Source organism: Rhamphochromis longiceps, linkage group LG7 (genome assembly GCF_057381845.1).
Source record: "Rhamphochromis longiceps isolate RC_006_pf linkage group LG7, R_longiceps_female_GT1.1, whole genome shotgun sequence".
In the NCBI taxonomy this organism is placed as follows: Eukaryota; Metazoa; Chordata; class Actinopteri; order Cichliformes; family Cichlidae; genus Rhamphochromis; species Rhamphochromis longiceps.
The window spans coordinates 19869471-19931610 of record NC_140563.1 but is presented as its reverse complement, the minus strand read 5'-3'; the positions used below and the strand labels follow the sequence as shown (position 1 = coordinate 19931610).

Below are 62140 nucleotides of genomic sequence, written 5' to 3'. Positions count from 1 at the left end.
TTGCCGGCACTTTTATGTTTTAAATATATTTGTAGCGCCGGCTGATTTTATAATATTGTTTTTCCTGCTCACAGTGCTGTGACTCCTCCCCTCGAGGTAGTCACACAACTCCATCAGTTATCTCTCATCCACACTCCAAACTGCCTAGTTGAAGACACCAACTCTTCTTGGCTGCTCTGAATTCAGCTGTTCACCTTAACGGTACGAAGCTTTTGTTCGTTTTCAGTAGGAGAGCTTAGATTGTACTTCCTGTGCATTTCAGGACTTTATATGAAAACTTAAAGTCATGTTTTATGTAACAGGATATGTGTTTAAACTATTGTTAGGGAGCTTTTTATTAGCTTTGCCTTTGTGCAGTGGTAAGATATGTTGACTAATTTTCTTTAATGCCTATACATGTTATAATCTATAGATCGATTTTCTGGATACATCCGGTTACAATCAATCATTCTGACTTTTGATGGTATTAAATGATTAAATCTTACAGGGTATTATCGTTTAAATGTTAGGAAGTCAATAACAGGTCAAAAAAAGCATGCACTGATGTTTTTTATGATTGGCATTCATTAAAATTGTTGAAATCTTTACTTGAAAGTCAAAAATGTATCTATATTTTTTTTGTCAGCAGTCCTCTAAATATTATCTGCAGCATATTTCAGCCTATTTTAGGCCTTCCTTGAAACATTTTATTTTTGTTTTGGTTGTAAGAATATTTTTTAATTAGATTTTCTTTGTCCTGTCTTTGAGATTTTCTTTTTTTCAAATAGCAGTAGAAGTTTGCAGCTTACATCTTTGATAACCAGCTTCTTTTATGATGTTAGCTGAGATGCCAGAGTCCCCTCTCAGTCCCACAACAGCCCGTCAAAACCCAGCCAGCAGCCTCCTCAGTCACACAGACAGTAGTGGAGGGGAAAGAGTCGCTAATGGGAACGCTGGCACTCTGAGTGGCGACGACTGGCAGACTCTTCAGCATAAACAGGTACGTGTGTGTCCTGCTACTCCTTCATCGTGCCCCTCATCCTCCTTTTCTTCATCCTTCAGCTCTTTCCTCTCCTTCATAAGTGGAAAACAGAACACTCTTCCTCAAACAGATGTCAAGAGAGAAATACCCCATGGCCTCATATTGGATATCCTCTGGCAGGACACGAAACCCAGAGCTCACGGCTCTGTTGACAGTGACAAAGATTTCATATGAGATCTGAGGGGAGCGGGGAGTTGACACACAGAATTCTTGTTTGTCCTTCATTATTAGCTTGTGAGTCAGAGCCAGGGAGGAATAATTGTGCACAGACCTAGGTCAAACAGATGCAAGTGAACGGCAAATAAGCATGGCCCAACACAATTTTATGGTTGTCTCTTGCAATTCCATCCCTGGTAATCTTAATCTAAGGGATCAATGAAACAACTGAGATAATTAGCGGCCAGCAACAGCGCTTCCTCCAGTCCGTCCTGTCATCTTGTCACTTTTGTTCTGTTCTATTCTCCTAATTCACTTTCTAAATCTGGACTTCAACTGCATGGTGTTAATATTTAAAGATCCTATTTTTTGGTGGTGGGGGGGGGGGGGGGGGGGGGGGTAGTATTTTCAGCTGACATAATAACTTTACCCTTTACCCAGATTCTGGTCTTCAGAATTTAATAATGACTTGTGATATGAATATTTTTTTTTCAATCTGAAAACCCTAAAAATATTACAAATAAGGACTATTCATGTAGAAAACTGTTTTTTTTCCTTTGATAATAAAAGGCAGGGACCTTCATCTTCAATGCATTTCTTTCTTACCTGTATCCAGGCTGCACGCAGCAAATGGATGCACGGTGATTTGTAAAGTGCGATAATGAAGCCAGCTGCACCTACATGCAAAAGAACATTCGGGGAGAACAAAAAAAGTTTGACACATATATTTGTCAGTCTTGTCTTAAACTTTTATATTTTTAAAAACGTGGCATAACCACCGTGTGGTTTGTGTTTTTTGGGGGTGTGGTAGTTGAACTTTTTTAAAGCTTATTTTTTTCTTTGCTAATTTTGGTAAAGCGTCTTTGTCCTCCCCCTGGTTTTTGAGAAAGTATGTCTACATAATCTTGATGGTTGATTTAACTTCTGCCAATCAACCAGTAAATTAAAAGGCCAGCTGTTTCAGCACTAAATAAGACCACTGCACCTCCTTCCTTCCTTGTTCTTCATGTAATGCCTATTGCTCTTAACTTTCTCAGTCTGGTTGAACACAGGGGGCAACATCTCAATGGACTGATGGGTGGAAAAATTACAAACTTGAAGTCCTTGGTGCATTCTTTCATTACATCCTGCAGGCTGCTGAGATATTAATTCAATATGACAGCTTTACCAAACCCAAAGAACAGCTTTAGTCTTTATATAACGGTTGATGTTTTATATATAGATAAGGAAACCACATACTGCAAAATTCAAATAAATTATATTTTCCCCAACAATCATTTAGTAGCACCTTTTTTATGTGTTGTTTGTAATACAACATGTGGAATATGCATGTTGTTGTTTTTTAATGCAGTCATGGTAATTGCTGTAGGCTCTGTGTGACTACAAAGGGAGACAATAGCCTTGTTATTTGTCACCCTATCAGTGACAGCGCAGATCAGTTATTATTCTGGGAGTGTTTGCCTTTATTAATACCCATACACTTCTATTAGGAGCCACAACAAGCTTGAAATTGTGTTGCTAATTAACTGGTCAGCCTATCTCCAGTCTCATTTTGGGTCAGTGACACAATCCAGCATGATGATGTTCACAAAAGGTTGACAACACTGTTGTGTAATTGGAAAGATTCCCATTTGATGGTTATTACTGTTTATCACCTGACACTCTGTCTCAGTTATTGTTTTGACTGCACTCCTGACTGTCCTTTAAAATGTTGTCCTTCCTCTTCTTCTTTGAGGTCTTTCTTGCTATGATGGCCCCTCAGCAGATTCAGCAGTTTCTGGCTCCCAGCCAGCTGCAGGCTCTGATCCACCAGAAGCAGCAAGCCCTTCTGCTTCATCAGGTATTTGCACAGTTAACATATATACATGTCAGGGTGGTGGTGTTTGATAAACATGACTTACATAACACAGCAAAGTTTGTAAATTGGCTACTATATTTGTTTATTTATTATTTGCATATACATATAATTATTATGATTGTTGTTAACTTAGCCTAGTTTACTAGCTAAGAGAAGTGACTTAGCTAGCAAGCGTTAAAAAACGACAAAACTCTTATCAATGGGAATTTATGACAATGAGAATACATTGTGGTTATAAGGTTAGATATTTGAGTTAATGTTACTGCAAAATGATTTAGACTGAGGCCGTGGTTAACATGAGCTTAATGCTATCAAGGTGAGCTAATTTGTAAGCTAGTCATTCCAAAGCAAACTGGTGTTTCAAAGTCAACCAATCAACCAATATGTATAATAATAATAATAATAATAATAATAATAATAATAATAATAATACAATAACACAGCAGCTTACTAAATGTTATAATACATATTTAACATTAGATAAAGTGCAAAAGTGCTAGTGCTAGCACATTATGACTTATACTAGGAGAACCAAAAGGTATAATTATTAAAAACGCTTCTGGATTTTAACTCAACCTTTTCACTTACCTAGACTTTCTCCACTAAGGTTTAACTCCATCTCATTAAAGAGAATGTATTAATTTTGGCTTAGTACCATCATATCACCAAGATGTCAGTATTTAAAATGGCAATGTTAGCCTATGACCCCTTTCTTCTGTGGTTTCTGTTGTTGTTGCTTTGTTGTTATTTATTCTCCTCTTGTAGCAGGGAAACAACAAAGAATCATGATTTTTATAAAGAGTTTGCCTGGGTTAAAGTGTTTTAATGCTTAAGCACGCAGTCTTTGAACAGGTTTAATATCAGACAGCCTATACCCAGCTAGTGTGTCTGTAAATCTCTATCTTCAGTAAAAAAAAACTTTTTGTCATTGTTTCCACCTTCTGTAATATACCAAATACTGAAATTGTACCACACACCTAAGATTGGCAACCATGAGGCAGCCTAAAATAAATAAAACAAACAAACATTTCTGCCAGTAGCAGTTATAAGTGTCTAAATGATCGTGATAATGCTACATTTTTTGATAGCATCACCTGAAAGAGTTCTACAAGAAGCAGCAACAACAGATTCAGCTGCTTCAGCAACAGTCCAGTAAGAAAATCAAAGAGGTAAGAGTCTCAGGCTACAATATTACACACCTATATATTTTTGGAGGATATCCTATTGTTGAAGATTGATACACATATAAAAAATAAATATTTATTACTTTTCCTTTCTCTGGTTGTAGAGATTAAAGTGAAATAATGAATGGATTTGGGCTTTTATTTTAAAAGAATTTTGACATCTGAGCTTGAACAGAAATAGTATGTGGATTTGGCCTTTTATTTTAAAATCATTTCAGCAACTGATAAAGTCATTAAACGTTATCATTAAATGGTGATATCACCTGACTTAAAATTACGCTCTTCCAGCCTTAAAAGCCCAGAATCGATATCTAAACGTCTACCAGATGTGACCCTTAATGGACTGACTGGTCTCACTCTGGTATGGCAAAAGAGAGTGAGGGCAGTGTTTACTACCTCAGTAGAAATGCTTTCTTTCCCCATCCTCCAGCTCTCCTCTCCCCAGCTCGTCTTCCAGCAGCTCATCCAACTCCAGCAGCAGCAGCAACAGCAGCAGCTCCTCCGGGCGCACAGACCAGCGCTGTCCTCTCCCGCTCTCTCTCCAGGTCACTCCTCTTTACATCTATTTCCAAAAGTTATACATTAAAAAAAAGTTTCTTCAAATCAACTCTTTCATTTTGTGCATACTATGTGTTTTAAGTCATCATTTCGAGATTGAAGGAACAGCAGGGGCTCTGTATAATTAATGTACACTGAATAACAAATGCTACATCGCTAGAAAAATACACCACAGCTACTTTGCTATTTGCAGCAGTATTGATAGACTTTGTGTTTTCAATCATCTTTTAGCTTGTCTCAGCCCTGCAAAGATGCAGCAAGTATGGAAAGAGCTCACAATTGGAATGACTGAAGATAAAACCACAATAAAAGAGAATCGAGAATCTTCCGCTGGCAAAATAATGTCAGCAAAAGTCCCAGGGAGACAAGCCGATGACCAGCAGTCTGCCTGTCCTCACAGAGCTGAGAGGTAAGAGCCGTCTGTTCTCGCTGTAAGCAGCAGGAGGGCTCAGGTGACACTGCCTTTTTTCTGTTAACATCAAAGACTTGTCATCTGTAGACATTTTTTTTTTCTCTCAAGGTGCGGGTGAGGAGATGTTTGCTTTTGAGACTTCACTTTTAATTCCCCTTGGGGACAATGTATTTTGTATTGTTTGTTTGCTTTGTGTTCTGCCACCTGAAGTGGATCAGCAAAGAAAAAGTTTACGTAACTGCAGTACACGTCCCGAATCAAAAGTAAATAGTTATCCTGTTTTTTGTGCTTTTTTTTTGTCAGTGCTCCCTGCCACCTCTCTCCTGTCATTTCTGCTACCTGAAAAGAAAACAAAACACTCTTATATCTGTTTTATTGCTGTTTTGTTGTTTGCCTGCTGTGGTTTCTTTAATCTTGACAGGCCCTTCTCTCTCTCTCTCTCGAGCAGCACTGTTAAAGGTGATCACGCTGCCAAACACGCCCTCTTCGGTCACGGCGTGTGTAATTGGCCCGGTTGTGAGTCAGTCTGTGAAAACTTCAGCCAGTTTATCAAGTAGGTTTAAACAATCTTCACACTTTTAATTTTTGACATATAGCAGTGAAAACAAAGCAGCAGAATAACTGGCATCTCTTAACCTCATCTTCAGATACTAATGGATAATATGTGAATTATGTAATCACATTTTTTTTAATGAAATGGATTACATTTGAAAAGACATAATTAGGTAATAGCTCCACTGTTATGGATTTGCTTTTTTCATTTTGATTACTTCTTTCAAACTTTACAATTTTAAAATTATGATATTGATCAGCTTACAGTTAAATATGTTAAATATTATGTTAGTTATGTTACTTTGTGAAAAACAAAAAATCTGGTTATTTAAAACTAAAATTAGAAATTAACACGATTTTATTGTTTGTGTTGCTTGTTTGTTTGTTTACTGTTCACTCAAAACCAAAACGAACATTGAGACATGAGAATAACAATATAAATAAACTTAAACTTTCTTTCTGCAAATATTGTAAAATCCTTTACTTCATAACCACACAGCTGATTTGAGTTTGATTTATTTTTGTTTAGATACTTACTGTTGTTGTTATAGCCCTTAACATTCACTTCATCATCAGTGTGGGTCTAAATGTTGTTTTATCCACAGTATTTGATAAGAGATAAAAGATTCTTCCTCTACTTCTACATTTAAAAAAAATCTCCTAACATATTTGCTCTATTTGTTTCAGGCACATAAGCAGTGAACACACTCTGGATGACAGAAGTACAGCCCAGTGCAGAGTCCAGATGCAGGTGGTTCAGCAGCTTGACCTTCAGGTAGGGACTCTTAACTTATAAGTATCACTGACAGAAAAGGAAGCAGCGATGCTTGAATTATGTCCGATTTATTGAAACTTGCACAGTGTTAAGATGTTCTCAAGGTCAACATTGATTTTATCATTTTATGTGCAATTTCCAACTGAGGTCTACAAACCAGAAGCACGAGTGTTCATAAATCCAGACTTAAAGTAGAGGAGCTAGAGCCTTTTCAGCAGTGTTTCAGCTGCCCACGTCTCTGTTGAAACTTATTGAAACTACTTATTCTTGCTTTCAGTTCTAGTTGAGCAGAGAACCCTAGCTTTTATACTTAATTGATTGTATTTGATGGTTTTTAGTATGTATTTGGTGACTGTTACGGATAAATGTGCATTTTGTATAACCTGTGCACTTTGGTGAGCTGAGTTCTTTTAAAATGTGCTGTAGGAATAAACTTTGACTTGACTTTCATAGCGTTCTTTCGGTGCTTCGCACGTTACAATAACCTCTAAATTGTTATGGATCATGTGGGGGATTAGTTGCTACGTCATCAAAATGTGTAATATTCTATAGACTGAATGATGAACTGAGATGATGATACAGTCATAATTTAAAACATGGGTGATACCTGATATTATGCATGAGATAAGAGGATTTTTCTGTATACTTTATATATGCCCAACCCAACCAAGAAAAAAAAAGTTTATATTTGGAGCAAGGCTTGTCTGCAGTCACTTCAAACAAGAAACACTTGATTAATTTCTCCAATGCTCGACTATCTAGAAACCTTTCTGTTTATGCTAAATCCTCATGCAACATTCAGCCCCTGCTGTGCTTTTCCTGGTGTTTGACACAGAACGAACGCTTTCTTCCAGAGATCTGTCAGGTTCACAGCCTTCCATTTCAATAACCTCTGTCTGGTGATTACAATGTGACACCATCCACTACAATTTCCGCTTCCTTTCTTCATCTCCACTTACAGCTCTGCAAAGAACGGCAGCGTCTGCAGGCAATGATGGCTCACCTGCATCTGCCATCTTTAGAAGCTCAATCGCTCTCGGCGCCTGCACAGTCGCCACAGTCCGACACGGCTGCTGACCCGTGCGGCCCGCAGGTAGGCAGCGTTCAGTAATAGCTGCGCGAACAACACAGGTCGAGTAAATGAGCCGTGATATTTACGGCGTTACGGGGGGGAAACTCCAAATATGTGGAGAAAACAGCACATCTGGCTTCACCCTCATCTCTTCTAGCGCTGATGAAGATACTGCCAGGCTGTAATTGACTTGTTGAACTTTTACAGTTGAATGAGTTGCAAAAGCAAGCTGACATTTCCTTAGGAACAAAAAAATCCCCAAAACACAGCACTGAGGCAATGCTATGTGTGATGAGGGTCCTGGTAAGAAATATTTTATCAAATTGAAACACAAATTCATTTTTTGAAAAAGTTTACAAAGCACCTTTTGACTATGGCTCTAATTTGATCTTTGCTCTTTTACTTTGCGGAGCCCTCGGTGCTTTTTCAAAGCGAGGACGCTAAATGTACAGAGCGCTTCCTCTCCTCTCTGTGTCCAGCTGTTGGCACAGACGTGCTGTGATAATGTGGGAGCTAATCATTTGTTAATCTTGCAAATATTGCGCCATAATCACAACACCCACCAAACAATTTCACCCTATAATTAACAATAATTGGCTTCCTCCTTATTGTGACATTAGAGGAATCACCTCTGAAGAGGCAAATCCAATCGCTCCGTTACGCCCTGTTATGAATCTCCCACTCTGTTTTGTTTCCCTGTCAGAGTGTTCGCTGCTCTCGATCCTTTGTTAACTTCATGCTTTTGTCACTCTCAGCTCACTTCAGTCACCAACAGCTTACCCTCGCTGAGACCATCAGACCCAGCCCAGGTGTCCCCTCGACCTCTAGATCCTGTTGGCACTCCATCCCAGGGGTGTGAGAAAGAGTTCCCCTCTCACACGTCAGGCGTTGGGCCAATCAGACGTCGTAATCACCCTCTGGTCTACTCGCTGTCTTCAGGTGACGTGTAACCTGGCCACTTGACACACAGCAGCTCATTCCAGATTTTTCACTTTGCTTTTTCTTTATTCTGCTTTTTTTCTTGTTTCAGAAAATGAATATGAGCTTTACAAAAACACTGATCTCAGACCACCTTTCACCTATGCCACACTGATTCGACAGGTATGACAGGTTTTTTTAAACTTTCTATTCGCCTTCTTTTATTTTGTATTTGCTGGTCCCGTATTAATGGATAAACAACGTTTTCATGGAATCTCTATGTTGCATATTGATTTGAATAACTTGATTCAAGTGATACAATTTTCAATCCGTGTTTGAAGTTTTTATCAAGTTAAATATGCATGTTTTCCTGTTGTTTTAGTAGTCAGCTGGTTTTAGAGCGTGAATATGGAAAAACTGACATGAGGTCTTTTTACAACTGATTAATAAGTAAAAATAGTTTACACATGACTCACTAGTTAACTGTAAGACAGAATAATGTTATAAAACAGAATAAAACATTTAATTTTCAATATTTTTATCCACCTGACATCAAAAAAATGTGCTTGTTTGTGTTTTTTCTTTTTATATCTTTTATATATTTAACCTCGGTTTGTATATGTAAGTTTAGAAATTTTGTTTTGTTTGTTTGTGTGTGTGTGTAAAAGATTGTATTAGGTTGATGTTTGTATATTAAATGTCATATATGTGTATGTAGTTAACCAATGCATTTACATTTTTGATGTCTCGTGTGGAGTCGCAGTGTGTTATATGTTGTTTTGCTGTTGCACAAAATGTAAAAACTGTGCAAGTACACTTTAACTACGTCGATAAAATAAGTGTGAAGAAGAATCATTAACTGAGTAAAAAAAACAGGATAGAAATGATTAAGCACAATAAAAAATACAATAAAGTAAGTAAATAAAAAGAAGGAAGTAATTGCCTACTTCAATTAAGAGTCCAATTAAAGGTCGGTTTTACATTTCTGTTTGGAGCTTGGAGTGTAAAAGTTCCCTCACCAAAGGCATTGCGTCCTGCGCTTTGGAGCAACTAACAGACTCATGCCAGAGAATCCGAGCAGTCATACAAGCTCATACTTTGTAACCACGTGAGACATCTAATAGATCACAGGGTGCTTCAAAAACATCTGGAAGCAGTAAATGTCAGGAGTCTCCTTCTGGTCCAGATACATGCTCACCTGCAGGGTTGTGAAATATCTGTAATTGATTTTTTTTAACATTTTCGTAGCATTAAAGCGTGAATCTTGATAGAAAAACATGCATCTGTTTCTATTATAGCATTATTTTTGCAGAATTGGCGATTCCTTAAATTTAAACAAACACAAAAGCCGTATCTTTGTTCCTTGCCTTCGATAAACTAGTGAAGGCTTTAATTTGATCCTGTATTGTGCTACAGTGTATTATTTCCTTTCCATCTACAGGCTATCATGGAAACATCAGACATGCAACTAACCCTCAACGAGATATACAACTGGTTCACAAGGACATTTGCTTATTTCCGACGCAACGCCGCCACTTGGAAGGTATTCCACCTGCAGATGATTAACTCTGTATCCCACTGTGTGTCATACCCGATGCATGCTGCATGCATTCAGAAATATCTTCCTCACTCTGATTTCATCTGGATCAGAATGCGGTTCGACACAACTTGAGCCTGCACAAGTGTTTCGTGCGCGTGGAGAATGTGAAAGGTGCGGTGTGGACTGTGGATGAGGTGGAATACCAGAGGAGGCGATCCCAGAAGATCACAGGGTACAGTAGATCCTCCTAGTTTATCGCAGTGCCGCCATCAGGGTATCTGTACATATTTCATAAATATAATGATAATTAATTACACAATAATCAAAATATCACATTTTAATCACAAAACACAGCTTTAGCATGAGTAACCACAAACTTCTGCTGTTTGTAAATTCACAAATTTATATTCAACCTTATGGTCTACAGTGCTAAGTATCATCTATATTATAAAAACCAAAAGGAAAGGTTTAGTTTCCTTATTTTAAAGACAGACATCTCTGCAGGTGATTTATTTAAAACAGCTGAAAATTGCTGTGAAATATAAGGCGCAATATTAATGGAGACAAAAGTTACATTTTTAGCATTTCCAGGAATCACGGCTTTGAAATTTAAGTTGAAATCAATCCATAAATTCCAATCTGATCGCTCTCCTATATCACTCAAATCCGACGATGTTGACTTTGAAAAAATTCTCAAAAATCTTTAGAATATGGATAAACGTGGTTGGAAAATTCAAAATTCCATTCAGTAGAGGCCCTTTACTCTTATTCATTTGTTAAATACATTATGAATTTTCATTGCTGTTATCTGTTATTTTCTATTATCTGCAGAAATCCATCACTGATGAAAAGTATTTCCTCCAGTGCAGGTTATGGAACCCTAATGAATTCTGGCTTGCAGGTGAGCCAATGCATTCTCAACGCAGGAGTGCTTACAGGTTGGGGGCATGGCCACTCTTTCATTTATGCTCACTTTTCTTTTCAGACCGCACTGGCAGAGGCGTCACTGCCAGGACTCAAGAAAGACAACGTAAGAGGAAATTCAAAGAGTGAAATACAAAGGAGCAGCATGGCTGACAGCCACAGAAACCAAAACTTCTCTCCTCGTGTCCAGACGTGAGTTTAGCTTTGATATAAAATTCGCTCCAAAAAAATTTAGCGATATAACTCTGAAGTTTGATGTCTTTTCTATTTAACCTCTTACAGGCCGCTTTTCCTTGAAGACAAAGAGCTGAAGGTGAATGACCAAGGATGTCTGATACAGACAGTGAAACCAGTCAGCCTGCAGCCAGACATGAGTGAAAATGATGGAGGGCATTTGTTTGACCTTGAATGACTCTTTTATTGTTAAGAAAAGCAGTAAAATCAGCATTAAAACAATTTAGAATATTTTCTATTCATCAGCAAATGTAATAAAGTAAATTTAGCTTTGAGACAGATTATAGCAGCCTCAATTTCTCCTCAATTTCAGTCAAACAGCAAAAGAAAGCAGAATATAGTGCCACTTGTGGTCTCTGTGCTGGGAATACTTTTATCAAATATTTAAATATTGGACTATATATCTTAATAACAGTTATTATTCAAATATCAAACAGACATGTAACAAGTTGAGCATTTAAAGGTGACCGAGATTAGTCGCATTTCTTAGGATAATAGTATTTTTTGTTTGTTTGTTTGTTTTGTTTGACTTTCTAACGGACATCTTGCCAAGAAAATGGCAACAATTTAGAACAATTTGTGATTTTTCACCAAAAACAACCCGTACGCTTTTGTATTAATTATTTATGATGATAGAAAATGTTTGTTGATAATGTTTGTTAATAGTTTGTGTCTCAAAGACACTTTTAAATAACTGAAAAGCATTCGTTGTGCACTGTTTCTTCTGTTTTCTCTGTTGTGATTATTGATAGAAAATATGGGATTTTCACAGGTCAGTTTTTTTTTTTAAATGAGGGTCTGTATACTGAAATAAAGGTTCTGTTTTTGTTATTGAGAACACGGTCTGTATAATGTGTGTAAAGATGTGTCAGTCTGTAGGCTTGTGTCCAACATTTAACAATAAAAATATATATAATAGTTTAATGTTGTATTTATAAGGCTGTGCAACATTATGCTTTTTCCTTCAGTTATCAACTTGCATACTTAAAAATGTAACACCCATGCGTCGGGTATTTTTAATGCTGATTTATACAAAGTTTAAAAAAAGGCAAATTTGTAGTGTCATGTTTGGATTTGTTTGACATGGTGCATGTACTTGTAACCTAAACACTGTGAGGTTTCTCCAAACCATTGTTTCAAAAAATGGCTGCAGCCCCTGTCAGTACAATCATAACATTTTAACATTACACTTTAATTTTTACATAAATTTCACAGTACTGCTAACTGTTTCAAAATTAGATAAAGCTAATTAAATTTCCATAAAGACAGTAAAATAACTTCTGCATTCACTTTCATCATGCTACCATACCCTGAAATAAGTGTTTTCTATATTACTATATGAATATATTATATTATATTTCTAAAGATCACCGATAAGAGGTCTCAGCTACAATCCCTGTTAAATTATTAGAAATTAAAATAATAAAATAAACACTCCCAACATTGTGTCATCAACTGATACACACCCTGAAGTGAAGCTGTGACTGTAGACTTCACAACCAAACACAGAACAAAAGGTTTTTCAGCTCCCTGTTTTGACTATTGTCAGTAATTGTCTTTGCTGATAACATGTTAGCTTTAGGTTTGCTGTTCCTTCTCAGGTCTTGCTTTGATTTGCTGTCAGCCTATTAGATGACATTTTCTTCTGATTGCCTCCGTGCCGTGTGCGTACTGACTGAAAGTTAGCATGGTGCTAGACAACTTCAACAGCTTCACTTATGTGTTGCTTTGATGTGCCATATACTCACTGCGAGGCGGGCCAGTCAGCATGTTTTTTAATGTAGCACTTTTGACAGCACTTAATCAACAGCCCCTCCAAAAAGGCCGGTCTCTGTTCATCTTCTCATCAGTGGGTAATAATGATGCTGCCGCACATGTGCTCGTTCTGTTCGCGACGTTCTCTTCTGCGGGAAAAACAATATCTCCACATGCAAAGATTTAAATGTATTTAAACTACTTATTACTGATTTCATCTTTTAAATCCAACGATGCAATGATGTGGCAAATCTTTACATACCAGAAACTGTCAAGCTCAATTTTCAAGTCAAGTTTAAGCAATTTGTTTTTATTTTAGTCTAAATTGATCTTGTGAGCCAGAAATGTAAAATCTTTGGAATGTCTGAATTTTAAAAAGTTTTCTTTTGGTGTGAAAAGAAAAAGTAAAAGGATATTCTCAAAATGAATCTAATTAACCATCTCTTAACAAATAAGTTAAACAGCTGAAAAAAAAAATCACCATTCAGAAATGATGCCAGACATTTACACACTGATTTTACACACTGATTGCATCTAAAGTCATTAAAAAGAAACTTAACGTCATAAAAATGTTCTGAGCAGGTTCTTGGCTTAACCACCTTATTGGTAATTATTAAAACCCCTGGTCCTGATGAAATGAATGATTCGAGATTAAAAAAGAAAAACAAAGCTGGCAGCTTTAACGCTCTGTTTCTCCACAGAAGCTCTTAGGATTAAAACAAGCATGTCAGGCTCAGGACTGAATGTTGGCTCGTCAATGACAAATGTTGACTTTTTACTCTGTTCTTTTTACATTTTAAGGTATTTGAACAATTGTGAAAGGCAAACAGAGTAATGCACAAAACAGGAAAATATCCTGCTTTATGGCACACATAAAAATATGACTTTTCTTGAAATTAGTGGCATCTTCTCATCTCACATGGGAAATATTACTATGTTATGCATACTAAAAGCTAGACAGCAGACAACTTTTATCGGTTTGGCTTGTGTGAGAAAGAGGGAAGAGAACATACACAATATTCAGCTGACACACTCATGGGGTATGTGTCTCCATTGTGTTAGGTGACTAAAAGCAGAACAGAGAAAGCAACTTGAAGTCACTCAGCAAGGCCTCGGCCTTCTTTGTGCTCTGTGATCAGCAATGTTTGGCACAGCCGCTCTGTTGGGAAGGGGATTGTTATTAACTCACAACAAAACACACACACAAAGAGCATAGCTAAAAGCCTCCTGAGCGGTGACTCATGTCGGCATGTTGGGTGTTGGTGGAGGTTTCCTGACCCTTTGGTGTGGACAGAAGCCAGAGGGTGAAGGAGGAGATCGAGTGAACAAAGCGTAAGAAGGATCCTGAGCAGTCATGTACACCAGACATGTTACCAGGAGAGCACTTATCTGTGGATGGGGAGGAGCAAAAAACAAGCCAGACTAAAGGTAAGTGCAGATGATGTGATGTAAAAACAAATAATTCCAGTAACTTAGAGTTATGTTAATAGGATTAAGGACGGATTATTTGATGGACATTGACAAAAGTCTCGCTCTTTTTCCTAATTAGCATATGTAAACAATGGTGTCATTTTTAAGAAATCACGAGAAATGGGTGGGTGTGAGGGTGGAGGTGCAAGATTTTATAGGTTTTCTCAACCAATACAGAAACAAGGACCAACATTTGGTTCCTCTGTTCACTATTTGTAAGGATTTCTATTTTTCCGTATTTAAAGGTTTTAGTGTTTCTCCACAACAAAATGGGCAAAGGGTCAAAAGCTTTTTGGACACAATAAAGCAACATGGGACAGCAATAAGAGCTCGCAACTTAAGAGGTTTCCATTATATTTGTTAAATATCGCAATATTCTGGCAAATATATAAGAGCTGAGTGCATTCACGATAGAGCTTCTTGCCTTTTTACCAACTCAACATCTAACTTGTCTTTCTTTTTGTGTCTCAAGGTAGCACGTCTCTAAAATCAGCCCAGGAAATCCTTTCAGTGGGTGACCCTGTTAGCAGAGGAAATACCATCACCACTGATCTTATCAGCTGTAAGTGGAAACAAAGAGACCTGCGAAGCATTATTAATACAGTTACAAAAATTTATTGTTACTCTGACTGATCAGGTTATTTAGAAGGTGTAAACTAAGAAATTTCCTCTTTAATTCACATTGTAATTAATCATTGAAATACTTAATCAAATTATAACTAATGATAAAGACAGACATATAACAACATGTGCCAGAAAACTGTTTCATCCGGCATTTAGTTGCAACAATCTCACGAGCTGATCCTTCCATTTCCAGCTCAGCCTCTGCCTGCTGTTTCTCCACCAGCAGAGGCCTCACAGGAGGCAGCAGCATTTAAGAAACGTACATATGACCACCAGCAGAAGCCCGAGTGTCCACGGTGTGGCCTCACAGCTCCAGATGACAGACTGCCGGGCTCCAGGTTGTCAGTGCACAGCGGCAGCAGGAGCAGTAAAAGGAGAAAGGAGACAGGTGCTGCGGCTGGATCACACCAAACTGCGGCTACACCTGCTGGTAAGTTCTACAGTATGACTTGATTTACATAATGTAAAGAACAATGACGATGTGAACAGAAAGTACAAACTGTAACGTTTATTTTGATGCACACAGTAAGCAATTTTAATACGCTAGCAGATCAATGTTCCTTTCCAAGACAAGGCAAGTTCTGTATTTCAGGACTAAGACAATAATAACTGTGATATTAACATACACAATATCAAAAGTTATTACATAGTAAAAATATTCTTTTTTTTTTCTATATTACTGCTTCTATATGGTTATATTGTGACATCTGTCTGTTCTCACTTTTAATCTGAGGAATTGATTAAGCTAATAAACTGAGAACATACAGTTAAGTCAGGAAGAGTTTGATAGACACAATATACAGGGTGGGCCATTTATGGATACACCGTAATAACATGGGAATGGTTGGTGATATTAAAGTCCTGTTTGTGGCACATTAGTATATGTGAGGGGGCAAACTCCCCAAGATGGGTGGTGACCATGGTGCCCATTTAGAAGTCGGCCATCTTGGATACAACTTTTGTTTTTTCAATAGGGAGAGGGCCATGTGACACATCAAACTTATTGGTAATGTCACAAGAAAAACAATGGTGTGCTTGGTTTCAACGTAACTTTATTCTTTCATGAGTTATTTACAAGTTTCTGACCACTTATAAAATGTGTTCAATGTGCTGCCCATTGTGTTGGATTGTCAATGCAACCCTCTTCTCCCACTCTTCACACACCGATAGCAACACCGCAGGAGAAATGCCAGCACAGACATCCAGTATCCGTAGTTTCAGGTGCTGCACGTCTCGTATCTTCACACCATAGACAATTGCCTTCAGATGACCCCAAAGATAAAAGTCTAAGGAGGTCAGACTGGGAGACCTTGGGGGCCATTCAACTGACCCATGACGACCAATCCACTTTCCAGGAAACTGTTCATCTAGGAATGCTCGGACCTGGCACCCATAATGTGGTGGTGCATCATCTTGCTGGAAAAACTCAGGGAACGTGCCAGCTTCAGTGCATAAAGAGGGAAACACATCATCATGTAGCAATTTCAAATATCCAGTGGCCTTGAGGCTTCCATTGATGAGGAATGGACCCACTATCGTTGTACCCCATATACCACACCAAACCATCACTTTTGTTGTTCCAACAGTCTTGGAGGGATCCATCCAATGTGGGTTAGTGTCAGATCAATAGCGGTGGTTTTGTTTGTTAACTTCACCATTCACATAAAAGTTTGCCTCATCACTGAACACAATCTTCTGCGTGAACTGAGGGTCCTGTTCCAATTTTTGTTTTGCCCATTCTGCAAATTCTGTGCGCCGATCTGGGTCATCCTTGTTGAGATGCTGCAGTAGCTGGAGTTTGTAAGGGTGCCATTTGTGAGTAGCTAATATCCGCCGAAGGGATGTTCGACTAATGCCACTCTCAGTGACATGCGGCGAGTGCTACGCTGTGGGCTCTTGCTGAATGAAGCAAGGACAGCCACTGATGTTTCTTCATTAGTGACAGTTTTCTTGTGTCCACATTTTGGCAAATCCAACACTGAACCAGTTTCACGAAACTTAGCAAGCAGTTTGCTAACTGTAGCATGGGAGATGGGTGGTCTCGTAGGGTGTCTTGCATTGAAATCTGCTGCAATGACCCGGTTACTGCGTTCACCAGATATCAACACAATTTCGATCCGCTCCTCACGTGTTAACCTCTTCGACATGTCAATGGCTGTGAACAAAGAGAAACTTGTAAATAACTCATGAAAGAATAAAGTTACATTGAAACCAAGCGCACCATTGTTTTTCTTGTGACATTACCAATAAATGGCCACCATGGTCACCACCCATCTTGAGGAGTTTGCCCCCTCACATATACTAATGTGCCACAAACAGGACTTTAATATCACCAACCATTCCCATGTTATTACGGTGTATCCATATAAATGGCCCACCCTGTATATAAACTTTATTTACTTACCTACTTACTATTACCAAGTGAGTATTCACTCACCCATCCAAATGATTAAATTCACCTGTAACCCTCCATGGTCACAGGAAGTGTTGGTCAAGTTACTTGAAAATAGTAATTAGTTACTGATTACTTCTCCCAGAAAGTGATCCCCTTACTTTACTGATTACTTATTTTCTAAAGTAATTAGTTACTTTATTACTCAGTTACTTTTTAAAAACATGATACGCAACCGGAATACTTTATAGACCTTTCAGTCCAGTTCTATTTGTTTCTGCATAATCCATCATATAAAATGTAATCAAATGAAAAAGTCTGTTTTTAAAACTTGTTTTATTAGTTTTAATCTTTTAACTTTATGCATATTACATCAAGCAAAAATTAAATTATACAAAACATCCTTTGACTGGAAGAAACTTGTTTAACATTTAAACCTATTTTCTGTATATTCCAGCATCTAAAATAAAATAATTTTTTGTGTTTACACTCATTCTTTCAAATAGATGCAAGTAAAACACACCAAAAAATAAATAAAATCAAAGATTCAGCAGCACTAAGTCTATTTTCACCTGTTTAGCAGGAGTGGGGCCAGTGGAGGTTTGCCAGGTGCTACAACAGTCATGTCAGTGGGAGGATCCGGGGCTTTCTCTATGAATTTCACATTCAGCGTGCTAGGTGCTTGCTCAGATTTGAAGTTTAATTTTTCGCTGCAGAAAGAGGTTTTCTTCCCACGTGTACAGCCGACGATAATGTTTTTGTCATTTTTTTGACAAAAGCATTTTTGCTTACATAAGTAAGAGTAATCTAATTAGTTTTTTGCAATAATAATACTTTGCTCATTACTTGAAAAAAGTAATCAGACTCCCAGTCTCTGGTCACAGGTGTATAAAGTCAAACAGCTAGGTATGCAGACTGCGTCTACAAACATTTGTGAAAGAATGGCTCGCTCTAAGAAGCTCTTAATGTTTAAGCACCTTTGTTTGGGATGATTTAAGAGTGGAGCCAGGCCTTCTCATCCAGCATCAGTGTCTGACCTCACAAATACAGTGAAGAACGAAAGAATGGCCCAAAATTCCCATAAACCCTCTCCTAAACCTTGTGGACAGCCTTCCCAGTGGAGTTGAAGCTGTTATAGCTGCAAAGGGTGGGCCTACATCACATTAAACCCTATGGTTGAAGAAAGGGATGGCAGTCAGGTTCATATGTGTGTGAAGGCAGCTGAGTGAATACTTTTGGCAATATAGCTTACATTCAAATGAGTTACCAAAGAAGATAAAAGTGACTCTTTCTATACAAATTTAGCTGTTTCAAGTTTTGCTGAAAGGCTTTGAAGCTGCACTTTCTCTTGTTTTCTCCAAGTGTGCAATGGGCCACTCCTTGTTTATCATTGTGTTCATGTTGTTATCTCTATGAAGTTACTCATTAAATCAATACAGTAGCCACAGATAATGCTCCGTTTTCATCTACGCACAAGTATTACCGTGAGTTATAGGTGGGGGGTGTATAATTCGGGCGGCTAAGCAGGAAAACGCTCAACCCCACTCCCCAGGGAATTCTGCCGCCTCCTTTTCATTTATTTCCTTCAGTAAACAGGATAAAACAGCTTGATTTGCATGATATCACATGCTATCCAGTCCGTGTGAGGATGAAAACATTAGCTTCGTAACAATACAACTGTTGGGATCGCGAGAGACGCCCTGTAACCCACTGGTGGGGTTAATGTATGCAATTTCATCTGCACCTAATTTAGGAAGCGGCACAATTATCATGTGACAGCTCCTTCCTAGTTGTTGTTCATCACTGGAAGCCCTCTGCGGCCTTTTTTATTTTCCCATGAGGACTGAACAAAGCTCTGTGATTAAGTAAACACAATCACACTTGATCATTGCAGCACAATAGTTTATCTTTCAACTTTCAGCTGCCACTGCAAACAAACATGTGAGAGATTAATTTAGGGTTAATAGAGTCGTTAATCCCAGTTTGTGATGGGATGCGGCAAGCTCTTAGAACACAACATGTTTGACCTCACGTGATGAACGTTGCTGAATCTGTTTTGTGTCTGATTTTGCGTGTGTTCTTTGCAGACACGTGCTTTCACCTGCTGCTGGCGTGCCTGTGGTGCCACTGCTCCGTGCTGCTCCTGGGTCTCCTGGAGGCTTGCTCATCATGCCTTCACGCCCTCTGCTCCTCCTGCTGCCACGCGTGCACCCGCTGCTGTTCAGCCGTTCAGGAGGTTCCCATGGAGGAGCTCACCTGCCATGCCCACTGCCACTCCGTCTTGTTCAAGTCCTGCTGCGAGCCAACCGAGTGTCTCGAGTTTTGTCTGGAGTGTTGCGAAATCTGCCATCGCGGCTAGGACACTAAAGACTGTGGGCCAATAAGAGAAAGTAACACTAATGTTGGATTTATTAGTATACTGATGTTGGTTTTGATTAACTATCATTTTATTAACCGTGATGTAAACAGATGAGTAAATGTGAGATGTGATGAGTCAATATTTTTTCTCTGATTTGATGCTGCTTGTCTTAAGCGAATGAAATGTTCTTGGTATGCCAGATAAAAAAACAAAACAACGACAACAGTTGTGCAATTGGGAAAAAACAACAGTAAAAATGGGTTTCTTCGTGATATATTAGAAGTTGAATCAATGAAAAAGACCCAAGAGTCCTTTAGCTTAGGCTGGCATAAAGACTGAAATTTAGGGGACACCAGCATGGCTGCTGGCCACATTTAAAAGGGAACTCCTTCAACGACTTTGTACAGATCTTGGAGACTACCACTGCCGGTGTTGGAGTTGTAACTAATGCAATACATTACACATAACCTTTCCTTAAAGCTGCATTACTTTTATGTTGCCTAGTCCTTGCTGTAGGAAGTAATGTGTTACACTAGTCGTTACATTACTCTCCTAATTCTTTGTAAAATGACATGACGCATGTTGCAACATAACGACAAGTTAACAATATAAACCGCACACTAACACAAACACACCAACACCAATCCTAATAAGGACCGAGATACAACAACAGAAAGCAAAGTTGAAAACCAGCCCAAAGGACACTTCAGAGCGATCCCCGAAGCGAGTCTGTTTTAGAAACATGAACAGGTAGAAAGAAGTCTTTAACATCCTGCTGGGTTTTTTTTTTTTGCTAGCTTTGTGTTAACATCCGGTCTGCAGCAGGTTGCAAAGACCTGAAGTTCTTGTATCAATATTTTTGCTGCTGTTTCTGTCCTGAACTCAGTTTGCATGTCCCTAATGCTCTTATCCTTTCTTGAAATAAAAATAAAATCCATGTTCATATCTCCACTCCTCAAAGTTGTAGACTACTCCACCATTTTGACCTCCTGCACCCAAAATGAAATTGACTGTAGCACTAGTTCAGATAACTGAAGGACATTTGTAATGCAAGTAACAACATCATTTTAACTGTAATATAATAGCTTAATATTGTTACTGAGAACTGCAATGTCATTACAGTAAGCAGTTACTGACCTGTTAGCTACTACTAGCACAGCATAATATAATTTCTGACCAAACTTGGTCGACGGCACAGGTCATGAAATTAAAATGACAGAATGCCTGATTCGCTTTGAGAGACGGCGCTTCTTTCCAAAGAAACTGTACAGTGTTAGTCCGACAGTGTTATAGCAGCGCAAACCACAAGGGCTCACCAAATTCTACAATATGAGATGAGGAAATAGTTAGCTTAGCTTGGGAGAGGGACCGCTATCTTTGCTCTATCTGAGACATATCCAACACACACCCTCAACCAAATGTATGGCAGCAATTCATTGCATGTATACACGGTCAACACAAAGTTCAAGCCTAGCATCAGAGTAAGGAACAGAGGTGATTTGAGTGGCTTTGAACTTGGCATGGTTCTTAATGCCAAAAGATCTTGTATTACTGCTGATTTACTGTGATTTTTCCCATGCAACCACTTCTACAATTTAGAAAATTATCTGAAAAAGAGAAAATCTCCATTTGCTGTTTGTGCATTGTGAAAAACGTGAAAAATGGCCACACATGCTTTAAGTTGATGGGAAGGAAACAGGAACTTGTTAACTCCTTGTTACAACAAAGGTATGCAAAAGAGCATCTTTGAATACATAACACGTTGAACCTTAATCACATCAGCGGCAGAAAACCCCTTCTGTCAGCTAAGAGCAATAAACTAAGGGTGCAAATCACAAGAGCTCATCAAATTCTACAATAGAAGAGAGTGGACAATGTAAAAGTATTGCCTGGTCTGGTGAGTGTTAATATGGATCAAAATCTCTAAGGAATGTTTCAAACACCTTATTGAATCTGCATGTTGTAGAATTAAGCCAAGGGAGATGGGTCCAACTAGTCCAGCCGGGTAGTCGGAAGCTGTGGCTAATAAAGTGTCCAGTAACAAGTAAACTAATGAAGCTCATGCGCAAGTTCAGATAGATCTATGGCCTCACATTTGTCCGCTCCCAGGTGCTGTCAGCTTAATCTAAGCTTATCACTTCCACTTTCCCACACTGTCAAACTGTTTGTGTCATCACTGGTCTAGTCCAATCAACTTCTCCCTAGGTTAATAGCACTTAAATATAGTCCATCTCTTTGGTAATATGTCAAACTACTGCTATGCATCTCACTTCACTGCAAGCCTACTGATTTAAAAAAAAAAAAACTGACTAGCTTAGTTATTTATCTTGAGTGGTTTGTGCACAACAGATTACAACATTAGAATTTATTACAAAAAACCTTCAAGGCCTTTCCTCAGTTAGCCAGCAGAAAACAGTGGGGAACACAATAATCTAATAATGTGATTCCTACTACACAAATGGTCTCTTTTTCATAAACACAAACTGCACAAAAAGACTCACACTGCACTGTGCGCAAACAGAGTATTCAAGATTCAGGCTTTATTCCACAGAAATGCTTTTTGTTTGTACATGAAGTTCCATTTAATGACGTTGACCCAGCAAGACCCTGAATGAGAGGGGTCTATCTCTTTGCAAGGTTTCTAATGTTAAAAGATTGCAGGCTTGACTTCTCCCTGAAAAGCTCTGTGCAGCTGAGGAACGGGGCGACGCAAAAATTGTCAGCTCTTTCTTGGCTCCCTTTTCATATTTGTCATATGAAGCACTTAGAACATAAAAGGATGCTTATTGTCTCCAGATCTCTAAAGATCTAAGCAGGCTCTTTTAAAGTGGTAGTACGAGATGACAGCAGAGAGGCAAAGTAAACAGCCAAAAATAAAACAAAGTGGCGATAAAGACAACGCTGTCAATCTGTCCGGGCGAGCCAAGAGGCTCATTTAAATCATGTTAGAGCAAGTAAATCGCATTTAAGTATCTCTTTTGCCCACAGCACATTTGGATTCTGTTCGTGACAAGAAACAGTGGTGACGTCTAATTTAGAGCATGGCGAGTACACAGCATCAGATAAACACCCTGGCTTGTTCCACTTGTCCCCCTTGATTTGTTATACCCTTTACCCACAGCTGATGCCTCCCTCCACACAGAAACCGCTCATATTGTCAGATTGCCGCATACGTTGGGCTTCTGCCACACAGAAACAAAGTGTTGAGAATGGATCTATGCAGAGTGCCATGAACCGCTGGTCAAATTATCTGTTACTGTGAATTGTCAATTAACAGAAGCAAAAAAAAGGTACAAAGTTCAAGAAGATCTACAATGTGGAAGCTACTCCTCCACATCGAAAGGAGCCAGTCGAGGTGGTTCAGGCATCTGACGATCTGACGACCTGGCCTCGGATAAGTGGAAGAAAAAGGATGGATGGATGAATTGTCATCCACTCTTAAAGTTGGACATACTTAATTTAAAATCTTTATTGTGGAAAATACTTCTAAACCCCCCTACAGAAAACATAAATTAATAATTAAACAACATAACACTTACTTGAGACCTTACTTTTTTGTTAGAGGAGCAAACATATTCATTATGAGTGTCATGTTTTCATTTGCTTCGCAATCAAAGTTTCTGAGATGTTATTCGCACATTCCAACCGTAGCGGTGTGTTTATAAATAGATTGGCCTGTTTAGTTGACAACCTCGTCACGCGCTGGAGGCTCGAGGTTTCAAACCGACACCTTGTTTTTCTTAACAGTTGTTGGACTGGCAGCCTGAGATAACAAGACTGGGCATCACAGATGGAAGATGACCCAGTGTGGAGCAGTTTGTTTTAATCCTGAGTCGCTATTCAAAAACAAGTCTTTCAACACTTCCTTTAAAATAAAATAAAAAATCTGAATCTGTCTGTTTGTATTCTCTCACCTGCCTCCAAAGCTTCATGACAATGGTTGTAACCTCCTCAATCATTGTGGTTCCTGTGTAGTGTTTGCTGTGGAGTCTATTGTGAAAAAATGGGAAATAATAACACTTAATAGTCTGTCAGATGTGCCCGTCTGCTGTAAAGGAAACAAAAATAAATGTAACGAGATTTGAATATCTAACATTTGATGCTGACGCAGAGAGGATAGATCAAAGGGAAGAGAGACGTGCCATAGGGGGGCAATCATAAACACATTTTCTCATTTTAATAAGTGAGGGAAATTGTTTCTAAACCGGCGCATACCATCACTCCCATGCGCTCGGAGTGTGAGAGGCAGGAGAGCAGTGAATTAAATCAAAACATAGCTAATGAGGGTTGGGTTTAAAATAGATAGGTATAAGGAATTGATGACAAGCGGTATTATTATTTTGGATGTAACATACATGAAATTTAAACATGTTGAAGAAATAAAAAAACAATTAAATACACAGTTTAAGTACACACACACACACACACACACACACAAATATATATTTAGAAAAACCCAAATTTAGGCTTATTTTATGGTTTTGGTGATAAGTAATATTGTTATATTAAATGTTAACATTAAAGGTAAGTTTATCAGTATATTTGAATATTATTTATCTTTGCTGGTCAATTTGATGGATTTTGAGGGTTTAAAAAAAAAAAAAATATATATATATATATACATATATACATACATACATATATATATACATACATATACATATATATACATATACATATATATACATATACATATACATATACATACATATACATACATATATATATATATATATATATATATATATATATATATATATATATATATATATATATATATATATATATATATATATATATATATAACACCCAGCACGCCCCTGCGGGCGGTTTATCCTTCAAGCTCGGGTCCTCTACCAGAGGCCTGGGAGCTTGAGGGTCCTGCGCAGTATCTTAGCTGTTCCCAGGACTGCGCTCTTCTGGACAGAGATCTCCGATGTTATTCCCGGGATCTGCTGGAGCCACTCGCCTAGCTTGGGAGTCACCGCACCTAGTGCTCCGATTACCACGGGGACCACCGTTACCTTCACCCTCCACATCCTCTCGAGCTCTTCTCTGAGCCCTTGGTATTTCTCCAGCTTCTCGTGTTCCTTCTTCCTGATATTGCTGTCATTCGGAACCGCTACATCGATCACTACGGCCGTCTTCTTCTGTTTGTCTACCACCACTATGTCCGGTTGGTTAGCCACCACCATTTTGTCCGTCTGTATCTGGAAGTCCCACAGGATCTTAGCTCGGTCATTCTCCACCACCCTTGGGGGCATCTCCCATTTTGACCTCGGGACTTCCAGGTTATACTCGGCACAGATGTTCCTGTACACTATGCCGGCCACTTGGTTATGGCGTTCCATGTATGCCTTGCCTGCTAGCATCTTGCACCCTGCTGTTATGTGCTGGATTGTCTCTGGGGCATCTTTACACAGCCTGCACCTGGGGTCTTGCCTGGTGTGATAGACCCCAGCCTCTATGGATCTTGTACTCAGAGCTTGTTCTTGTGCTGCCATGATTAGTGCCTCTGTGCTGTCTTTCAGTCCAGCTTTGTCCAGCCACTGGTAGGATTTCTGGATATCAGCCACCTCCTCTATCTGCCGGTGGTACATACCGTGCAGGGGCCTGTCCTTCCATGATGGTTCCTCGTCTCCCTCCTCTTTCTTGGGTTTCTGCTGCCTGAGGTATTCACTGAGCACTCGGTCAGTTGGGGCCATCTTCCCCTTGTCTCATCCTGGACTGTGGTGCTGACACTCACCAGTCCCCGGCCCCCTTCCTTCCGCTTAGCGTACAGCCTCAGGGTGCTGGACTTGGGGTGAAACCCTCCATGCATGGTCAGGAGCTTTCTTGTCTTTATGTCAGTGGCTTCTATCTCCTCCTTTGGCCAGCCTATTACCCCAGCAGGGTACCTGATCACGGGCAGGGCGTATGTGTTGATGGCCCGGATCTTGTTCTTACCATTCAGCTGACTCCTCAGGACTTGCCTGACCCTCTGCAGGTACTTGGTGGTTGCAGCCTCTCTAGTGGCCTCTTCATGGTTCCCATTTGCCTGCGGGTACTTGTAACTGTCCTCTATGTCTGCAATGTTGCCTTCTGGTAGTTCAATCCCCTCAGTTCTGACTACCTTCCCTCTCTTTGTTACCATCCGACTACACTTCTCCAGTCCGAACGACATTCCAATGTCATTGCTGTATAGCCTGGTAGTGTGGATCAGTGAATCGATGTCTCGTTCACTCTTGGCATACAGCTTGATGTCATCCATGTACAGGAGGTGGCTGACAACTGCTCCGTTCCATAGTCGGTATCCGTAGCCAGTCTTGTTAATGATCTCACTGAGGGGGTTCAGTATAACCTAGAAGTCCCCAGGTCAAAATGGGAGATGCCCCCAAGGGTGGTGGAGAATGACCGAGCTAAGATCCTGTGGGACTTCCAGATACAGACGGACAAAATGGTGGTGGCTAACCAACCGGACATAGTGGTGGTAGACAAACAGAAGAAGACGGCCGTAGTGATCGATGTAGCGGTTCCGAATGACAGCAATATCAGGAAGAAGGAACACGAGAAGCTGGAGAAATACCAAGGGCTCAGAGAAGAGCTCGAGAGGATGTGGAGGGTGAAGGTAACGGTGGTCCCCGTGGTAATCGGAGCACTAGGTGCGGTGACTCCCAAGCTAGGCGAGTGGCTCCAGCAGATCCCGGGAATAACATCGGAGATCTCTGTCCAGAAGAGCGCAGTCCTGGGAACAGCTAAGATACTGCGCAGGACCCTCAAGCTCCCAGGCCTCTGGTAGAGGACCCGAGCTTGAAGGATAAACCGCCCGCAGGGGCGTGCTGGGTGTTTTTTTTTTATATATATATATATATATATATATATATATATATATATATATACACACACACACACACACACACACACACATATATATACACACACACACACACATATATACACATATATACATACACACACATATATATATATATACACACACATACATATACATATATATACATACATATATATATATATATATATATGCACACACACGTACGTTGTGGACAACAATCATATTGCATTCCTGTTTTACCCAAACAAACCACCACTGAAAATACGTGTATTCGTTGGAATACACCTATTTTCTAAAGGTGAATTGTTGCATCACTGGATTAAAACTAGCTGCACAACATATTTATAAAATAAAATTATAATAAATATTTGCACTCACTGAATGCAGACACTGTAAAAAAATACTATAACAGCATCTACCCAAAAAGCTAAAATATTATCAGTTCAGAATCATAAGCAAAGAAAATGATTTGCAATACTGCTTAAGGGTCTGACAGCATTTGAATGAAATGATTCATAACACTGTAAATTGGGAGGATTTTTAATTATAGTTCACAAAAATACTACACAGTTGCTCCAATTACAAAATATTACGTGAACATCTTTAGACAGAATATGATCTCTATACATTAGTTATTCCATCTTTGTTACAACATATACAAGTAATGGGAAAAAGCTTACTCTTAGTGACTTTTAAAAACAAGCCAACAAAAAGCTGAAGCGCAGTGACCCTGTTTCTATAGCCGGAGAGTATTCCAGCTCGTCTTGTTCAAGTATATAGTGTTCATTAAAAAAAAGAAAAAGAATAAATAAAATAAACACAGCACTAAAATAAAAGAGATATTGCACCATTTGATGGCATGTACCAAAAATGTAATATCATGGCAAATATCTTAATCATGCTTACAAGCACATTTGTAAATACACACGTATGAATGCCAAAATATGCACAAACAAAATAAAAACTAAACTGTGTTTCAAATACTTTTCATGCTTTGAGATATATAAATCTTATCACATATATGACTCGTCCTTTGATCCTGAGGTGTTAAGTGCAATGTGCAGTATTTATGTTTCTATAAAAGAGGACTGAGAGGAGATTTACAACATTCAGGTGTTTTTATTGGCTGAAAGATGGTGTCTGATTGAAACGAGATGACGGTCAGATCATACTGTTCTTCTTCAGTACCTCCAAGTACTGTTGCGTTGCTCTGCTAACTGGGTCCAACTCCCTTCTGGGAGATCCCACAGGTGACATACGGGCGGAGGCAACATCCAGCTCTGCTGTGGCTGAGGACCAAAGACAGATCACAGTTACATCTACATGCAGGTTCTGGTTCATAAGAGACAATGCCACTGTGCTTTTGTCATCTCTCTAGTTTCACAGCGCTCACCATTGTTTAATTCCTTTGTTATGCTTCTATCCAACTCACTCTGCATCTGAAAAAAGAGAAAGCTGTAGTTAGAAAATAAATATGGTCTTAACATTAAGTATTAAGACATTTTAAGAAGCAGCAGACACATGAATAACATTTTGCACAATGATTCAATATTACAAACATTAAATAGTGGAAAAACACTGCAAGAAAGTCAGTACACGTAAATGAAACACAGCAGAACATGCCAACCATGCAAGCTGCACCTTCAGCCGCAGTCACACAGCTGATCCTCTAACACATAGGTGTCAAACTCTGGCCCGCGGGCCAAATTTGGCCCGCAGCCTAATTACATTTGGCCCGCAAAGCCATACCAAATTACTATTAGAGCTGGCCTACTGGTATTATACAGCTAATATATATATATCGTTTAGTATTAAGCTTTGCTTGTTCCATATTCAGTTTTTCAGCAAAACCTGTTTGAGTCCATAAGAAAAGATTCATTCCTATATCTAGATCTTCAATAAATATTAATGTTAGCCCGCGACTTTGTTCTAGTTTTGAATTTTGGCCCACTGTGTATTTGAGTTTGACACCCCTGCTCTAACATCTCAAAGCTGTTGGAGAGCAAACATTTTCCCCATGGTGGCCACTAACTGTTGTCTGTGCCTGTGTGACTGGTGCTTTAAGTGCAGTGCTGTGTAATAATATTGATATCAATGATACAAAGAGTGAATTATAAATTTAAACAACTCATTTTTGTTAATTAAATGAAGCTTTTTGGCTACTTTTTTGTAGCCAAAAAGCCAAAAGCACATAAAACCTTTAAGGACTCGTATCCATACTTCGTATAAATTAAAAAAAAAAAAAAAAGACTGATGTAGCTTTTGTGACGCCAACCACTGGATTCTCAACATGATTGTTTCTGTTGACATCCTTTTTGCAAAAAACGAATGTGATGAGGAGGGAGGGAACTGAGAAACGGCACGCTATCGCCATCTTGTAGCCTTTAGATAGAATTTAAGGCACTTCTTAATTGGCTTAATTTTTCTGACCCAGAAGCTACATCTTTGTTTTATACTGACCAGGGTTGGATATATGCTGGTAATATTTATGCCTGTCCTACCTCCTCAGAATGCAAATACAATTGTTAGTGTGTTGTTGTGTCAGACAACAAATTGGTACATCTTATAGTGACTGATTATTCATTTGATCATGATCTTTATGATTCTTTGTATCTTAATCGGCTGTTTCTGTCCTTTATCACATGCTTGGAATAAGGTGCTGTATGATAAATACAGATCATTTGGGTTTCAAAGCAAAATATACTCATATAATATTATACGAGTATGAAACAAAGAGCCACATTATCTCTAATCTACTAAACAAATAAAGAGCAAAGAGAAAGTCCACTGAAAGCAAAGACGTTTAAGATGTCTGCTGGCATACTGACTTACTACAGTCACAGCTCACAGGTAAAATTAAACGATTTCTATGATTTTTTTTTTTTTTGTAATTTTTTTCTTCACATTTTTGAAACCCCAACACATTTTTATATTTAAGCATTTACCCTGGTAATATTTTTTGTTTTATTATTTTAATGCTATAAAAAATACTTACATTTGACATAACATATTTTATATTAAGGTATTTATAAATACCTTAATTTTCCTTTACCTTTCCAAATAACCCATAACTGGGTAAGGGACAGAGACATTCATGGAGAAATCTCAGTGGATTTGATTTTTTTTTTTTAATCAATTTTCCCTGTGCTGATCCCAAACATTGTTTGCTAGGAAAAAGAACCATAGTAATCCCATAAGCAAGATAGAGGAAAACAGTAGCCAACTGGACTGAGCTAAACACATCTACACACCTTATTATGAGTCTGGTTGAAGAGAGGAGAGGTGAGAGACAGACTTTTGAGCTAGAAGCTAAAACAGTGAGAAATAAAAGAAGATTAGATGTAAAGTACTTTAATAGTAGCTAGAGACAGAAATTGTGCAAGAGGAGGAAAAGAACAGAAAAGAGGAGAAAAGAAAAAAAATAAAATAGCTTTAGATCTATAGGAATGTTTTCTCTCAATCTAAAATACTTGAGATAAAACACCTAAACAGCCAGAGATGTTCTCTGCAGTTATGACAACATAACAACACACTAACATGGGAAAAAGCAACATTTCTGAATGCCGGTAGTTACAAAATAACACCATGGATGCCATGACTATGAAAATGAATTGGCTCAATATAGATAACTAGTCTACAGAAAAAAAACAATTCCCTGCAATCGTCATGAGTGAGTGAGCGCGCACATTAATGATTAATGCAGACCTTGGCTAAGTAGTCCTCCACCCTGCTGTTCTGTCCCTCAGCCACAGGGTTGAGGAGAGAGAATCCCAGACCAAGATTCCTGTTGAGGGGCCCAAGTGAGGCTCCATAGTTGGCTGGTGAAGCCAAAGAGCTAAAGTCAAGCGATGGCGCTCCAAGGCTGCCATTTGTGATCAGTGACCTGCTGCGCTCATTGAGCAACTTGGAATTGGCTTCTGCAAGCCGACTGTTGGCCCTGCGGATGGAAAACAACAAATTCAAACTCCCTGCATGATCACACCAGCTGACTGCATCTACTGATTTTATGACATATTCAGCTTTAGACACAAGCACTGATTTTGAAAGTATCACATGGAACATCTGGTAAGATTTTCTGACCTCTCTAATTTAGCAGCCAGAGACTTGCGTAGGTGCAGTTCTTCTGTATATAGTTGGCGGAATCTCTCAAGCTCTGTGCGTGTGGACTCGCGTTGGTTAACGCTCTCCTGCTGGGAAGTGCGGGCCCGGCCCAATTCCCCCTCCAGCTCCCGGATTCGCTGCTCCAGCTGAGAGCGCAGGCTAGCTTCATTGGCAGCTTTAATCTGGTCGAGAGCTTCCTGTGATGCAGCCTGGGACTGGAACAAAAACATAAACAAATATTATAAATCAGATCTCTAGGCCATGTATTTTTACTTTTTTAAATTAAATATTGGATTAAATAATATATATTAAATAATAACTATATCATTCTTTATTTGCATAGAGTTTCACTTTTTATGGAAACTGGATACAATGGACAGGCATATAGTAATCACAGAAACCATGTACATATGTCATTCACACACCAGCTACATTATCATTATCACTCATTCTAATTGTATTATGCTCATTTTTAAAATGTATTTATTTTAAGTTTTTGTATTTGTGTTCCCGTTGTGCATGCTGTAGCTTGGTACCTGGAGGAACAGGTTAACCTGCTCCAGCTTCTGTTGTACTTCTTGCCGAGCCCTTTCCTCTGCATCGCGCCGGTACTGCTCCACGTGGCTCTGCTCAACCTGAGCAGTCTCCATTCGGCGTCTTAGGCCCAGTACCTCTTCCTCCAACTGCCTCTTACTCCTCTCAAGCAAATCATTACTGTGGCTCATGCTCTTCAAGGAAGACACCTGATCCTTGAGCTCCTCGTTCACCTTCTCTAGCTGTCTGCGAAGAGATGCTTCCTTCTCCAACTGCACCTGCAAATCGTCCACCTGAGGATAGAGGCCAATGTTTGACAGCTGATGTATAAAGCTACATGTAGGAGACTGACACTAGAGCCATAGCACGTTCTGTAAGATATTGGGTAATACTGGAAAGGTTTAAATCTGCTGTGTCAGATGGACAAACCCTGTCTTTCATTCGCCCCAAGTGCCCCTCAGTGTGTCTGCCCAGATCCATCCGCATGCTGCTCATAGGAGAGCCAAACTCAGCACCACCAGCGTCTTGATCGCGCACTCTCTTTTTTGCAGTCTTCAATAAGGTTCGCAGCCTTAAATCCATAAACACAAAGTCAATTTCACATAGAGAAATAAAGACAAAGCATTTATCAAAACAAACCAATCCAATGATCTGACCTAAAACTGAAAATGACTGCAAACATCAATTAAAGCATAAACTTCATTAGTAAGTCATTTAAGTTGTGATTTTCTTTTTTTAAAATCAGGCCAGTTATCATACAACAAAGTTAAGGTAACTGTATCCCACAAAAAACAGATGTTTAATACAAACTCAAATACAAATCATAAATCATCAGTTAAAGAGAAAGTCTTGTTATAAACATACATTTTGTCTGGGAATTAAAAAAAAGCACATCCTTACTCCGAATACAGACACTGGTGCACCACAGTCACAAAAGCAAGGAAAGGCTGCAATCTACTGGATCCTAGGTGTACCTAAACAGCACAATAAGGCACTGCCAAAGGTAAGGAGGGCACGAGGAGAAAGTTAGGGGTCACCTGTACATTTCTTTTTGAAGCTCCGTGTTTCTTTTTATCTCCTGATCCAGACGAGTATCAACAGCTTTCTTCTGCTCTGCTATTTTCTTGGCTTTCTTCTTTTCGATCTCCATCTGCAACACAAACAACAGCCAGATAACTCACGAGTCCTAGATCTCAGTTTTCATAACATTAGGCTGTGTACAGAGGTGTAAGCTTGCTGGCCTGGCTGTTCAGTTCTCCTTTTTCCTTTTCAAGTTCTGCCAATCGAACTCCCAACTTAGAGCGACCCTTTAGCTCCTCCTCCCACAAGGCCCGAGAGTCCTGGGCTGTGTGAGAGAGCAAGCTCTGCTTCTGGACCTGAAGAAATAAAAAAGACAAAAAAATATATATCTATTAAACAGGAAATCTGTAGATGGGAGCTCCTGTACGTACGTACGTATATAAAGATTTTAAAAGAGGACTAGAGTAAGAAATTGAAAACAACTGTTTTAATAGTGAGGAAACAGAATATGCCACCAACCTCTCTATTCAGTTGGTCTTCCAAGGTCATCTTACTGCTTTGGAGGTTCGTAACCATGTCCTCCAAGTGACTTCGAACCTACAGAAATGAAAAAAAGCTTCTTAAATGGACACTAATGATGGATTTTGGTTTTCTGGTGACACTGTTACACTTTTCTTCATCATTTTGGAAAGGAGAAAACTAAAGGAAGTAACATGCACCATGCAACCCAAGAATACACAGAGTGGAAAACCCCACACACCGAGTAAAGTGAGAACATTTTGCATTAGCATTTGTTTTTCAGACAACAAGAAAAACTCAACAAAACCAAATATATTTCTTCTCTATTTGCTTATTTTTGGATTCCTGGTGTAGCAGGAATCCTCATTAAGCACCAAAAAACTTCATCCAAATACAATCTGATTTCATTACTTATATTATTTTGGAAAGTATAAAATGTGATCCCACACAAGAAAAGCTAAGTCTACATCCACAATACCAACCCCTCCTCCAGGTGAGCAGCCAGATAGCTGGAAAAAGATTGCAAACCTTAAAATACAATAATGATCCACTGCAAAAACTAGTAGATATGGCAAATTATGAACACCCTGTGTGTGTCAGGACTTTGACTACTCACCGCGGCAGCTTCCTGAGCTCCTTTCTGCAGTGCATCAATTTTGTTGGACTGTTGCTTCGCAGCAGCTTCTAGTCTGGCATTCTCAATCTCCAGCCTGACATGACATAAAAGATATGGCTGAAGATGCTTCTATCAGACAGAATTAAATTATAATATATATTTATTTATGTGTGATAAGGTTGGCTTGTTCTATAATACCAACTATGTTATATTTAATGTTTGCATGTGTGATATCTACTGAAAACTCAAATGTATATCTGGATAAGATGTGTTGGTAAGTACCTCTGCACAGCATCCTCCAGCTGTTTGATCGTGGTGTCAGAAGCAGCTGAGGTAGACAGCGCCTCCTGGAGTTTCTGAGCAGCAGTTGAGAGTTCCTTTTCCCTTTCTTCCAAACTGCTCTTCAGGCTGTTAATACGTCTCTCTGCCTGTACATACTCATCCTCACTTTCCTCCAGCTGCATGACAGAAACCGCATCCACATTATCAGCATCACCACACCATTGCCCTATACCCTAAAAATATAGATAATAAACCATCTAATTTAAGTCAAAGTTGAGTTGGCCTCATTTCCCACTAATACCTTTCCTTTGAGTCTGTCCAGGTCTTTGAGCAGCCGAGTCTTCTCTTCCTCCAGGTCATTGCGATAGCGCGTGTTGACCTCCAGAGAGGCTTCGCTCATTGACAACTTTTTGAGTGAGTCGGCGAGTTCCTGCTGCAGCTGCCTCAGACTAGTCTGTGCACGCAGAATTCAGAGAAAGGGAGGTTTTGAAGAGATGCTTTAATTGATATGTGGAAGAAAGGCTAAAAGTGGTTCTGGAGAAGGAGTAAGGTCTTTCTTATTCTCAATCTTACCTCTCTTTCATTCTTGTCTTCCTCCAACTTGTAGACCTGATCGTGGAGATCCACCGCCTTACTGGCGAGCTCCTTATTTCTGTCCTCCAGTAACTGTACCCTCTCTTCACAGTCAGAGCGCAGCTTGGACAAAATGTCACTGAAGCGCTCTTGGGCATCTGTCACAGCACGCTCCTTTGCAGCACCTTTGTTTTGGGCCTCTTCTAGCTGTTGTCTTAGTAACATGGCTTCGCTCTGCGTTTGAACTAGCCGCTCTTGTGTAGCCTCTTGACGTGCTTTGTTACAGCTGACCTCCTCCCTGTGAGTCTGCAGAGCCTTTTCTAGCTCCTTGACACGAGCGACTGCCTGGTCCTTTTCCCGCTGTAGCACTTCCAGCAGTACGCCCTTCTCCGTCAGCTGCATGGTGGTACGATGAACTTCATTTTCCATGCTGTTTGATTGGGACTCTGCCTTGGCCAACTTCTGGGACAGGCTACTGACTTCCTCACGCTGACTGGCTGATTCACCTTTAGGAATAAATGCAAGAGACAAATTCAAAATACCATGTGAGTGAATCCTCTTACTGGTGTAGATTAATTGAAACAGCTGTCTCTAAATAAAACCTGACATATTCATATTCTGCTATTGCAAATGGGTGTGCCATAAGAGTGGTTCACATGGTTCTAGGAACAGAATGAGTCTGACAGAAAGCATAAAATACTTGCCTAGTTGACTAAATGTGTGTTTTTAAAAAAAATCTAATTTATAAAATTCTGTTGCTTGGTGATATTGATGGTCTAACTAACCAGTGAATCTGTCTTTGAGACGCTGAAGTTCCTCTTTCTCCCGGAGCAGAGCCTTCTCAGTTTCTGACTTAGATGCGAGACAAAGCTCGGCATCCTTTACAGCTGCAGCCAGACGAGCACGACTCAATTCAACCTCCTCCTCCAGTTTTTCGCGAATCTGACGTTCGTTTTCCAGACGGGACGTTGTTATTGCCAGTTCAGATTTAAGGGTTGTAACCTGGTTTTTGCAGTTGAACACAACTTGGGCCATGGTTTCATTGTTAAGCTGGGATTCCCGTCGTACCTCTTCAAGCTCTTCTTTCAGTATCTCCCTCGCCTCTATAAGATGGCTCTCGTTCAGACTGCTTTGAGTCTGCAAACGCTCAAAGTCTGTCCTCAGGAGGGTGAGCTGCTCCTGTAAGGAAGCGGTCTGCTGCAGTAACTCTCGCTCCCTGTCACTGGCTTCAGTGAGCTGAGATAAGACCTGTGGACGTCAGGATTTCCAAATGTATTAAACATTGAAATTTTTTTTAAATCCTTAAGACATTTAAACTAAATTTTCAAAACCTAAAGGCAACAAAAAAAGGTTCTAAAATGATGATTACTTCACTGCTTTTGATCATGTTTCTTTTGTTTTCCTCCTCTATCTCTTGGTTCTTCCTCAGATGGCTGCTCAGAAGATTCTCCTGAAGGGCGCGTGCACTGCGCTCCTGAGCCAGCAGTCTCTGCGTCTCATTGTGGGCCTGTTCAAGCTAGACAGGTGACGTGTCAGACAATAAATAAATACACCAATAATGTAAAATACTGAAAGTCATTATTACATCAACATTAATTTAAAAAAAAAAAATGTTATTAATTAGTATTAAAAATAATACCATGCCAATTACATAATCATTTGAAAATAAAAGTAGATCTGAAACAAAACTAAAACAAAAGAAATACTAAGAACTACCGCTCACAATTTACCGCCTAAATAAATAATAATATGGTGCAATATGTCATGTTTTGTTTTTTAATTAGATATTTAATACTAATTTTAAAACCTTGTAAGGACAAATTCATGTTTGCTATATCCTGATATGTCAAACCTGAAACAGTGTACTTTTTTTTTCACATGATTGAATTATGGCTTAAACAGTTAATACAATGACAACGGTAGTAAATACAATACAATAATTATAATGAGATAAAAAACACATTTTCACAGTTTTACTTTCACAAAAAAAAAAAAAGGAATTTAAGAAATGTACCTGTTTCATGTTGTTAACGAGTCTTTTAATCTCTAGCTCAAGGTTCATGTGCACCTTCTGCATTTCCTGAATTTCTTTCTGATGTTCCTCATCCATCCTCCTCATCTTATCGGCAGCAGTACTGTACTTCATGGTGGTGTGGCGGTGATTCTCCTGTTCTTGTTTCAGCTGAAATCTGCACAATGTGTCAGTCATAAAGTTCAAGTCAGCATTATCAAAATAAACAGTAAGAACATTAAAAAGATCGACAAAGCTGTTCATGTTGTTCTATGGTCAAGACTACCTGCTGAAGTTCACCCTTAGCATGTAGTATACAATCTGATCCTGACTTTGAACCCCGCCTGCCTTGTGTGCCTTATACAATTCAATTGTGGTACAATATTGCCTCAACACCAGTTTTTGTTTTGTTTTTGTTTTGTTATTGTGCTTGTTTGTTTTTTTTACTTTACATTGGACGTTTATGAAAGTTTATTAAAATGCTTCTTTACATGCCAATGAAGGTGATTTATATTTTTCTGTAGGTGATTATCTGGATGGAAAAAGGTGTGTATGTGGGGGGGTTTGTTTCCCTGTCAGCAACCCCATGAGCTGAGATGGCACTGACTAGGACTGGGTATCCTTACTGATTTCTAGAATCGATTCGATTCTGATTCACAAGGTCCCGATTCAGTCCACGATTCGATTCAACTTTGCCTCAGACAGTCTTATCAGAAGTCATTTAAATAAATTAATTAATTAAAAAAACAACTGCGGCTGACAGCGCTGTAAACAACAGTAGACTGGTGGGTAAAAAGCAAGCGAATAATGCAGAAAACAAAAATTTGAGATGGTAAACTGTTCTTAAATTACACAGAGAGAGAAAGAGCTGTGCCAAAACAGCAAAAGTAAGAGGGAACTGATGACGATGTTTACGTGAAGCGAAATGTGAAGCGTAGTTTTGCTTCTTTTGCTGCTGGTTCAGTGAATTTTAGTTGGAGAGCGACAAAACCTGCAGCATCAGAATCTGTCAGATGTCGGCGTCCAGCACCGACGGCATGTCTGTGTACGGGGCGTCCTGTCAGGTGAGAAAGCTGACATCTCACTGGTTTTGATGCGTTGGGTGCGCGCTTTGTATCTTTTTGCAGATTCTGTTTTCCTGCTCTCATTTACTGTTTCAGCTGTTTGGTGGTTGTTGACATAGTTTTGTGAGGTTTAACCTGAGAGTCTGAGTGTCGGGGAAAATACATTTATATTTAAAAAAGATTCAGATTTAATGAATTGATATCGCATTATTTAAACTAAAATCGATTTTAAATCAGAAAATCGATTATCAAAACCCACCCCTAGCACTGACCAATTAATTGAGTCTAAATTTATTCTGAAAAGCTAAAAGGGGCAAAACAGTAGATAGGAAGCTGTAAAGCAATGGCTACAGAGTGCTCCAGTTTTTTGAAAATAAATAAAATAAAATAAATGGACTTATTTATTACTTGAGATTTGTAACTTCAGTCTGTAATTCCAACTGCACCCGCTCCATGGCAGACTTGGCATCTTTAATGCCCTCCAAAGAGCTCTTCAAGTCTCGTCTCTCAGTTTCCAGCAGGACCACTTTATCAGTCAAGTACTTATGCCGATCCTTTCCCTTCTTGATGGAGCGCTCATATTCATGGAAAATGTTCTGCAGCTTCACTACACATGTTGAGTCTGTGACACACAGCAGATGGAGGCTGGATGGGAGTTTCATTATGTTCACGGCACACAGAAGGTCTTGCTTTCAAAGGTAGGTTACATATAAACAACTTGTGTCACAAACTCCTAAAAAGCAAGACTTATTAGTTAACTTATGTGTGGAAAAAGGTGAATCGGTACCCAAAGTTGCTGAGTCCAGTTTCTTAATAAGGAGGGAGGCGTGACTGTAGCCTGTAGCGGGTGAATCAGCATCATCTGTGGCTGTGTCTGAGGACTGAGTGAGTTCATCAAAATCTTCTGCCATTCCCAACTCTTCACGGTCCTGAATATCAAAACAATAAGTAACATTAACATTACTCATTTTCTGTTCACTGTGTTCAAACTTTCATTTCAAGGTATGAACTGGTGTCTTACCTTATCGTTCTTTGGTCCACTGGCTGCCAAACTGAGCGAAGCAACGCAAAGAAGAAGAAAATCATGTCATTCAGAAAAATAATGTGGATGTTCCTTAATTCTGAGACAAGTTATTGGAAGTGTATTTGGTATAATGCAGTATACGATCCAGTAATAGGAAGGTAGCAGTTAGTTTAAAGAGTGAAAAGAATAAAGAACAAATGCATGCTAATCATCAGCAAGATCCAACATTGTAAAGCTTTGCTCAGACTTAAGGCAAAATGTTTGTCACCTGGGTTTTTTTTTTTATTCAAGCAAATTTTACCACTTCAGTGATACAAAATTATCTGGGTTTATTTCTAACAAATCATTAATGCTCAAACATGATCTTATAACGTGCCTAAAAAAATAACGTGCCTCTCCTTTTTATTTTTAGGTTTCTTGTATAAAATGTACAAATATACAAGGTTTATTATATTAAGTAGTGCAAGTTTTACAAAAACTATCCAAAGAATCTTCAGTTTCTGCACCTAGACTGAATATTTGACATATCACACCTATTCAATACTTTCCTCTGGCTATATACAGATTTGTGCTCCGTGTATAATTTATTTTGCGTTCAGTCTGAACATACCTTACGGGTTAGTGACAGAGAGGTAGAACTGATACATATGAGGGCATACTGTATATATACCTTCCTTCATCATCCGACACTTCACTTAAAGTGCCATCGTCAAACACACAGAGAGGATCTCCATTAATATGTGTGTTGGTCTGAGGGGCTCTGCTGCCCCGGGCCCCTCGGACCAACTCTGACTGTAAAGTCTCCACTACAGCTTGCTTCTCTTGTTTGTTGCTAATGCAGGTTAGCTGGACTGGGAGATGCAATTGCACTGGAGCCCTGTTGGTGCTACAGAGAGCAATAAATCTGATAATCAGCGACATGTGGCTTTTTAAATGCAACAATGTATCAATTTTTAATGGAAAAGAAAAGAAAAAAAACCTTTGAGACATCACAAAACAAAAACAACTTAAAACTGGACTCTCTCTGCTAAAAGAAAAAAAAAAAAAATCAAAAGCCCAACATCTGATTAGAGGATTGTGCACGTATTGCTTTGAAATAAAGGGAGCAATCGTTAACATCTACTGACGATAACTGTGAATCTACAAAGCAAAACTGCACATACCTCATGGCGGCCTCGGGCTGCTGCTCCTGGTCAAGTGCTTCAGCTTGATTTGACATGCATCCTAAGCTGGTCTCAGGTTTCCCCATACCAGTTTCCTCCAATGCTATTCCACTAGTAACCTGGGAAGTACTTGATTTTTGTACCTCAACCTCGATTTCTGTTCTCCCTTCTCCAATCTGAGGGAAAAAGAAAATATTTGATAGCTGGCCTTTAGACATTTACTCTAACTGTAACAGGTTTGGTCCAGCCTTTTAAGATGCATTTTGGAGTTGGTACTTGTTCACTTTGTCATACATAATTTAGTGCCACCCTTCCCTTTGGAGACCTAACACCTTTAATGTAATTATAAGGACATATTTTCCATGCACTGCAATGCTTGGAAACTAAAATGAGAAAATGTCATCAACTTTAAATAAAGAGTTAAAGTTCGTATCAGTTTCCACAGAAAAACAGCAAATAACTCAAAAGGCTGACCAAAATACAATCCTCATACCTCTTAATAAAGACAAGCACAAAGAAAAACTGAAGCATTGCATGCATAAAAAGACAATAAACAACAACACATTTATATCATCACTATGGTGATTCTTTTTAGAGCCAAGAAGGCCTCTATTTATTCAAACCTCATACAAAACCTAAAAACAGAGAATTCATACAACACCGATGTAACAATACATGCAAAACTCATGCAAAGCAGAAAGCTAGACATGACAAAAGAAAACACAAGACTGCCCTTTGTGTAATGTCAAAGTGCAATCAAGAAGGACAATCGACAAAATGGTACCAGATGGGTGGGTGTACTGAAAATGAATTTCTTCAATTCTACCTTTTTTAAGGTGTGTTAAAGACACAAATATTCATTGAGAAACATGCAACCTCACTTCTACTTGAAATGAGATCTACAGACAACATATATGACATGGAAAATCTTACAGCCCCCCCAAACACATACGCACACACACCTACGATGAACGGCCACTTTGAGCCCTTGGAAACAGGTGAGTAAAAGAAGGAAATGAAGTATATGAATGACATGAGAAAAAGAGAAAGCGAGGCAGACAAAAGGAACTACGGATGGAGCGGCCATCCTCTACCTCTTTCTGAAGTTGGGCTTTTTCTTTCTCCATATCGAGGAAGACAACCTTCAGCATCCCTACCTCAAGTTTAAACTTTTCCACGTCCTCTTCCAACTCTTCACCAGAAACACCGGGAACAGGTGCTGAACGTCTGAAGGGAGGCTGACTTATACCAAATTCGTTGAGATCGTCTTCTGAACTTGCAGTATTCTCCTCAGTTTGACGTAAATCAGCACGGCTTGTGACGGTGCCATCACAAGCTGGTTGCTCCTTCATCCTGTCCTCGCATAAGGAGTTTACATTCGATTCAGCTGCAGAGTCCTCTGGTCCAGACTCTCTCTGCTCAGCTATGGTGATAAGGGGAGTGCTTCTTGCTCTCGCAGTAGGACGCTCAATGACTTCCCCATCTTCTTCATCACTTGAATCTTCTTCTGCAGAGGTGGAGCCAACTGTGGCCTGTTCTTCTCTGATGTCATGTCTTGATTTAAACAGTTCTCCAAACTTTTCTTTTAATTCACCAGCGACACTCTTGAAGGTGGACTTTACCTCTCTTTTCTCCACCTCTACCCAGAGCTTCTCATAACGTTTTTCCCATGGCACGCCACCGCTTTCTCCAGCACTGCACTGATCTCTAAACTCGTTATCCTTTTTTCTATTGTCAGATTTATTTAGATCTAACTCACTTCTATCTACTGCATCATCTTTCTCCTTTGATGGCATGAGTGGACATAAAACAAAGAACAGACAAGACAAAAATGCAAAAACCGAGACTTGATAAAATATTCGAGAAAATATTCAGGCAACAGTGCATTCTCATTCTTCTTCCTATATTTTCATCATAGAAAATACTCATGTTTACAGGATTATTAAATAACATACTTGATATCTTGACTGACCCTTTTCTTTTTAGACTCTAAAACTGAAATAAGTGATTTCTGGCATGGTAAACATGCCAGTAGTAAACACAGTAAAGCTGTCAGGAAACCATATGCAGTCAAATAGAATCAGCAGCTCAAATCAGGATGTCAGACATAATAATGTGTGTGCCACCTGCAAGCTTGAAAGAGGCAGTGGTCTTTCTTTAGAGTATAGGATAAATTCCATTTTTGGGGTTGTGTCATTTTATTTGTCCATGATAATTCCAGTATGTTTTTATGTGATATAAAAATGTCATTTTGCATATCATTGCAATAGCATCATACATTTATGTTCCCTAGTGTAGCTATAGAGAAACAGCTGCATGTGGGAGACACTTCAACAACCTCTGAAAAAACATAGCACTTATACTTTTTTAAACTGCTGCTGCTAAATGTAGAAACAACTTGTTTTTCAACATGAGGCAAAAACGCACCACAGATACCAGCAGCTGATGGAGTGTAAACAAAGACTCCAGCAAGTACTGATGGAGAACTCAGTAGATACACTCCATGTGGCAAGAGGCAAATTGATTGAAATGCCAGATGTGGTTACATGGAGGAAATTGAGGGCTTTAAGCAGCTGCTTAAAAAATTTGACCCAAAATGTGACAATACTGAGCAGCTCCTGATGAGGTACAAGGTAATACAAGTTTTTTTGTACTTTTACCCAACATGTCCAGGGAAAACACTACCTAGACTACTTTTGTACATTACATTTATGCTGTGTCACTGGATATGATACTGTGTCACTATAACGCTGTTGCGGCTGGCAACTTCATTCAACAGATCCACAGTGTTATCCACAGTTAAAAAATAAATAAAAAATAAAATAAAATAAAAAGAATGGAAAATGCTCTTTATTGACTTACACTTATAAATGCTGCAAACATCAATAAAACATTAATTTTGGTTTAAAAAATATTTAGATTTTTCTTGAAATATCATGATGTAATTTTGAGGTTAATTTGAGGCCAGCCCAATGGTGTTAACATATTTATTTTGTCTACCAGAATTACAAATGATCTAATGATGAAGCAATGTCATAAATATGTGTGAACAAATTTACCAGAACATATCATTTTGCGCCGTTTATTCCTTTGATTAGGAATGCCTTGGTACGTTTTATTTTCCATGTCTGAAACAAAAATAATCAATCATTAGTAGGGTTGGCCATTTTACCACTATTTCTCACCTTTTGTTGCTGCTCTTCAAATTCTGTGATGATTTCACTGTCTTTCTCCATCAGTGAGGGGTCAGCAGACCCTAATAAAGAAACAGAGACATCAGACAAAGCAAAGGCCACAAGTTCATAAAAAGGTAACGCTAAAAAGACCAAAGAACCTTACTTGGTTTAACCGTTGTTTGAGGCTCAGCCATATTTTGTAGTGGATTGTCATTTTCAGCTGTTTCGCGAGATGTTATGTTTTCGGTTTCCCAATCAGATTCTGAATTAGAACGAATAAAAGAGGAAAACCGCCAAGAATAGGTTAGGAATATATTTTTTTTTAATCATTATTATTCATGTGAATAATAAATATGACAATAATAATCATCATAATAATAACAACAACAAGTCAATGTTTAAGAAAGAACATCAAAGTTCTTGCTATGCGTTACCTTCTTCACTCTCTAGTTTCTGAGGGACCGTCTTCCGCGTACGAGGTTGGGGCTTAGGAACAGCTTGAGAGGGTGTTCTGGGCAGTCTCTCGTCTGGGCTGATGCCCTTCTGATGCGTCAGTGCTGCTGTGGCAACATCATCTTTGTCCTGGTCCTTATCAGATGAACTGGAGCACTCTGGAATTTTCTCAACTACAGGGGACGCAACCCCGTGACCACACTGGGCTCCCATACTGGCAGTACTGGCTGAATCCCAGTCCGATGCATCTGTCAAATTAATGCAGGAAGCTTTATATCAGTTCAACCAAATGAGCCTAATCTGTTGCTGAAGACTAGAGTTTACAGTGGGAGAACACTGATGCACAGCAATGGAAAAGATCAGAGGTGGGCTGTTACACTACCAAACTACTACTGGGGTCTCAGGGAAGAAATCACAGCTACAAAACTGTTAGTTTCTTAATTTATCTTTACTGACCTGCTTTTTGAGCTTAAAAAGGTTTAATGAGAAAAATAAAAGATAGAAAACTCAGTATTAAACACAAGCCTAAAAAAAAAAAAGTTTCTGATGGTGTGCAGCACAACTGCAGGCAGCATATATGTAATGATGCAAATGGTTACAGATTTGGTGGGACAAGGTTTTTTGATGCTATGCTTGAGTTATATGGTTCTCTCAGATAGAGATGGGAGAAAAAGGAGAGAGCCTGGAGTGAGAAAAGGGAGCAAAATCTTAGGAATTGATGCAAGAATGTTCTAAAAATGTGTTACTGTAACTTGAGTCCAGTTATTGCTTTTATGATCCATGGAACCTTTGCTTTCCATATTACACTATTTCGTTTTCAGCAAACTCTACAATGTATAATCTAAAAATCCTTGTTACAGCTTACCTTCCAGATCATCAACATCACCCAGATCAAGCTCTTCCATTAAATCTAGAAAAGCGGAGCAAAGCATGGTGTTAAAAATCAAAAAGGTTTTCACAGTAACAAATTATTTCATTTGATTTTGAATAAATTCACCTGTCTTTCGGCTGACATCGCCTTCAGGCTTCCTCAAAACATTAGGTGGTACCCACTTTGCCCTCTCGGTCTAGTACAAAGGGAAAATATTATTATTTTACTTAACTGAATTACAGATAATATTATTTTTTATAAAATAAAATGCTTAACCTACCTCTTTCTGTACTTTATTGTACTGATCGGCAGGTTCACCTTCAAGATTGTCATTACTGCTGCTGGCAACTGTAAGAGGCAAGATGACTTACTTACATTTGCCAAAACACAACGTCTATGAAAAATCAAACAACATTGATGAAGCTGGATGAGTTTTCCAGAACTCTGTAAAAAGCATTCCCATGCAAATGAGCTCATTGTTAATTAGTATGAACACACATGCTTAGCCTTTAGAAAAGCATTTCAACTCCCAGCAGTGTTTCATTGGGTAACAAGTTCAGCATCAGCCAATATGAATAACATTTAAGCCAAAATCTTGTGGAAAACAAGCAAGCTTAGTGCAACCCTGGGGGCCACTTAATCTGGCAAAATAAGGTTTATGGACAGCAGGCAGGATGAAGTACAGTATACTGCATGCATTCTATTATTGTGATCATGAGGTGAAGTTCAGGCCTCTGGTATGGTTTGCATGCTGATCCTCTGACCTATAAATCAAGATATTCATACCCCCTCCCTGGCTGACTCTTGGCCTGCCTACACTCCTCCGAGGCTCTAGCACTGCCATCTTATTGCCTCTATCCCCTCTTACAAATGAGGGAACATATAACAAGTCTACAAAAGAAACGTAAAAAAAAAAAAAATGTTGGAGGCTTTTTGATTGACACAAGTTATATTGCACTGCACATTCCACATCATGTTAAAGCTTGAACCAGAACTGACAGAGAAAATGTACAAAGTAAAGAACACTTTTCTATACTTACGATCAAATAAAGTCTCACTGTTTCTGCAGCATGAAATGGTGCTTGGAATGATATGAAAAAAAAAATCCAAAACAAATAAAGGAATTTACAAAGTAGACTTACTCATTTTAATCTCTTCTTTCTCTCCTTCATTCTGACTATTTAATCCTCGTTTCTGCTCGTCAACATTCAGGTTTTCTGAGTGGGACTGAAAATTGCGGCTGGTCTGTGAGAATCAGGTTGGCAAACATTGGATCCTGCATGTCATTTAAAACTTTATCTTTACTGTACCTCAGAGCTCCATGAACTCTGGTCATCCTCACCCCCCTCTAGACCCAGCTCAGACAGGAAATCTGTTTAAAACATTAAGAGTGATGGTTAGCAACAGGACGAAAAAAGTCTTTTAAGTGCAGCTTATTTCATTTCCTAGGTCTAGTAATTACAGCTATAGTTTAAGTGTTGTTTTGTTTGTCCACAAAATTATACAAAACAAATTTACTAGGCTGATTATTTAAGGTAAGCTTTGTGAAGAAGTGGAGCATTGCTAAACAAATAACTCACTAAATGATGGCAAAAATGTTCTTTAAAACTGCAATGTGGAAGGGTTTTTGTTTTTCCATGCATCCTTTATTCAGCCAGGAATGAGATACAAGATTTTTAGCCTCTCATAATAACATGAATCTCATCAGACAATACTGGAAATGCGTGCTGTACCAAAGTAAAGCAAATCAAGTACACCTTAAATTAGCACCTGACCATTTGTCAATTACAGCTTTTTGCTGCACCGCACAGCATAAAGTTTCTTCAACAAGGAACAGTATGTTAAAACACTGCAAATTTCTCATGTCTGACACAGTAGAAGCTGAAGATCATCATCTGTTGTTTAGAAACACATTGAATTTAGCACAACATTATAACCAAGATGAAATCATACGCAAAGAGTGCTCACTTGTGTCTGTGCTGCAAAGCAACAGAAGTAACTCATTCAGCCACCTGAACACGCACCACTAACTCTAGCATGACTAATACATGAAGGCCAAGGAAAAGAATGCAATGGCTGCTGACGTGAATCTCCCAACACCAACTCAGAGGTCGTCAACAAAGTGAGCCTGTGCAACACGTCCGCATATTCGTCCAGATCACAAAGGCGCACCAAAATCACCAACGCAAACACCAAACATTTGTCCAGTACAGAGAGTGAGTAATGAAAAAGATGATGTCCCTACACAGGGTTACTTTTTCAAATTGAAAATACCTGTATTGTATGAATCTCACACCTGTCATGTACTTTGTAACAAGTTTCATTCACATCTGTCATGCAGGTACAGTGACTAGAGAAAAAGTCTGTATTGGCTTCTAAGTGATGGTATTTAGGACACCCTATTTCAACACCTTCATTTCATTAAGTTGTAACTAAAAGGAATGTAGCATAATGTAAAAGTAAAACCCTGTTGATTTAACTGTTTTAAGTTTTTTTTTTTAAATTGTGATTTTCTTCTAAGACAAACAGTGAATTTTGATGCAAAGATTTGTACATTAGCAGGAAATTAGCACAAGGATGTGAAAGCAGAGTTACATTTACATGAAAGTGCAATAAAAAGTGTTTCTGTTAATAAAATCAATTAATAATCGTGACAAATTACTGACAAGTTAGCTACTTCATCTACTGAATCCTACTAATCCTATTACATTTCCCATTAACCATACATACTTTAGACTGAAAAAGATGCCAAAATAGTGTCTAAAAAAGAAACAAAGAATTAAGTAAAGGTCATGACTTAAAACTCTTTTACGTGTTTAGCTTACATCCGTTTAATAATGTCCAGTAATTATAGAAGGCCTGCTTGTGACCTAGGCTAACAGTGATTAGTGCTCACCTGCTGGCCTATGTTACATCCTCTTTGTGCTCAAAGTGGCAAACCCCCTGGGGTGCCTGTCTCTTACACACCATGTCTGGCAAGAGTGACAGCTTTGCAGCTCTGCATCTCACTTTTGAGTTATAGCTGGTGGACAGTGCTACATTACTGGACATCAACATTCAATTGTACGGCACTACAGCTAAAATGCAAAGCATTTTTAAATAAATGACTTTTTTTTTTTTTAAATTGAAGCCTTTAAAATAGGTTGCCAGTATAAACACTGTCTATTTTTTTCTATTCATTAGGTATTTTGTGAGAGCAGACATTTTCATTCAGAAAACTTTGTAATGTCCAGATAGTTGTTAATAAGGTGCTTTAAAGCAAAGGCATGTGGAGGTCATGGATTAAGTCTCTCATTTTTATTTTGTACGGGATTTTACAGTGAAAACTTCAAGGATTTTTATTGCTTGGTACAAAGCATCATTGGGTTAACAGGTGGATCATCCAGTTTCAATGCAGCTAGCCAAGCAACAAGGAACCACCTCCTGCTTAAAAAGGCAGACAGTGAAAGTGAACAGTATCCTTGATTTTAACATAAAACTCTTTGTTGGAGCCAGGGGCAGCACAAAGGTGATCCCCTTAAACCGATTTTTAGTTTTAGTCTCCTTATACTCCCCTGGGTTACTGGTTCTGTTACTAGTTAGCTAACACAAACTAATATGTCTATTGACCACAACCAACCAAACAACAGTGATGTAACACTGTACTGATACAATATGGCGCTAAACATGTTTTAAAAACCTTAATTTTAAGCACTTATTTCATAAATTCAGCTTCACAGGCTCTTGTTACACCTCTGTCAGTTTTTAAGAGCAGGGCTCTATAGCGTAAATTAGCCTTTATATATTTAGTGAGGAGATATGGTAGAACCGTTACGTCGTGGGGTCCCTCTATATCTATGGGTCACTAGAAAATGATGCTTTGAAAAGCTTTTAAAAAAGAGAGAGCGAAGTTTATAAATGATGGCCTCCAACCTATGATGAAGCATTTATAAATTGTCCCCTCACATGGGGTCAGTAATAAGTATGAAAATTTTGTGAGTCATATGCTATGGCCTTTGACGTCACTAATAGTTTCAAAGGCATGAGAGAGACTGGCACTAAAAGAATCCTGAATTGAAATCTATCGGAGAATCCTGCAACAATAAATATTGTGTCAGTTTTGAGGAGTTTCATCAGATCTGACTGATTATACTACAGACTTGCTTCTATAAGGTCTTTGATCTTTGGTAGACTGGTGGTTTATTGTCATGGCGGAGTTCTAGGCACAGTACAGCCACACTCACATTAGACACTAATAGCAATTACAGAGCTACCCTCCAACCGATCCAACAGTCACTTACAATAAGCACTTCTGCACAATGGTTTTTAGTATTGTTAACTCCTGTGGACCACCATTTTCCTGACATATGAGCATTTGCTGGTTCTGTAGAAAGTAACTCCTTACCCCTCTTCTTCTCTTTAGAAACTTCGGCCTCAGGAGCAGGCGAATTGGCGTCACAAGACTCTCCACTTTCTTCAAGCTGATCATTCTCAGCTGATTCGTCTCCTTTCTCCTCCTCCTCTTGTTCCCTCTCTTTGTCATTATCACCCTCATCCTCTTCCTCATCCTCAGTGGAATCTTCCTTCTGTGTGCAGGAAAAAATGGAAATATTCAAAACTGTGCATGGTAAATCCCATTTTTCTGTGAGTATGCATCCACAGGTCACATTTGATATACATACAAGCTAAGCTAGGAACAAGGACGTGAATATAACTGTCTTAAAGGTCTTGGCCTAGCTATAGAGGACAGACTATTAATAGCCAAACTAAATGAGACAAACACAAGTAAAAAATATTCCCGTTTTACCTGAATTCCAGAGCATATCATATATATGTTTTCTGCCTCATCAGGTGAGTCTACATCAACGTCATCAATGTCAGTCTGAGGTAGTACTTCATCTGAAAATGTGTTCACATCTGAATCACTGTGCCGACAAGCTGTGGTTTGATGTTTGATGGGTGGGCATGAAAATGTCTTTTCCTTTATTGGTTTTTCATTAATCTCCTCTGACAACACTCTAGTTTGGTTTTCAAATGGAACGTATGCAGTTAATCTAGCTTCATGCTCATCATCTGCATCGATACCTTCACAAAGGCCTCCATCAACAGTTTTATCAGAATCGTCTCCTACTGTACACATTTTAACTGTAGCATTGACAAAATCGTACTGCAGCTTCTGGATCTTGCTGTCAGAGTCTTCACTCGTCTCATCGTCTTTGTGGACACTGTATTTCTTAACAACCTCCAGCTTTTCTTCTTCCAGTTCAACATTTTCTGCAAGCATATCATTTTCACCGATAACAGACTGAGGAACCAATTCACCATCTTCATCATGCTGATTATCCCTTTTAGCGTCTTCTGCCACCTTCTTGTGTACTGTAGCTGTGGACTTCAACTTTGGAGAACACTGCTTGGTTGAGTCGGGTATCTTCAGGATATCCTCACTGTGTAAAACATCACTGTTATTCATCACAATTTTCTCTTGCTTTTCTGAGCCATTGCTTTCATCTTCATCATCCCAACAGCTTTCATCTTCTTCAACTTCATCATTCCCCAAAAGTTGGTTTTCATCATCCAGTGCCGATGAAAGTACTGGTGAGGGGTCATCTGACTCTTTCTCAATACTTTCTCTGACCTCTTCTTCCTTAGACTCTAATTGCATCTCTCCAGTCTCATTTGCTTTGGAAACTGGGGACACCACTTCACAATTACAGTTAGTGCCAAAATCATTTTGGTCTTTATTTTCAGAGGAATCCCACTCTGATTCATCTACAGCTGCTTGGTTTCTGGACTGAGAAGAGGTTTTTGGACCTAGACCAGACAGTGACTTGTGGTTGTCTATAACCTCCTTAAGTGTAAAACATTTTGGAGATGCAACTGGTGATGAAGAATCCCATTGGCTATCTGGATGTTCTTCATTTGACTGGAGCAATGTGTTTTTTAAATGCAATAATGATGCTTCTGGTGCTTGAACAGTGCTTTTCTGATCAAAAACCTCATTGCTTACCTCAGGTATGTCAATATCACTGTCCTCTAATGAAGATCCCCATGAGGACCTGAGTTTCACTCCTGTGGAAACTTTGTTGTGCGATCCACAATCATCTTTACCATCAGAAGTACTGTCTGTGTTTTTTATGCCAACTTCAGGTAATAGATTTGTTTGATTAGCAAGAAAATGTTTGTCCTCTTCATTATCACTGTCATTCCAGTCCATATCACCACGATTCTGTTTATTGCCCCATGAGTCTTCATCATCCTTTCCTGTGTCTCTCTCACATTCCTTCATATCCTCGCCTGGTGAATGAGTTTCTGGACAATGTCGTGTTGAATCCTGGCCTGAAATTACGTTTTGATCCGATGAACTCAAATATTTCTTTCCCAGGCTGTCATCTTCATCTGAAAACTTAGATTCTACTCTTATGGCTGACACAACGCAATCCTCCACTATATGTAATGTGGCTGGAGTAACAAAGCTCGATGTCCCAGCGGGGTGCATGAAGTTGGTGCTTAAAGTCTTTGTTTTGGTATTTTTCTCTGAGGTATCTGCACTTTCACGTACAACTCCAAGAAATGTTTCACTCTTTGCAGTGATGCCAGCATCATGTGTGATCTGAGGGGCTTTAAATTCTGTAGTGCTAGCCACGCAGTTGCAATCATCCTCCTGATCCTCCTCTTCAGAGCCTTCTTCTTCTTCTTCTATTTCTTCTTCTTCCTCGTCCTCGTCCTCCTCCTCTTCCCCTTCATCACTTTCTTCATCATCTTCTTCCTCTTCATTAGACTCCTCTTCTTCATCCTCTTCATCGTCTTCCTCTCCCTCTTCTTCGCCATCCTCCTCTTCAGAGTCATCTGCATCTGAACTTCTTTCTTGAGACAATGGTCTTGATTTAGTACCCAGAGGTTGTTCAGAGTGTTTTCTTTTCCCCTGTTCAGCTGCACAGCCAGCTTGTTTTAAGATTTTAGGGAAAAAGACAAAAATCTGTCAGACACAAGCATGTAACAAAGGTTCAACAGAAATTTTTCACCTTTCTGTAGTGTGGAAGCGGAGTGGAAGTCATGTGGGATGCACTGGTAAGGAAGGTAATGGGAGTGGGATCTACTGGATGCTGAAGACTTTTGCTGGATGACAAAGCCTTTGGGAGGGATGGGATTCTCTGAACTCTATTTTCACTTTCTGGCTCAGAGTCTGAGCCACTCAACGATGTGTCAGCTCGTGCCGAAACTACTGGACAAAGAGGGATAGAAGATTACTACCTAAAACTACAAACTATGGATTAAAAAAGGCTGAAAGATTCTTGGTACCTTCTCCCTTTTTAGATGCAATCATTTTGCTGAGGTCAACTTTCAGAGGTTTCTGCAAGTCAGAAAATTAAATGAAAGTCAGGGCAAAATTACAACAATACAATATAAAAGAAGAATGAGTAGTTCCAACCTTTTCAATTAAAACAGATTCATCATCATCATCTGATGATGGCCAATCATCTGCAGCCCTTTTTGAAACACTAAAGAAGAGAAGGAGGAAGAAAATGGTCATAGCAAGGAAGTCGGCTGTAAGTATAAACTGTAGACAGCATTAAGAAATTAGCTCACCGACTTAGTGACTCTGACTGAGAATTATCTTCAAAATCTGCAAGAAAGCAGGAAAACATATTTTCAGCTCAGCCTGATCTAAAACAAATCATTAATGTAATATTTCAATAGGACAACTTTTGAATGGTGAAATCTTTAGAAGATTTAAATGTTGGCACACACACACACACACACACACACACACACAAATTATATATATATTTATTCACCACATAACAGTGTCAGCAGATGTATTATCATTCAGTTATCCCTCTAATTTGCCCCAGTGAGTTTTTGTTCTTCATTGATACTAGCTAACATGAAAAGTCATGAAACTGCGATGTGAGAAAGTGAAATTTATGGGCTAACCTAGTTAGTGTTAGTGTCACTGTATTTATTAAAATATTTGCTGTCACTGTATTGCTATTTTATTTTTTAATTGAGCCTAAGAGGCAGCAGGAAAAATTGCACTTCCAAAACAAATTTCCCTATACAGTGGGGCAAAAAAAGTATTTAGTCAGCCACCGATTGTGCAAGTTCCCCCACTTAAAATGATGATAGAGGTCAGTAATTTGCACCAGAGGTACACTTCAACTGTGAGAGACAGAATGTGAAAAAAAAAAAAATCCATGAATTCACATGGTAGGATTTGAAAAAGAATTTATTCGTAAACCAGGGTGGAAAATAAGTATTTGGTCACCTCAAACAAGGAAAATCTCTGGCTCTCACAGACCTGTAACGTCTTCTGTAAGAAGCTTTTCTGTCCCCCACTCGTTACCTGTATGAATGGCACCTGTTTGAACTCATCATCTGTATAAAAGACACCTGTCCACAGCCTCAAACAGTCAGACTCCAAACTCCGCCATGGCCAAGACCAAAGAGCTTTTGAAGGACACCAGGAAAAGTATTGTAGACCTGCACCAGACTGGGAAGAGTGAATCTACAATAGGCAAGCAGCTTGGTGTGAAAAAAATCAACTGTGGGAGCAATCAACAGAAAATGGAAGACATACAAGACCACTGATAATCTCCCTCGATCTGGGGTTCCACGCAAGATCTCATCCCGTGGGGTCAAAATGATCATGGGAACGGTGAGCAAAGATCCCAGAACCACACGGGGGGACCTGGTGAATGACCTGCAGAGAGCTGGGACCAAAGTAACAAAGGTCACCATCAGTAACACACTACAACGGCAGGGAATCAAATCCCGCAGTGCCAGACGTGTTCCGCTGCTGAAGCCAGTGTATGTCCAGGCCCGTCTGAAGTTTGCCAGAGAGCACATGGATGATACAGCAGAGGATTGGGAGAATGTCATGTGGTCAGATGAAACCAAAGTAGAACTTTTTGGTATAAACTCAACTCGTCGTGTTTGGAGGAAGAAGAATACTGAGTTGCATCCCAAGAACACCATACCTACTGTGAAGCATGGGGGTGGAAACATCATGCTATGGGGCTGTTTTTCTGCCAAGGGGACAGGACGACTGATCCGTGTTAAGGACAGAATGAATGGGGCCATGTATCGTGAGATTTTGAGCCAAAACCTCCTTCCATCAGTGAGAACTTTGAAGATGAAACGAGCCTGGGTCTTCCAACATGACAATAATCCAAAACACACCGCCCGGGCAACAAAGGAGTGGCTCCGTAAGAAGCATTTGAAAGTCCTGGAGTGGCCTAGCCAGTCTCCAGACCTCAACCCCATAGAAAATCTGTGGCGGGAGTTGAAAGTCCGTGTTGCTCGGCGACAGCCCCAAAACATCACTGCTCTCGAGAAGATCTGCATGGAGGAATGGGCCAAAATACCAGCTACTGTGTGTGCAAACCTGGTAAAGACCTATAGTAAACGTTTGAGCTCTGTTATTGCCAACAAAGGTTATGTTTCAAAGTATTGAGTTGTATTTTTGTTATTGACCAAATACTTATTTTCCACCCTGATTTACGAATAAAGTCTTTACAAATCCTACCATGTGGATTCATGGATTTTTTTTTTTTTTCACATTCTGTCTCTCACAGTTGAAGTGTACCTCTGGTGCAAATTACTGACCTCTGTCATCATTTTAAGTGGGGGAACTTGCACAATCGGTGGCTGACTAAATACTTTTTTGCCCCACTGTATTTAATAATCATCCCCATAGCTGTTAATGGTTTTAAAAAGGGGACAAAAAACAGACAGATTTTGCTAACGAAGTCTAGCTAAGGAAAGCAATACCTTTCCCTGCTTCATCTGCTCCATGCTCTAGAGCCAGTCAAGAGGTAATGCATGAGGAATAAGTAAAATGACCAAAGTCAATTATTAATAGACATGATAATAATGATTTTCAGTGGCTTTGATGTGATAAAATAAATTGCATACCATCTCTGTCAGTGGCTGGTCCTCCCAAAGAGAAGCCTGCTTCAAGATCTTGGGAAGGAGCACTCAGCATTTTTTTCTTCTTCTTGCTCAGATCTTGATGTGATAGGGAGGCCCTGTCCGAACGCTGGGTATCATGCTCTATGATCAGGTGGGAACAACTGACAAAAAGAGAGGAGAGACCCAAAATGTCATAACGTCATGACTGCTGAGAAACTTTAGCAAACTAAGAGTTAAGGAGAAACATTAATAAATTATTAAAATAAAATAACATCACAAATAAATTATTACAACCCATTTGTGGGCTTTGGCTATTTAGTTTATTTCATTTCTGTATTAAAATCCGACATAAATGTATAAATTACAGAAGAAATACCCATATACAAGCACAAAGACATATTCTTTTGAAAAAGTGTGCTTACGAGTGATGCCCATTTATTCCTGCATAGTTATCAGCTGAACATCCTTTGGTATCCTTTAGTGTGGTATCTGCATCAAACTGCAGGAGCAGCTTTACCATACAGACTTCGCCATTTCCAGCAGCTATCATTAATGGGGACCTGCAGGTAAAAATCAATTGCAGCAACATGTTCAACCATGCCAAATAATGAGTAACACACATTAACATAATCCAAAGTGAATCACAAAGGTGTCATCGCTTAACCTTTGATCTTGATCCACAGAATTCACATCAGCAGTCTCCTTGAGGAGAAACTGAGCCATCTCAATATGGTTCTCTCGCACTGCTACTATCAAAGGTGTGAAACCCTCCTAAAATATAGATTACAGTTAAAATCACAGTTAAAATTCTTGCCCACTGGACAGTGCCTTCCATACGCACTGAAGAGTATCCTGATGTTCACCCTAAAGCAGAGAAACTGCAAAGTAGGGGACAGAAAGAAAAAAGCCACCTTGTTCTGGGAATTGATTTGAGCCCCATGTTGCAGCAGCAGGACAGCAGTGGGGACGGATGGGATGTTTGCCGCTAAATGTAGTGCCGTATTGCCATTGATGTCCATCAGATTAGGGTCAGCATGATTTTCCAGCAGTATGCTCACACAGTTGTCATGCTGGCCCTGAACTGCCTGTTATTAGATGAGAATTAACATTAACGGGCCAAAACAAGACGTGAGGAAAAATGAATTTTTACAATTTATTAAGAGTCACCAACTTGAAGCGGCATCATCCAAGATTACCTTCATTAAGGCAGATCTATTTTGATTGTCACATAGGTTAAGCTTGGCTTTGCTCTCAACGAGGAAGTGTACCACCTCGACATGACCACTAGCACAGGCAATATGCAGTGCGGTTCTGCAACAGTAAAAAAAAAAAAAGAGTGTTACATATGCAAGCACTGTTGTTCTAACAGACCTTACCAAGATTATAGGTGTTTTACAACTTTGGTTGGCTGTTTCCTCAGGCCAAACTACATTCATTTTCAATTCACTCACTTCCTTCTGACACCTACTAATTGTAGATGGTAACTAGATCCTACCTTGACACATAAGTGGAAAAGAAAAAAAGGCAGTGTCATGTATGGGTACAGCTGGCAGCTTTCTGCTAACATTTAAGTGCGTGCCAAAATCCAGAAAATGCAAAAATATTTATTAGGGTTTTCATCCCCACTTACCTGTTCTCCTTGTCAAGTTGATTGACATCATTCTTCTTAGCCAACTGCTTCAGCTTTGCCAAATCACCCGCTAAGGCAGCCTTGTGAACCTTCCCTAGGTCCTTGTCTTTCAGTTCATAGCCAACAGAAAGCCTGCTTGCACTGTCTGGAGTGTCTAACGGGTGTTTTTTCTTTTTAGTGAAGCTGAATATCTTCTTCATTGTATATGGCACTAAAACATTACTTTAGCACCTGTCGCTACCTGCCACTCATCTGGAGGTCAACCACAGCCGACACTCCCATCCCTAAAATAAGACGTTCAAAGCGGATTAGAAGCCCTTGAAACAGTACTAAGCACTACAGCGTCGCTTATTATAAGGTATAATGCAACCACCGATATACAGAATTAGGTGGCTTTCGCACGTTTACTCTATAATAATCGAGTGCATATATCAGAAGGCAATACGCAACACCGAGTACTTCATCACGGTGTTGGATGACAGCAGAACTTAGCTGTCATGCTAACGAGATTCTTTGAGTCATACCTTACACAGAGGATTCCTTTAACGATAAGGTATCGTGAGTAAGCTGCTTTTTGACGAGATTACGATAAAGCAGAGAATCTGTAGTAGACAGCGTTAGCTGAGGTCGCCGGGATTTTTTTTTTTATCATGCGCTTAGCTAGCGTTTGAGATTAAGAGCTGTTGCCATGGTAACTGTCTGTACAATTGATACGTAGCTGAGGTTTTCCAATTTACTACTGTTCAAAATTGCCTAACCCTATTTTTTTTGTAGCGCAGTTGTGTAATACTGCTATATTACTGTATGTATTATCACTTCAAAATAAGTTATTGTAAAAAAATATATGCATGTAGCTTCAAATGGCTCGTTACTGCGCCTCCCACGTCGTCACTTCATCATTGATGCAAACCGCCACATTTAAAATGAATGTGTGGTAGAGTTGAGCACAAGATGGATTGTCGCTATACGTCTGAAAAAAACATAACGACAATTTTCAGCTTAAAAACACCCCACTTGTGCACGCATACAACTCAAAAACTATGGTTCAACCTTAACTCGGCTAACACAATGCTAATTGGCTAAGACGCTGAAAATCAAACCTGATGTAGATAATTGGTTAACTAGAGCAAAGAAGACGAATAATGTATCTGAAGATATTACACCCTACTTAATGCGAGCATGCATGTAACTACAGCACACGAAGTCAAACACTAACCTGTTGATTGTCAGACTCAAACCATCACAGACCTAGACGAAAGCGAAGCAGCTCACAAAACCTTGCTGGTTGTTGGAGTTTTCAGGTAACCAATCAAAAATGAGCTGGGTGCAACGATGGGCCAATAGGCCTCTTAACTTCGTACACAAGGTTGGTTTACAAAGCAAAGAGAGTCATTACAGTCCATAGTGTAATAGCAGAGTTTTACCACTTGCTGGAGATATTTGACTGTAATCTTAAAGTTATATAGTTATTCCAAAAATACCTCAGCTGCACACAGTTTAATCTCAACAAAACGACTTACATTACAAAGAAACATCAACATGCTAAATCAGCATATATAATACATATACCAAACAATCTGATTTCTAAAATGCAGACACAGTTTTAAAATCAATCACACACACACCTCCCCCTCGTTGTCTCTGTGCAGGTCCATTTATATATTTTGCTTTTCCCCCCCATAACAGTCGGGAAACCAAAAAGTACGAGTTGTAAGGAGGGATAGACGTTTCGGAGCTAAAAATCATTTTAGAAGTAGAAGGCCATAGCTAATTTGATCTCCTTTGTGAAATTAAAAAAGCATACTGAAAGAGACAATGGAAGCAATTTCAAAAGCAGAAGGAAGAAAATCCTACCCCTAAACATGCGGAGGATGCCTTTCACTGTGAGATGTAAGGCGATCTTAATGTATCCCAAGTCATTACTGCCTCTACATTTTCAGTTATGATTTAGGATACAATAACATGCTTAGATCCTGTAGTGAGTAAGTGCTATATCAAGAACACCTGTATAAAGTTATAAAATTACCAGTGTATGTGTTTACACTATTTAAACACTATCTAGAAAGAACCACAGATGACTGCCATTTTTCAGGCATTGGATAATATCACAGTTGGATAACAATTATGATACAAAAAAACGATACAGGCCACTTGCATATAAATCTTTACATTAGTTCTTTCACCTCCACTGAAGATCAGCTTCTCAAAATTATTACATCCTGCAGAAGATGCCGTGACACCACTGCTGGAAATGTAGCATTTGGAAACCATTATGCCTCAGTGATGTAAAACAGTGGTTTATATTTTCAAGGCAGCAAAGCAATGCTATAGGTTACACTTCAGATAAAATATGACTATTCAAATCAGAAAAAAGTTCCACTCACATCACTTTATAGTGCAAGGCAGTCATTTATCATTTTCAGAGAAAAATAAATGGATACTGTGGTTTGACATAATATTCTTGCTTTAGTCTTCCTTTTTAAAGACAACACAATTTCTTTGCAAACTGTGGAAAAATCTATAACTGAACCTTATTTTAAGTTTTTTTTCCATTTAAGAATGAACCTTTCATGATCAAATGGTATCGGAAATTTATTGTAATAAAAAAGTAAATGCATTTAATATATTTGTTATATATTAATGTCTGAAGAGAATATTTTGTATCATATGCATATTAATATATCATATAAAAAACCAACAAGTTGTTTTGCCTGATATGCTGTCAGGTTCTTCACTGCTTATTTTGATCGTATGTTGTGCGTTTTATGGTGTCGTTAATAGACATAGCGACCTTAGACTATTAGAACTGTCCTGAAATTCAAACAAAAACTACAAGTTGCTGAATTATTTTTTATAGTATTAGCTTTTAGTAAATGTCATAACAGGTTGTTTTAGACGTCACAGGCGTGGGTTCTCCATTACAGTAGATCCCGCCAAAATCCGTCTGTAAATCATATTGCTTTGCTGTGAGAGCAGCATCAAATGTTTGCCCATTAGCTATGACTGAGAAAACAACCTCACATTCTTAGATATACTCTACTAAAACCCAGGTCCATAAGTTATCCTGCTATTTCAGATTTATGGAAATTTAAGTCCCTTCGCTACTGACAGCATTTAGGCTTAAATAGTTATCTTCGAGGAGTAAATTTAAAGCAACAGAATAGAATTCACTCAGCTTTACTGCCACTGTTTGAAAGAAAAGGACTGATAAACACAATAATTTTCCAGGTGTGGATAAAAGACGACAAGCTTTATTGTGCTCTGACATCTTCACGTCACTTCAAATTATATGTTTTGCTTTAATTGTGAGCTGGAGTCTCCAAATTCTTGTGGCAATAAAGATGACAGTTAGGAGAATAGGTATTTTGTTAGCGTCACACCCCGCTTGGGTTTTTGCTCCTCGCTGTGCTTGGACCAATTACACGTCTTGTACTGTGGCAGGTGGATCTCTTGAAAGAATGAAAACTAGATGCTTACTCTTCGGTGGTATCATTCCTGATGGAACACACGCATGCACCGACATGCTTTTTGTCTCCACCGCATCTTACGTAGTTCTCACATCTCTGAGTCTTTTGTCTTCCACCTGAAAAGAAAACTTCCTTTTCTTGCTGCAGGTGCACCAGCATCACTTCCACACCTACCTTCTCATCTTTAATCACTGCCTGTTTCTCTCAAACAGAAAAGTGCTTATTTCAAAGCTATTTAACCAGTCCCACTGATGTCGTTTTGCTTCTGGTCTATCTTCATTAAAGGTGCCTGTGAGATACACTCTGTCTTGAGCTTTTTGTCTACTGGCCTTTGGATTTAATAGCTGGTCATACCTGCAGTGGCTGCAAAAACCACAAACACAACATTCTGATTGTGAATGACAATTTAAAATGAATGGAATTGTTAATATAAACAAGTTTTAGTTTGGTGCTCTTTTGATTTATATATAACACCAGCATTTCAATCACAAAAAGCAGAAAGGTCCCTGCCATACACGTATGTCTGATGAAGAATTCATTCCTGTTCACTGCTGTCAAGATGAAAACATACAGTTCTACAGACTGGTGGACAAAATTTAACGTCAATCTGTCCAAAGGCTGTTAAGTATTAACCAGATGGATAGGTGAAATTAGAATTAGAATATCCGAAATTAAAAAATAAGATTTAGGCATATTAGAAATGACAGGCTGCTGACCTGCTTGTATTTTCCCACCAGACCATATTTGGTATGCAAAAGAGCACCTTGAAGCAGCTGGGCTACAGCAGCAGAAGACCACACTGGTTATCATTCCTGTCAGCTAATAACAGGAAATTGGAGCTACAGTTTAGACAGACTTGCCAGAATTGGACAACTGAAGAATGTAAAAATACTGCCTGTTCTGGTGAATCTTGATTTCTGCTGCAACATTCATATGACAGGGTCAGAATCTGAATCCATCCTGCCTTTTAACAACGCTTTGGGCTGTTGTTGGCAGTGTAATTATATATTTTCACGCACACTTTGGGCTTCTTAGTAACAACCAAGCATCATTTAAACACCACAGCATCCCTGACATTGGCATAGCTGATCATGCCCATCCATTTATAACCACAGTTTACCCATAATACGATGGCAGCTTCCAGTAGGGAGAATCACCATGTCACAAATCTCAAATCATCCCAAATTGTATTCTTGAACATAACAGTGAGTTTACTGTACTTAAAGAGCCTCCACAGTCACTGACAGAGAACCTCCGGCATGTGGTGGAACAGGATATTGAAATCAAGGATGTGCAGCTAGCAAATCTGTAGCAACTGTGTGATGATGTCATACCAATATGAACCAAAATCTCAGAGGAATTTTTCCAGAAACTTGTTGAGTCTATGCTACAAATAATTAAGGCATTTCTGAAGGCAAAAAGGGGTCCAATCCAAAACTAGAAAGGTGTACCTAATGAAGTATCTGTCCTCATTTAAATTCCCCATTTAAGTGAGTCTAAGTCTTAATTTAAACGCAGTAGCCATGAAAGAGCTGAAAATAACTTGCAATTATTTGTCAGTGTTTACACAGAAACAGCACACAAAATTAACAGTTGCATCCTGTTCAAGAACGAACAAGCACGTGTTTTCCAGTCAAAACAAAACCACACTGAATCCAAGGCCTACTTTCTCTTTCCTCACCAGGAGCTGATCAATACCTCATCCAAGTAATTCCATACCAGACTGTAACACAGTTGGTCAGGGTGCTCTCTATCGCACAGCGGTAGAAGTTACCCAGTATGTCAGCAGACAGGTGTTTCTTCTTCAGTGTTCTCAGGAAAAAGAGGCGCTGAAGGGCCTTCTTGACCAGGCTGGAGATGGAAGATTCAAGATTCTTTATTTGTCACATGTATAGTCATACGAGTACAATACACAGTGAAATGTGTCCTGAACTGTTCCTTTTTCTGTGCAAGTCAATGAAATTTAAAAAAAAGTTAATTAAAAAAAAGATGTTAGTTGACCAGGACAGAATCTCAGCGATGTGGGTCCCCAAGAACTTGAATCTGGAAACCCATTCAACATGTGTGCCATTTATGTAGATGGGGACATGGGTGTCTCTTTCCTCTCGCCTGAAGTCAACAATGAGTTCCTTGGTTTTGCTGGTATTCAGGAGCGGGTTATTGTCAGCGCACCACAAGGCTAGATGCTTTACCTCTTCCCTGCAGTCAGAGTCATTGTTGTGAACTGATGGACAGGATCTGAAAGTCACGAAAACAACAACATACAAATAACCAACATGGAAGCAAAATTACCCAAATAAATAAATGAAACCAAAATTCTTTGTCAAAACTGAAGATATTTATAAAAACTTACATGAGTTCACATTTCCCCATGTGCTGTAGCGATTTTTGATACGGGTGACATCGTTGGTTGGCAAGGGCATCATCGTGGTGGGGGGGGGGCATCACAGGCATCGGCAAAAAAAAAAGTTGCTCGCACCAATGCTACCCTGACATCATGCCAGTGGATTTTGGGGATTGCATGGGCACTGATTGGTCTTCTATTGCCCATTTGGTGGTGCATAGTTTGAGAGGCTGGCACACCGTCATCCTGTCAAACTCATACTGACTGTTAACCGTTCGGTGCAGGAAGCTGTTTTAGCTATAGGAGAGGCAGTGGGTTATGACAGCGTGAAATCTGCCTCTCGTATGAATGGTGTGATTGTTATCTTTCTTGATAAGGTATCTAAAGTTAATGATTTGGTGGAAAGAGGTGCCATTATTCACGACACTTTGACACCCGTTCTCCCGTTGGTTAGCCCTGCTAAAAAGGTTAGCATCTCAAATGCACCTCCTTTATGAAACTCTAGCCAAGGAGCTGTCAGGGTATAACCAACTAGTCTTGCCCATAAAGATGGTCTCTTTGGGGTTGTGCGTCACAGAAGGCAGGTTTTTATGATCCTCAGGGACACCACTAGTGAGCTAAACCAGTCTTACAGTTTCAAAATAGAGGGTTTCAATTACATGGTGTTTGCTCCATCTGAGAGCATGAAATGTATTGGTTGTGCTGGAGAAGGGAATTTAATTTGATCCTGTCCAGAAAGGCTAAGAAACACGCAGCCAGCGG

General features: G+C 39.2%; 3 protein-coding genes across 11 annotated transcripts; 2 read left to right on the top strand and 1 right to left on the bottom strand.

Moving 5' to 3' along the window:
* Positions 1-2885: 2885 nt before the first annotated feature.
* LOC146665211 (forkhead box protein P4-like) lies at positions 2886-12054 on the top strand. The gene is made up of 14 exons (XM_085412765.1): positions 2886-3017; positions 4124-4204; positions 4650-4764; positions 5009-5186; positions 5638-5742; positions 6429-6516; positions 7478-7609; positions 8344-8527; positions 8619-8689; positions 9948-10049; positions 10157-10278; positions 10878-10947; positions 11032-11162; positions 11253-12054. Exons 1-14 carry the CDS (start codon positions 2886-2888, stop codon positions 11380-11382), a joined length of 1641 nt encoding a protein of 546 aa, XP_085268891.1. The 3' UTR covers positions 11383-12054.
* A 2096-nt stretch (positions 12055-14150) lies between these two features.
* LOC146665210 (uncharacterized) lies at positions 14151-20748 on the top strand. The gene is made up of 4 exons (XM_085411102.1): positions 14151-14387; positions 14902-14991; positions 15247-15483; positions 19533-20748. Exons 1-4 carry the CDS (start codon positions 14327-14329, stop codon positions 19802-19804), a joined length of 660 nt encoding a protein of 219 aa, XP_085267228.1. The 5' UTR covers positions 14151-14326; the 3' UTR covers positions 19805-20748.
* Positions 20749-27253: 6505 nt separating this feature from the next.
* Positions 27254-56868, bottom strand: LOC146665209 (alanine and arginine rich domain containing protein). Of its 9 annotated transcripts, none has more exons than XM_085412752.1 (45): positions 56784-56868; positions 55568-56537; positions 55134-55248; positions 54849-55022; positions 54602-54708; positions 54360-54497; positions 53941-54098; positions 53797-53823; positions 51613-51649; positions 51455-51524; positions 51325-51376; positions 51048-51247; positions 48431-48611; positions 45357-45418; positions 45189-45273; positions 44833-44937; positions 44327-44394; positions 44173-44242; positions 44041-44085; positions 43157-43423; positions 42886-42984; positions 42732-42802; positions 40704-41330; positions 39547-39722; positions 39054-39269; positions 38381-38411; positions 38147-38288; positions 37768-37981; positions 36299-36473; positions 35654-35800; positions 35070-35532; positions 34285-34790; positions 34013-34165; positions 33712-33887; positions 33430-33523; positions 33296-33322; positions 32814-32891; positions 32516-32650; positions 32312-32424; positions 31704-31845; positions 31277-31567; positions 30720-30955; positions 30345-30576; positions 28033-28078; positions 27254-27928 (listed from the first exon to the last, which is right to left on the bottom strand). In XM_085412752.1, exons 2-45 carry the CDS (start codon positions 55765-55767, stop codon positions 27801-27803), a joined length of 6879 nt encoding a protein of 2292 aa, XP_085268878.1. In that variant the 5' UTR covers positions 55768-56537; positions 56784-56868; the 3' UTR covers positions 27254-27800. The 9 variants fall into 9 exon arrangements, with proteins under 9 accessions (XP_085268878.1, XP_085268879.1, XP_085268886.1 ...); XM_085412753.1 differs by having other exon boundaries at positions 51048-51244; XM_085412760.1 differs by lacking the exon at positions 51048-51247 and adding an exon at positions 48833-50967.
* Positions 56869-62140: the final 5272 nt, after the last annotated feature.

What these genes read in the sequence shown, in the direction of transcription:
- LOC146665211 (XM_085412765.1), top strand. Translation starts at nt 2,886, where the DNA reads ATGTTGTCCTTCCTCTTCTTCTTTGAGGTCTTTCTTGCTATGATGGCC. An exon ending in TGTCCTCACAGAGCTGAGAG is followed by an intron (nt 5,187 to 5,637) that starts GTAAGAGCCGTC and finishes TCTCTCGAGCAG; the next exon opens with CACTGTTAAAGGTGATCACG. An exon ending in ATGCCACACTGATTCGACAG is followed by an intron (nt 8,690 to 9,947) that starts GTATGACAGGTT and finishes TTCCATCTACAG; the next exon opens with GCTATCATGGAAACATCAGA.
- LOC146665210 (XM_085411102.1), top strand. Translation starts at nt 14,327, where the DNA reads ATGTTACCAGGAGAGCACTTATCTGTGGATGGGGAGGAGCAAAAAACA. An exon ending in AAAAACAAGCCAGACTAAAG is followed by an intron (nt 14,388 to 14,901) that starts GTAAGTGCAGAT and finishes TTGTGTCTCAAG; the next exon opens with GTAGCACGTCTCTAAAATCA. An exon ending in CACCACTGATCTTATCAGCT is followed by an intron (nt 14,992 to 15,246) that starts GTAAGTGGAAAC and finishes TTCCATTTCCAG; the next exon opens with CTCAGCCTCTGCCTGCTGTT.
- LOC146665209 (XM_085412760.1), bottom strand. Translation starts at nt 55,767, where the DNA reads ATGAAGAAGATATTCAGCTTCACTAAAAAGAAAAAACACCCGTTAGAC. An exon ending in ATAGATCTGCCTTAATGAAG is followed by an intron (nt 55,023 to 55,133) that starts GTAATCTTGGAT and finishes ATCTAATAACAG; the next exon opens with GCAGTTCAGGGCCAGCATGA. An exon ending in GTGGACCAAAGAACGATAAG is followed by an intron (nt 38,289 to 38,380) that starts GTAAGACACCAG and finishes TTTGATATTCAG; the next exon opens with GACCGTGAAGAGTTGGGAAT.